At 37.8% G+C, this 72,089-nt stretch overlaps 3 protein-coding genes and 1 long non-coding RNA gene across 4 annotated transcripts; 1 reads left to right on the plus strand and 3 right to left on the minus strand.

The window, feature by feature from the left end:
- Window positions 1-25,950: 25,950 nt before the first annotated feature.
- On the minus strand, window positions 25,951-26,949 carry LOC110716090. Its single transcript, XM_021894725.1, has 2 exons — window positions 26,684-26,949; window positions 25,951-26,587 (listed from the first exon to the last, which is right to left on the minus strand). The coding sequence occupies exons 1-2, from the start codon at window positions 26,947-26,949 to the stop codon at window positions 25,951-25,953; spliced, it is 903 nt and encodes a 300-aa protein (XP_021750417.1).
- Window positions 26,950-47,781: 20,832 nt separating this feature from the next.
- Window positions 47,782-52,809, minus strand: LOC110716092. Its single transcript, XM_021894726.1, has 4 exons — window positions 52,775-52,809; window positions 49,300-51,375; window positions 48,673-48,802; window positions 47,782-48,579 (listed from the first exon to the last, which is right to left on the minus strand). Exons 1-4 carry the CDS (start codon window positions 52,807-52,809, stop codon window positions 47,782-47,784), a joined length of 3,039 nt encoding a protein of 1,012 aa, XP_021750418.1.
- Window positions 52,810-63,232: 10,423 nt separating this feature from the next.
- Window positions 63,233-65,469, minus strand: LOC110716015. The gene is made up of 2 exons (XR_002510366.1): window positions 64,671-65,469; window positions 63,233-63,623 (listed from the first exon to the last, which is right to left on the minus strand). It is a non-coding gene; the product is annotated as an uncharacterized LOC110716015 (long non-coding RNA).
- Window positions 65,470-65,722: 253 nt separating this feature from the next.
- LOC110716014 (dual specificity protein phosphatase 1-like) lies at window positions 65,723-70,114 on the plus strand. Its single transcript, XM_021894649.1, has 7 exons — window positions 65,723-65,931; window positions 67,076-67,227; window positions 67,324-67,459; window positions 68,600-68,720; window positions 69,210-69,355; window positions 69,484-69,512; window positions 69,925-70,114. Exons 2-7 carry the CDS (start codon window positions 67,138-67,140, stop codon window positions 69,961-69,963), a joined length of 561 nt encoding a protein of 186 aa, XP_021750341.1. The 5' UTR covers window positions 65,723-65,931; window positions 67,076-67,137; the 3' UTR covers window positions 69,964-70,114.
- Window positions 70,115-72,089: the final 1,975 nt, after the last annotated feature.

Here is a 72,089-nt window from a genome sequence, read left to right on the forward strand (position 1 = left end):
TTTGATTAATCAAAAAATCAAAAATTAATTTAATATAAGCTTAAAATTAATTTACAAATTCATAATACACAAATTTAATTACAAAGTTTAGGTAAAAAAAATTTTGGAATATTATTTTGTGATAAATTATAAAATTAGACATTAATATAAAATTCAAATATAATTAAATAAGGCTAGCTATAAAATCCGAAAGAGATAAAAATAATTAAATCTACTCCAATACTTTGGCGCCTAAATTCAAATTCTTATTTTGTCTAGTATATTTAAATAATAGAAAATTATAAAATACCCTTTTTAAATTAAAATAATTAAGAAAAATAATTCTCAAATTTATGGGGTATTACAATTTATTTTGATCTTTCAAAAAAAAAAATTATTTATTTTGAAACAAAGGGATAATATATAGTAAAATTTATAAATATTTGAAATATTTAGTCCTAGTGTTTTATTTTTTTTATTTGAACAAAAAATAGGTAAAATTAGGATATATTGATGACTTTAACACCACAAAAGAGCTCAATTTCTTTCATCACCATAAAAAAAAATTATAAAATCATTTCAAAAATTTAAATTTGAATTTTGCCACCTCTTAACTGATTTTATCCAAGAGTATGTTAATAAGGCTCACTTTATAATTCTACATCTCATATATTGCTTACACATTACTTACTTCCCTCCATCAAGCACAATCCCACCCCCTCTTTTACGCACTCCTCGCAATAACCACCACACCAAGCACTAAAACACAACAAGCATAGGCCACCAACAACACCACCTTCAACATGTCTGATCCCTCTCTCAACGCACTCCTCGCCACAACCATAACACCACCCCATTGTTGTTGTCATCCCTCTTCCCTCATCGTCACCATAGGTGTCGATGAAAGCGCGCCTACTTAAGCATGTGTGAATATGCTTGGCAATCATAGGAAGCGGGATTTGACATATACGATTAGGGACAACGATTAGGGACAAATAAAGTAGGAAGTCGCCAACAAGTTTGTAAGAAACTTGTAAACTGTTCACGGATCATTTAAGGCAACCACGAATAAGGGAAAACGATAGGTAACAATGATTGACCCGTGAAGGTTACACCCCATTCATAATCCATGATATTACTAACTTCATACGGTTTGGAACGACGAAAGGAGGATCGGGGATGATGGTACGAAGTGAGTCATGGAGACACTGCGCTCGTATTGGCCTCTCCTCGATTCTTATTGTGAAAAGTATTTCCAGCGATCTCAAAGGCATACAAACAAAGATTCGATTCACTCCAAACTAGATTAGGCTAAATTGGTTGAATATTAATGCACACATAATTCTAAATATTAGTGATCACTTCGATTAAACAATAAGAGTAAAAAGGAACTTAAATCGTTCGTCCAAATTATCTTATTAAGAGTTATTTTCAATTACATATTCCTTTTAAACATGCAATATGATGACCAACAAAATAATAGAATAAACATTAATATTGGAAGCAATTTAACCATAATATTGTTAGTCAAATCATTCATCAAAAGCATAATAATGAACCCTAACATGATACTAGCAATATAAAAAAAGAAATAAGAGTAATTAAGTAATTAAATAGCTCACGTTCCGCGTTATTGGGTTTTGAAGTGTCCGACACCGCGCAAAAACAAAACCCGAAAATTGGATCGCATGCATAGTAATTATAACATGAACAAAAGCATGCAAATAAGCAAAACACAAACACATAAAGAGAAGAAAGAGAAATAAATTCACCCTAGATGCGTGCTTCGCTCACTCAACGAGCTCAAACTTGGAAAGCTTCAAGCTCCGCAAGTGCAAAACCTCCGACGGCTCACACCCTCGCTCACCGAACCGGAACCGGCCCCTACCCCGTAGCTTAGACGGGGCTAGACCAAAATAACTTAGAGTTTAGGCACTAAGGTTTTCTTGCTTTTGGAGATCCCTTAGAGTTCACCAACTCAAGTGAAATTCCCAATACCTAAAGATTGGTATTTATAGGGAAATGTTCCCAAGATTTCCCATCATCTTTCAATGTGGGATAGTTGGTAAAATGCCAAAAGAAAGAATTAATTTAATTATAAATTAAATCAAAATGGCAAAACAATCATCAAACAAGCAAGCATGACTCGCATTGACGCGCGGCCCAGCGAGCATGCCTTGCATGTTGTTGTGGGCTGCTGCGCTGGGCGTGGCATCTGCTAGTGAGGCCCCAACAAGCCTTGCTCGATTGCTGGCCTTGCTGGCGCGCCATGCTGCGTGCTTGGCCTGCTGGCCTTGCCTTGCCCGCATGGTTTGCTCGGCCAGCATTCCTAGCCATGCATGCTGGGCTTGCGGCCAAGCCTTGCCTTGCGGCAAAGGCTTTGGCTAGCCATGCTAGCTCACCTAGCCCTCGAAAAGCTAGGCCATTTTGACACTAGGATTTTTTCATGCGTTGACTTGTTGTTTGACTGATTTTTCCGTCTTGTTGATTCCTAAATACAACTCGACTTTCGACGCTCTAAGCTCGAAATCCGACGTCTTAGTTTGTAAAATCTCTACTGCCTCATTTAATCCTTCGGATTAATTCGTCACTTTGGTTTAGTTACATGATTGGGTGTGACCCGTAGGATTCCGTCAAGAGCAAGTTGTAATATCAATTATAAATTAATATTATTGATCGAAAGCGGCCTCTAGCTAGGCATTCCGATCACTTGACCTCGCTGAATAATTAGCTTTCCTAATTAATTCCAAACCCTCTATTGGAATAATGCACTTGTTTGAAGGACACCCTTCCTTTCAATCTTCCACTTGTCCTTTCGGACAAGTGTGTTGTTTGTGTATAGCCTGTTTCCAATGTCACTTAATGTCTCTTCAATAACTACAAGGTAAGATTATTTGTCATCTTTATTAAGTCTAGAAGTGTCTCTCGATTTCCGAGTTCGACTGTCAATAAGCAGATGATTTCTAAAATCCATCTAAGCACAACCATGCATTTTCACCTTCTCGCTCTTCGAGAGCCCTTGTAAACAACAAAGACATGTTCCCTACTGTCAATAGGGGGACATTCCTAGTATTGTATTCTCAGCTTCCCTTACAAAAAGGTCCTTGCCGTCCAAGTGTTGCCTTTATAATCCCCTCGTACGGCAGACATTTGACAACATCAAAACGGACTAATACTCAAATAAGAGAACTTACAATACTCATGGTTGAGGAAAGAGGTTCCGATAGCAATAATGAGTAATATACTTATGACGATTGTTAAATCTCTTAAAGTATTCTCATAGGTCTACCCGGTATAGTTCCAAACTAATACCTTTGCAAATGATTTATGACAATCTTGTCCTTATAGCACAAGAAACGGTACTATAAATAATACTACACACTAATGTCACGTGGTCATTAGTCGTCTAACTTTCAAATGATCTTGATTAGGGGTAATTTCAATATGATATTCAACGTTCATTTAATAGGTGTTTCTTTATCCAAGACATTGTCTTGATTCCATATTTTGAATATTCTCAAATCGAATGGACTCATTATTTAATTCTAAACCAAAATTAAATAGAAATGGAATAATAATTTACGAAAAATTAAGATTACTCCATAAATGAATGATTTAACTTAGTGTTTTACATTAAGATCTCCACAACTTTATTAAAACACACAAACGAGGAAATCAAAGCCAATCTCCAATATGCCTGATTCCCATTGCCTCAACGTGCTTGTTGTGTTTCACTTGAGGCAAAGGTTTAGTGAGTAGATTGGCTACATTGTCGTCCGTTCCAATCTTGCAAATTCTGATTTTACCCTCGGACTTCTATTCCCTTATCATGTGAAATCGCCTCATGACATGTTTGACTTTTTGATGCTCCCTTGGCTCCCTGGCCTGAGCAATAGCCCCATTATTATCACAATAGAGATCTATTGGTCCCTTTATTGAGGGTATAACACCAAGTTCACCAACAAACTTACGAATCCAAACTGCCTCCTTAGCTGCTTCTGAAGCTGTCAAGTATTCAGCTTCAGTTGTGGAATCTGCAATCGTGCTTTACTTAGCACTCTTGAACTGATCATAGCCTTTGTGCAACGAATGGAGAATAATGTTAATTCCCATCTCGTTCGAGTTCCCTTTCCAGGTTCTCAAATAATCTGATCATTTTAAGTACATGTGGGCTGACCGGCTCTCCTTTCTTGAGCTTGATCTCAAGGATCTGCCTATGGGTCTCAAACCGCTCAGTTCGGGCCTGTTCTTGAAACATGTTCTGAAGCTCAGAAATGATTTCAAAAGCCGTCTCCTTCTCAAAGAAAGTCTTTTGGAGATCTGGAGACATTGTGGCCAACATGATGCATTTGACATCCTGATTGACAGCGTGCCATCAGTTTAGGGCAGCCTATGTGACCTCCTCATTAGGAGCGTCGGGAATTTCCTCATCAAGGACGTATTCCTTTTCTCTTGCATGAAAACTATACGCAAGTTCCTTTGCTAATCAAGGAAGTCAGGCCCACTCAATTTCACCATATCGAGAATTGAGCGTAGAGAAAACTGGTTGTTTTTGGTGTTAATTGCAGACTTTTTTCTACAATTGAAAGAATTTGTAAAGAAAAACCATTCATAAAACCAATAAGTTTGAAATTTGAAGCATAAATGCAAACTTTCAATCTTATTAAGAGTTTTATCCACACATTAAAAATTGGTCCTTTTAGGCGAGAATAAAACGATTCCAAGACCCCAAAAATCAAAAAGTGATTAAGCATGCTTTGGCTTGTCTTAACACTTAATATTTTAAGGTAAGCAATCCAATTGCTAATAGCTCTAAGCTATTCTTAGTTCGATAAAACGTCACATCTAATGCTTTCTTGACGTTTATCTCCATTGCCACGACATCTAAGGACTCCTTACTGATATTATTGAGTTTAACCAAAACTAACGCATATACCAAGTATGCCTTACGTCCCTAGGAAAGTATTAATGCCTTGCTTTGGCATAGCCCATTACTATTCTCATTCGTTCGGCAAGAGTCATTTTGGAATGACAAATTTTAACTCAATTTTATAGGGACTTAGGGTTTCTATGTTGGTTGATTTAAGTGAACTAAATTAATCGATCAACATTCAAAATCCTAAATATGCATCTAATATCGCAATTATATATAAGAAAATTATATAAGGCATAAATAAAGATGCATTTGGAAACTAGCATGACCCCTTGAAACTTGAATTTTCAAATCTTTAAGGCCCTTTCATTGCATCTTCTTGGCTTCGTCTTCTTAGAAACGCCGTCTTTTAGACATCTCCACCAATTATGCAATTACTAGTACTAGTGAAACTAGGACTAATCTAAATAATTAAGGGATATTCTATTTGGTGGTCTCGTAGTTTCAAAAATTCCACATGGAAGACAAACTTTTTTTTTAGTCTATGTAGTGACCTCGTGGTTTTGCATATTTGATTATAGTGACCTTTTTTAGGTTTATGGCTAACCTTTTTAGTTAAAATGGTTAACCTTTGATTTTTTTTTATAAAAAAATTATTAAAATTATATTTTAAAATAATGAAATTAAAAAAAAAAAATAAAAAAAAAAAATTCCCAGCCACCTATTCCCACCCCTAGCCTCGCCGGAAACCTTGCCGCCGCCGGCTGCTGCTACTCCCCCTCCCCTTGCACCGGTTTCTCCCCTCCCCCAACGCCGGTTTTCCGCCTCCCCCAACGCCGGTGATGAGACCCACCTTCCTCCCCTCCTTTTCCGCTGGCAACCACCACTCGAATCTCCTTCCGGCAACCACCAACCACGCATCCTAACCCCTATCTCTAACCTAAAACCCCACGAAATCAGCCCACCACGGCCCTTCCCCAGCCACGAAATCAGCCCACCACGGCCCTTCCCCAGCCACGAAATCAACCCTATCACTTTCCTCCACCCCGGAAACAACACCCCTCGCTGTTTCGAGATGGGGGAAAACGAGATAGGCTGGTTTCGTGGCTAGGGAAGGACCGCGGTGGTTTCGGGCTACCGATGCAGCCGATGGGTGAGTGCGTCGGGGTAAGGGTGAAGAGAGGGGGTGTGGCGGCTGGCGAGGCAGGCAGGTCGCCGGCGATCTGGGGAGAATTCTGGGTGGTTAAGGTGAGGGGAGGGGTTGGTTGGCCGGTGATCTGGTGGTGGTGGTTTTTGTTTTTGTTTTTTTTTTTTTTTAATTTTATTATTTTAAAATATAATTTAAATAATTTTTTAATAAAAAAAAAATCAAAGGTTAACCATTTTAACTAAAAAGGTTAGCCATAAACCTAAAAAAGGTCACTATAATCAAATATGCAAAACCACGAGGTCACTACAGAGACTAAAAAAAAAGTTTGTCTTCCATGTGGAATTTTTGAAACCACGAGACCACCAAATAGAATATCCCAATAATTAAATTACAAAAAATCTTAACGACATGCAATCCGTATTTAGATTGACAAAAATACAAAATGGAACGCAGTCCGTATTTATATACTATCCTAGTTGGGCCCCACTAGTTGCCATTGTGTAAAACCTGCATTAGAATATCTATTCCATTCATCCATTCACTTCTAAAGTGAATGACCCATGCATTTTACAAAATAAATCAAGCAACAATGCAAAACGAGTGCAAACTAGTAACTAACTTAGGTGATTAATCCAATTAACACGCCTAATTAAAACTAGTCAAACTAACTATCTGATTATGTGAATTAACGCAATAATAATAGCTCAAAACGATTAATAAAGCTCCCACTAAATTCCACATCCAACTTAATTAAAATTAATCCAATTAAAATTAATTAAGCTGGTTAACCCAAAATTTTGCCAAATAATTTTGCAAGTGCCAGAAAAAACCGAGGCCTAGCCTCGTTTTAATTAAAAAACACAAAATTGCAAGAACCGATGCCAAGTGCCTAGCCCCAAGCCAATAGGCCTAGGGGATTGGCTAGGCACCAAGCATGGCGTGCAAGGCCGGCCGCACGCACGTGGCCTACGCACCAAGGTTGCCTTGGTGCGCGCCACTGCTAGCCACAGCAGCTGCCCAGCAGCTCTAGGCCTTGCGGCATGGTGCGAGTGCTCGCACCCCAGCCCAGCCTGCTAGCCCTCCCCGCACACATTCACGTTCTTAGCCACACGCATCTACACGCCCGCACTCCCTCCGCACCAACATGCGGGCTGCGCGAGCAGCTCTGCTAGCCGACGGTGGTGCTCGAGGCTTGGGGCCTCGTTTCACATGCTCATGCATCGGAATTTCATTTCGAATTTTTGTGTGTGACTTTATAATTAATTTAAAATTGATTTTAGAACTAATATTGAGCAATATTGAAAATAAAACAAGTCCAACTTAATTAAATTCAATTTTAGTGCACAAACCAAAATTAATTCAAGAACCATTCTTTATATTATTTTTGTCTCAACTTGATGCAACAAAAATTGAGGACTATTCTTACAATTAATTTAACCAACATAAATTAATAATGAGATTTGACAAAAATAGTTGAATAAATAATTAATCATCCAATGACATAGTTTATCCAATATTTACTTATGCACATTTGAATATTGTAACCTTCCAATATGAAGAATAATAATATTTCAAGCACAAGTATGAACATTTAAGATTTTAATCAACTTCCAAAATGATTAAAACCAAAAATTAGTTCATTATGGATTTTACCAAGTTAAGATCCAACCAAATAAACAATTAAAGATTGAATCTTTAACATTTTGGGGCTTCAAAAATTCATATTCACCATAAACATTCACACTCCATGCAATTAATTTGCAAAATGTGAAATTTCAAGTTTATGTGAAATTAAGAGCTCACCAAATTAAGCACCAATATGACTTCATAAACATGCTTAATAAGGTGTAAAATTGCAAAAAATTAGTGGTATAATCAAACATATAATCCAACAATTGCATACCATAATTAATCAAGGTTTAAAGATTTAAAATTTTTCGTTCCAAACGAAAAACCTCTCGAAAACCACTTTTTGGGTGGATTTTGGCTTCTAGAAGGTCATATTTAAAAACTTTGTGGATAAAGAATGATTTAGAACGTCGATTCCACCAAAAATTCACTATTTTTGAGTCGAAATTGAGGTTCGTAGGCTAAAAATTACACAAATACGATTTTAATCTAATTAAAAACGAGCTCCTAATCTAATTAGGATGCTAAACCAGAAATTTAAATCCATTTAAATCACCTTAATTAATTTTTAGTTGTAAAAATTAAATGCAAGAGGCTCTTATACCGCTGTTGGGTTTTGCGGTGTCCGACACTGCTCGGAAATAAAACTCGAAAATCGGATCGCATGCATAATAATTACAAGATAAACAAAAGTAGCAAATAAGCAAAACACAAACACATAAAGAGAAGAGAGAGAAAGAAACTCACCCTAGACGCGTGCTTCGCTCACTCAACGAGCTTAAACTTGGAAAGCTTCAAGCTCCGCAAGTGCGAAACCTCCGACGGCTCACACCCTCGCTCACTGAACCGGAACCGGCCCTTACCTCATAGCTTAGATGGAGGTAACAACGCTTTTAATGAAGATAAGAAGCTTGCTCCTGATCAAGCTACTCATATCAATCTCAAGGTTAAAGGTCAGGTATTTATTTTTAATTTTTTTTTGGTGATTCTTTTGATTTTTCTATGAATTTTATTTTGCTTTTTAGGATTTTTGTGTCAATTTTGTATTTTCTTAGGTTAAAGGATTTTTGTGTTAATTTTATGTGAAATTGTTGCTGGTTTGGATGATCCGATGAAATTAACTATGTGATTTTGATGTTTTTGTATCATTTTATGACAATGCATGCATATTTAAAAAGAGTGTTAATGTTGTGGAAATTGATTCTGAGCTGTGGTGTCTGGATTTTATTTTTGAGATTTTTCTACTTTAACATCGTATGGTAGCTCATTCCCAGATTTGTGTTGTTTAATTTTAATAATTTTGTATGGTAGCTTAATTCGATTTTTGTAAAAAGTAATTACTTTGATTATATTTTTGTGTAGAATCTGTTTGTGCTGCTATTTAGTTTGGGGATGAGTTAAGTGTGCAAGCAGGGGAAAGGTGTGTAGGCAGGGAGAGGGCAGGTGTGCCACAAGGGAAGAGGGCAGTGTGCAAGTAAGGGGGCAGGCGAGGAGGGGAGCAGTGTGCAAGCAGGCAATGAGGAAAAATTATTGAAGAATTGGAAGGTAAACTGCAAAACACACTGGATCAGGTACTATGCATGACTGAAAATTTGATAGTTTATGGGACATGCCAATTCAATGCATACACTCTACACCTAGACGGGTTGCTCTATGTAAATATGTTTGAAGTGGACAACTTTATACTTGTGCATATGTTTGAACTGTTTCTAGCTGGAGACCTCACAGACTGGGTGGTGGACTAGGAACTTGGAGGTATTTCATGTGCAATTTTGGGGTAGGAGGACATTGGGGTTGATCAGAATCTGTTTCACCTTGCCAGTGCATTTTCAACTTTCATCTTCTATATTTATCGAAATGAAGTGTATGCTTAACTGCTTAAGAGGGTCAAGGTTGCTAGAATCAAAGGACTTATTAGGAATAATGATTTTCATGCTTTATTTGAGAAGTTTTATGCACAATCTGTACTTCAAAAGTTTAGATGCATATTATATGTGTTTATTTTATCAGTTTGTCGTGTAATTTACATTGTTTAGTTCCTATTTATGAGTCAAATGTGCATTTCATTCTTGTGCAAGGTTGATTATAGCTGGGCTATGTTGGTTATATATATATATATATATATATATATATATATATATATATATATATATATATATATTTTTTTATAATTTATAGTTTTTTAGGCTTTTATTATAATTTTTGTAACTAATTCTTTTTGTTTTTCATTCTTGTAGGTAAAAAAGAGACTACAAAGCATCAAGTCATGGTGCCCCTAGTTGAAAAATAGAAATTAGCACCGAAGAAATAACACTGGTTATTAAAAACCGGTGGGCAAAAATACAAATGGCACCGGTTAACCGATGCTATTTGTTTTAGAAACTGAAAACCAAAAAAAAAAAAAAGAAATAGCACCGGTTAACCGGTGCCAATTTCCATTTTATAAACCCTTTACATACCCCCCCTCTCTCTCATCTGCCTCTGTATTTCATTCTCTCCCTCTCTGGTTTTTCTCTGCTCTCCTTCTCTCTCATCTCTGGTTCCGCTCTGCTCTCCTTCTCTCTCATATCTGGTTCTGGCCCCTTCTCCTTATTTCTATTTCCCCTCTTCTTTCTTTTTGTTTCCCCTCTTCCTTCTTATCTCTTTCTTCTCTCTCCTTTCTCCTCAAACAAACCCTAATCTACTGAAGAAATTGGCTATTTGTCTATCTTGTTCTATCTCACAATCTTAATTTAGTTTTAAGTTGCATTCATTGAGTAGTATAATCATGCTTGTGCTGGCTATGCAAGACAAAAGATGTCAAAAGCTGATTTCAGGCTCCGACGGTCAGTGATAAGTCTCCTATAATTCAGTGTTGTTGTGGAAAGTTAAAGAGGTCACTTGAGATGGGTTTTGTGGAGCTCTCAATATGCGGGGAGTCTCACATCGTGCATCAATTAAGCCTCTGTTAGTTGCCTCTCTTTCCTGTTAAGTTTCATACTCTAATAATTTATCATTTACTCATAGTCTGCACCATGTTGCAAATATTAGATATTATAGTGTGATAAAAAAACATGGAAAAATATTGTAGCTTATTCAATTTATTGCTCTTCTGATTTCCAATTAATAAACTATGTGTTTTATTTGCGTAGCTCGATGCAGTGTCATAGTTTATCAAATGGCATTTATGTAAATATTTGGTTTTTGATATTTGTGCTTATATAATAAAATACTCATTGTAGTACTTTGTACTGTTGTCAAGAAACTAAATTTGACTATTTTATTTCTCGGAATTGAAGCTCAAACATTCAACTATTCAAGCTAATTTCTATATCTGAATTGCATTATACAGTTTTCAACCGTTGTAGTTTTCTGGAGTGGATTTTGGTCATTACCTTGATAACAGATTTGTGGATCATTTGTATAAAAGCTTTGGCAATCATCTTGGTTTGTTGAGGAGCCAGAAGGGTGCATTGTAGGATTGTATCTTTCCGTGCTACCTTTCCACATTCTTACTTGTTTTATAAAGTTAATTGCTCTTGCTTCAACGTAGGTTAACTCGCAGCTTATTGGAAATGTTTGCACAGAAGCATTGTCATATGAGAAGGTAATTTCTTGTACATGTCAATTTTCAACTATTAGTCTATTACTATGTTGTTTAAAAATGTTTTGGTAGTCACAACTTACTAGGATAGGCTATTACAAGATGAATTATGTTGCAAATTCTGAGAAGAGTCTGTAGATAGTGAGCAGGGGAAGACTGTTAAGATATCAGTAACTCTTTAGTATGTTTATGGCACACTGGCAACCCAGCAACATTTAAACAATGTTTTGGGCAGTGAAAACTTCTGCTTGTGGTGAGTTGTGTTAGGGAATTTATTATTTTTTCTTGTCTGATTGACTTTAGTGAAGAAGCTGGAATTCATTATTTTTGCTTGTCTGATTGACTTTTAGTAAAGAAGCTGAAAGTTGGAAGTAATAGAGGCATAGGGGGATTTAGGATATCTTTTAATTGAGAGATGCATGCTCCAAGAAATAATGCATCTTAGAAGTTTTCTCCATTCAATGATCAATAGTCTTTGAGCAGGGTGTTTATTGATAATCAGCGTTTTGCGTTTTATTTTATTTTTTATTTATGTATCCTGATTACATTGATATAATTTCTGCTTTCTAATTCATTTATGTTTTTCTTGTTCTGTTGTTCAGTTGCTTATTGGTTATTTGCAGTCCAGGGGTTGTCATATTGCCTATACTTGCCTCTTTGGATTATTTTCCCTCTTGCAGGTCATCTTTTATTGATTAAAGAGTCTTTCCGGCCTGATCATGCCAAGCTTACTCCTCTAACAAAAGATCATTGCCAATCAGAACCAAGTTTAGAAACAGATTTGTTTGTATTTTATTTTATATATTTTGTTGGACGAAAATTGTAATATTACAACCTTTTTTTAGTGAAAATATGTAACTTTATATATATGTTAGTGTTTCTATATCAATTTAAGTGAAAAAAATACAATTTTTTTTATTTTTTTTTTATTTTTTGGGGTATTTTGGCACCGGCTTTGAACCCGAACCGGTGCTAAAAATTTTGTTTTTAAATTTTTGGGCCATTTTTCGCACTGGTACACAGCAAGAACCAGTGCTAAAAGTTTTTTTTAAATTTTTTTTGGGCCATTTTTCGCACCGGTTCACAACAAGATCTGGTGCGAAATCTTTGGTTTTTGGCATCACTCAAATAAGGACCGGTTCAAAACCAGTGCGAAATGGTGGTTTTGAACCGGTGCCCATTTGTATTTTTCGCCTAGTGTAATAACAAACAAATTTAAGATGCAGCAATTCAATAATTTGTCACAAATTCATCGATAAAAATTTCTGCAATATCAATTACAAATTAAACCTAATATTCACATAATCAAATGACATTCATCACAGATTCAATAATTGAATTAATATTCAAATAATCATATTCATCGCAAATTAATCCCAAATTCATCAATCTAATTGATATCCATCACAACAAATTCATAGAAGCTAACCTGCATTGATCTCTTCGGGAATAACAATCAATTCATCATTTCAATTTCACGAAATCTGGAAGATAAAAATAGAAAAAACAGAGGAGAGAGAAAGTGTTTATGAAAGTGAAAGTATAGAAATCAAAGAAAATTTTGATCAAAATTATTATAGGAATAAAAAGTGAAGAGAGAGAATTTAAAAAGGGAAACAAAAAGTTTTAAAAAGGAAAGAAAAATCACAGGAAGAACAATAAAAGAAAGAAGAAAGAGGTGGACTGGGTTTCATGCACTAGAAGCTTTGTTTAAGGGGTGTTGCAGCTATTCTAGCTGCACAAACATGCAGCCAAGTATATGCGGCCAAAATACTAAACCAAGCCCAAACCGAGCCTTACTTACGACCCAATGATCATGTGGAGGGTCCATTAACCTTAACCTCATTCCTAAACTAATTAGGATTTATTACAAGCTTCTAGAATCCTCTAAAAGGTTGTTTTAAGTCCTAAATCCATTATGATTTATTATTTGCTTCTAGAATCCTCTAGAAGGTTCTAATTTGTCCTGTTTTTGAAAAGATAATGATATAAGAATTTTATTGTTTTTCAATGATTTTAATTCTAATAAAATTAGAATATATACAGAAATTTGATTGGACGTTCGATTCCGTACGGATTCTATCTTTTGAAAATATCGCTGAGCGATAGAAATATCGCGTCGCGATAGCGCCTGTTTTACTTTGATTTGATTTCTGACTCTTTTCTGATCTTTCAACCCTCTTTTTTCTTATAAATAGAGGTCGTTTCACCCCGTTTTGAATCATCAACAAGCTTGATCACCAACAATCATCATCTAATCCCCTCTCTAAGATAAAAGCTTTTTTTTCTCTCTCTCTCTCTCTCTCTCTCTCTTTCTTTCTTAGCCTAGCCTAAACACATCCCAACACCTTCTTGATATCATACACCATATTTCCTTCATGAGCTTCGATGCTCCAAGCCAATCTCGTAGTTGCCTTCGACCTCGACGTGAAAGGTTGATAATTCTGAGGGTTTGGTCCCTAATCTATATTTCAATTATTATTTGATTTATTTGTTTTGATTTAATCTTTCTTGAAGTGACTAACGCGTGTATTGTTTTGATAGAAAGAGATACAAGACAATCAAAGTAAGTAATTCGATTACTTAATTATTCTTTTGATATAGAAATCATGTTTAAGATATTATATTAATTCCTAAAATCATGTTAGAATGTTTGTTTTGATTCCCAGTATCATGTTTAGGGTGTTAACTAATATTTCTAATATCATGTTCCTAGTATCATGTTTAGGGTAACGCTTTGTTCTTTATTTATTAGTAACATGCTAGGGTTTGTTAATAATCTGTTTAGTATCATGCCTAGGATCTTTCTAATATTGTTTTGATGATATTATGATGTTTTGATTATGATGATGATTTGTTGTGTCAAATATACATTGCTTGATTATTCATGATTTATTGTTTGCTTGATCACGCCCTTTCTTGCAGGTTTAAAGGAAATTAGTACTTGAAATCACGCCTAATAAGATAATTAATAATTTATTTTAGGCTAATATGATTTTAATCCAAGTGATCGCCAATAATAGATTTATTTGTGCATTAATAATTAATCAACGTAGATTAAACAAGTTTAGGGCTAACTTGTTGTATGTATGTTGATTGGAAAACGCACATGAATATTATAAGAATTGAGTAGAGGCCGATTTAGTGCAAATTCAATCTCTTTTAGGTTGGATTCGTACCATCATCCTTGAATATCCAGCCATGGTTCCGGACCATTATGGAGTTAGTGATCTCCGTGATCGTGAATGAGGTGTAACCTTCACACCTGTGAACGGTTTACAAGTTCCTAAAACTTATTAGCGACTCTTTTATCTCTAGCTTCCTTCCCTTTGGACGCCACCATGCTTAAATGCATGATCACAGTGGGGCTCAAAGTTGATGTTTGAAATATTCCCAACACTTACAAAGTTGATAACATATTTAAGGCTATCAGTCTCACTCAGAGGCTGCAACTCTCTCAATACAATTCTCACAAATCACATAATCAACTACTTTCTTCTTATTAGCTATATATACTCAAGTTTACAAGAATTCCAAGCCATTAATGTTTCTTATCTCTATTACAATAGGAAATCAAAGAATTAGGATACTACGTACTTTCATGTTGCCTCTCCAAAGTGGATGTTGATTGCATTTGTCTTCTAGCTATAGCTGCTGTCCCCTAGAGTCTTTTGGAGGCTTGGTATGCTTGGCCTGCACTTCTGCCCCTGCACCCTTCCCCCTTCTCTTGTATAACATGGAGGCCTCGAATTAGGGTCCATTACATATTTATGTTTCTGAAGGTATATTTTCTGATAAGTTGTTAACTGGAGTTTAATTACCGATAGTCTTTTTGTGATCTTATGTAATTTTCTTTGCCTAATGAGCAGAGTGATAGTCATACTTTAAAATACAAGGGCATTAATTCCCTTCTAAGATTGAGATAGCTAAGTCTGAGAGTTGCAGATCAGCATCAACTGGCAATGATTGACTGCCTAGAGGTGAGAACATTTTGCCTTGAAACATTGGTTTCTCATGAGGACTTTTCAAACTACTCTATTTAAAAACTTTTCAAGCTTTACTGTAATTGCAATTGAACTCAATAATTGAATTTGCTAGCCAATTTTATAAACTATTTTATTAAATATGTATTTCATCTATGTGGCAGTCTTCCTATCATTTAGATTACTTAATTTGTAGTTTTTCTCTCTTTACAGGTGGAGGACATTGTTTTGGTACGCTGAGCAATGAGGATAACTACTAGAAGATTAGATTTCTATCCATATAACATTGTCTTTTAATATATTAATAAATTAAGTGGTCTGCTAATGAGAATCTCCAGACTATTTCTTGATGACATCCCTACTTGAAGATGACCGTACTCTTGCTGACTACAACATCCAGTAAGGCAGAAAGGTACAACTCTTGATGATTTTCAGATGCTTTTAGTTGATTATTTTCCTTGGTTTGTTTTATTTAGTGGGTTTTGTAATATTTGTTGATTAATTTTTTGGGTATGTTTATATAATAAACAATTTCCTTGGTGTTGAGGTTGAGGGGAGGAATTATCGAGCCTTCATTGATGGCTTTGGTGCAATTCAACCATAACAAGGTGATTTGCCACAGGTATGTTCTGTTTTTTTTTTTTTTTTTATTTATTATTTGCTGCATTTTTCTCATAACCAAAGACTAGATTATTGTGGTGATTAGTGGATTAAGGGATATTAATTTGCATTGCTTTAGGACATTAACTTAACCATATTGGCAATCACATTGTGCTAATGAGGATACTCTAGGTCCCCAAATTAATATTCCATTCTTCGACTTTATCAGAGATTTTTTGTAAATTGATTTTTTTCTAAGTATTTGAGCATCTGTTTTGTATATTTGTTTGTGTGTTATGCCTATGCTTCTGTGTTCAACCTGTTTGCAAGGTGAAAAAGAACTAACCTTTGAGAAAATTTTCCGATAATAGATGATATAACTAATTTTATAGGGTTTATGTTGTTTCATTGAAAGGTTAACATAGCATTTAATTTGCTCTTTGAACGACAATACAACTTAAATCGCAAATTGTAGAATTAAATTTTCTTTTTTGTATGTATTACAGGTTGAGGTTGAGGTCTACCGTGGGAATGTACTGACATTGCAAATGACAAAATCTGAGAACTTCAGAAGCTCAACTTTCTTTTGTTTGGATTAATAGATTGTTTAGCCAAAAAAAATAAAATAAAAATGGTGGTTATGATTTTTTTAAAGAAAGTATGTTATTGTATCAGTTCAAATTATTGTCTATTGTATATGATAATTTCACATTCTTGATTGTTGTACAAGTTAATATTATTTTTATATTTTTTAAACAAATAAAATAGTTGCATATTTTAAATAATTACAGTATTAGTAGTACTTGTAGTAAAAAATGTTACTTGTTATGTTTTAAAAAAAAAATGTTACTTATTAATTAACAAGGTGTTACATTAGTTTGCAAAAAAGTGACACATAATATTGAATATAGTGATACTATACGTCACAAGATGGTTGATAAATGTTACCTAATAATCAATTAGGTGTTACATTACTTTGTAAAAGTGATACATAATGTCTAATAAAGTGTTATTATATAATTGAAAAATGTTACTAAAAATAAGTAAGTGTTATATAAGAAATAAAAAGTAACACATTCACTAGTAGAATAACACAAATGCGCACCGGTTCAAAACCCCCCCTATCACACCGGTTTTGAACCGGTGTAGATTTAAGGGATGCCAAAAAAAAAAACCTTTAGCACCGGTTCAAAACCGATGCTATAAACGTGTTATTCGCACCGGTTCTTGCTGTGAACCGGTGCGAATAATGGCTCAAAAAATTAAAAAAAAAACTTTTAGCACCGGTTTTGTTTCAAAGCCGGTGCCAAAAATGCCCCAAAAAAATATTTTTTTTTTTTTTTTTTTTTTTTTGCATGTTTTTCACTTAAATTGATATAGAAACACTAACATATATATAAAGTTACATATTTTCATTAAAAAAGGTTGTAATATTACAATTTTCGTCCAATAAAATAAAATAAAATATAATACAAGGTGACACACAAATAAAATAAAATTGAAAAAAATAACAAATTTACAGTAGATTCAGTTTTAAGCTTTTCATCATCATCACAATCATCCCCTCCATCTCCAACAGAATCAAATCCAACACCAAGAAAATTTCCCAATGCAAAGACAGCAGCAGCTCTAACTTGAAGAGTAGGCAAATAGGCAGTGTTTGTCTTTATACATGGAGAAGATAGTATTTTTATTTTAGAATGACAAAACACATAAATTACTATGGTGTACGATTGGCTTACCTAAAATTGGGGCTTAGACAGTAGAGATGCTGATATCACAGCATCACCGGCGTGTAAACTTACTATCTGAGCCTCTTTAAAGCCCTCCCACATTTTTCCAAGATAGAGACAAAGCCACTGAAGAAGTAAGGGCTCATATTGAGCACCATTCAGAGTTGAATCTTGAAACTAAGGCACACATCAAGTAAACCAGCTTCCATACAAGCCTCTTGTCCTCGCTTATGCCCATCTACAATGATGGCTAAAACAAATACAGCCATAGCACGATGCTCAGGTTGGGCTTCTAAGCTGTCAAGATATCTAATAAAAGATGTATGACCTTCAACTTTCACTAGATCAACCTGACAAGACTGACATTCTAGCAAAAAAAAAAAAAAACATCTTCTGTAGTACAAATCCAATATGAATAGATAACTCAGATAGAATTACAGGACCTTTAAACGTATGTAGAGGAAAGAAAAATGAAGGCTGTGAACAGTTCAAGCACAACTCAAGGCTAAAATACACAACTCATCCAATCTACCAGTTCATGCAGAGAAGGCTTATTGTATTATAATTATAACAAAAACACTACATTCCTAATGAAGTATTCAGTACAATGCGAGCTAAAAAAATAGTCACATAACTTAAGACAACCATATATTTGCTCACACAATTTGTGATCAAGATACATGAAACTCATTGCATTTGCAAAATAAACAACACATTCCTGTTGTACTGTCTTCACCACATAAAAAAAATTTCCCACTCTCCAAGTTGACAATGTATAAACAAATCAGTTATTGATACCTACAAGAAAATTACTTAGTGTCTTGGTTAGCAAGTTGTTCTCATGAAATAGTCTGAAACTATTAGTAAAGTGTATTCTTTGATGTTTCTTTTTTATTTGATCATCTTTGACAGTTTGGCTAGCATAATATATGGGATATATATTTATGAGAAAAGATGAATAGATAAGATAAATATTAAGATGCCAGAACTTTACTAACTAATGCAAGAAATTATGTATGAGAATATTGTGCACATTTAAAGGTCTCAGATGTCCCTATGCATCATTAATAATAAACCCATAAATCATTTCACAAATCTGCCCAAAAGTCTCAACAAATCAAACATAAAATGTATTGATTGGAATCTAATGGCAAATAGGTGATGATTATCATTTGGGTGTACTATCTCATATATTAGACTTTCATCATAGACATATGGATAGGAGAAAAAAAAAGGGAGGTCATTTAAGAGTCTCAGCTCCCCCATAACTACCACTGACAACCCACCTTCTTCCATGACTACCAATTCTGCCTAAAAACTACAATTCCAAAACACAAATGGTTCATGCATGGGAGGTCAATGGCAAATATTATTCATCACTTCATCAGAAGTTGGGCTCTCTCAAGCAAAGGTTTCATCATTGACAACAGGGACAGACATATTGATAGTCATTGGGGTAAAACAGGGACAGACATGTGGACATACATTGGGGTGAAACAGGGACAAGCATTGGTTTGTTATATTGGGGTCAGTTAAAAAGGGACATAATCAAGGAGTATATTCCAAGCAACACTTATCAAGGGACATAATCAAGGAACATATTCCAAGCAACATTAAACAATGGACATAATTAAGGGACATATTCCAAATAACATTAATCAAGGGACATTAAAAAAGGACATAATCTAAGAAACTCAGGCCACACACCAACATCAATAGCAACAACAACATATCACAATCATACATCCCCTGGCCAGCAACAGATCACAGTTGCTGGCAACCATTTATCAACAAGCAACACACAATCCTCCATATCAGTCAACAATAATTCAGAACAGCAACAATAATCCAGCATTTCATAACCAAAACAGGCTAACTTCATCACACTCCTGTATTTCATAACCAAGACAGAATAGCCTCAACAGCAAAATCAGAGAAAAAAACCAGAAGCTGCCTGCATTGGTCTTTGCTGGTGAAGAGCCGAAGGAGGAACCCCACCAGGCTGTATCTGAGAGCCTATTATCCCTATGCTCGACATTCCATGCATTATAGGCCTTGCCTGCAAAATATTGCCACAAACAACTAAGCATATGGTGATCACAAAACATGAAATGAACACAATTAAGCATGATCAAATATTCCTTCATCAATTTCGATTTCTAACATATAAACCAATTCTAGCTCAAACTACAGTAATCTGTAAACATCATATATCTAGGCTTTCCTCAGCAAAATATCAAATTTCAACCAAAAACCTATAACAACCTTCAACTTAGACTCCTACACAAATCCAGCATCGACCTATCAACAACAGAAACCCGAATTCTAGTATTCAACATCGATCAATCAAAAACAAATCAACCCAATTCATGAAATCACAAAACATAAATCAATCAAAAACACAAACATGAACAAATTATCGGAGAGGGGTTTGAGTGATTTTTCCATCTTGTCGATTCCTAAATACGAATCGACTTTCGACGCTCGAATTTCACGCTCTAAGCTCGGAATCTGACGTCTTAGTTGGTAAAATCTCTGTTGATTCATTTAATCGTTCACATTAATTCGTCGCTTTGGTTCGGTTACACGATTGGGTGTGACCCGAAGGGTTCAATCAAGAGCAAGCTGTAATATCAATTATACATTAATAATATTACTGATCGGAAGCGACCTCCAGCTAGGCATTCCGATCACTTGACCTCACTGAATAATTAGCTTTCCTAATTAATTCCGAACCCTTTATCGGAATAATACACTTATTCGAAAGAAACCATTTCTTTCACGCGCTTCTTTAAATTGCTACATTGTAAATAAAACGTTAGTAACCTCAAAGAATAATAAATCAAATTAAACTTAAATTAAATTAAAGTAGAGTTGATTTGGTCCAAACCCTCAAATTGGGCTACTTTTCACGCCTTGGTTTAAGTATGGAATTTCAGGTATTGTATGGACTCCTTGGAGTGCTTAGGAAATGTATGGTGAAAGTATGATAATTGTTTAATGTGAGGGAAGGAAGAGAAAATTTATGTTGCTGCCCCAAAACTCGTAAATGAGTCTCGTATTTGTAGAGAAAAATGATGGAGTGAGGTACGTAACCCTAGAAACGAGGCGCCGTGAAAGAAAAAGGTGGTGGTGGTGTCGGCTAGGCGGTGGGGTTGGATAGCCTTCGGATTTGGTAGTTTGAGGAGGGAGGAGTTGAGCACGTGACCCTCACATGAGGGTCAATGCCCTAAAACCGGCGTAAGGTGTTATCTCGTAAAAAAAAATGATTTTAGGTGTGCTTTCCCAAGAAAATTTTTATAAGGTGTTTTTTCACAAAAAAAAAAAAAAAAGTGTTATAAAATGTGGCTTTTGACAAAATTTCTTACATATAAACGGTATAAAACTAATATATGTTGACACTTCGACACATGTAAAGAACTTGGAATCTGAAAGAACTGACTCAAATCATGGGGAGAAAATATACTTCTTTTTTACTGATCTTTCACTTGAGACATCCTCTATTTTGGAATGACAAAGTTAGATATTTAGTTTGGAATGAATGAGAAAGTCTTCTTTTATAGTGCTCCAAAGACAAATTCATTTACCCCGTGACGAGGGGTGTCCATTATTCATATAAAAGCCAAAATCTACTCCAATTTAAATCAAATTATTAATTTGGATTGGATCCAAACTTTAAACCAGATTGGATCGGATTGAAATTTTTTGAAAATTCAAATTTTCGGATCGGATCAAATTGACCTTGTTTAGATTCAAAAAAACTGAATTAACCAAAATATGAAATCATGATTTAACAAATAACGATTATTTATATTAATCATGTAAAATTATGTTAATAAATACATTAATATTAATTATGTAAAACTATGTTTTTAATATTTGTATTAATCATGTACAACTATGTTTAAAACTATGTTTTCAATACTTGTATTAATTATGTACAACTATGTTTTCAAGACTAAAATTTTTATAATTGCATTTTTTTTTATAATCACTTTAGGCCCAAAAAATTTACAACGTATTTTAATTCAAAATTTTGGATTGGGTCCAAAGAATTGAATTTTAGATCGGGTCCAAATAACTGAATTTTAATTCTTATTGGATCGGATTGGATTGATGAGAAATTCGGATCGAATTGGATTTGAAAATTTAAAATCGAATTTTTTTTTGAATCGGATTGGATTTAGCCTAAATCCAAGCCGAAAACTGAATAGACAACCCTACGCCCGTGATTTCCATGAAAAATAGTAGTGCTTTCTAAACTCTAGGCATAATCTCTACTAGCTCCATGAACATAAGAAGTAATGGAAGACATGGATTAAAGTCAAAAACATTTTCTCCATGATCTCCTAGTTTTTCTCCCCTAAAAAAGTTATTTCAAATCACACGTGTAAAGCTAATTTTTATTTTCTAAAAACTAAACAATAAAAAACATATAATAAAATAATATTAATCTGAACCAAATCAGTTTTTTATTAATTAAAAACTAATTTGATGTTAAATATGAAAGAGAAATAAAGAGAGATAGGAGAGAAATTGGGGAGAGAATAAATTAGAAGTCTCTTATTCCATAGAGTGGGGTATATATATACATACAATATAACAAGGGTTTGCTTAGATAACAATAAACCCTAGATTTAGAATATTTCGGAATGATAAAAGGAGGATAATGGATATCCACACAATATTTCATAACACTCCCCCTTGGATGTCCATTATCGAAGAGTGTGCCTCGTTAAAACCTTATTAGGAAAAACCCTGTGGGATAAATACCTAATGAAGGAAAAAGAGTACAACATTCTTCGTAATACGCTCGAGATGCCGCCTCATTAAAAACCTTACCAGGAAAACCCAATGTGGGGACAAAACCATGGTCAAGGGAAAAAGAGTGCAACGCGTATTTTCTCCCCCTGATGAATACATAACTTGAGATCTTCTAGTGCCACAACAATATATGAATCCAATATAGTTGGATATCTTCTAATATGTAGTAAAATATCATTCGTTGGTCTTCGATCCTCCTAAACTGAAATTGCATCTTCAAGTCTTCAAGTGAACATGTGAAGTGTCTTCATTTCACCATACATATATTTATCCCTACATCATTCCAAAAACCTCTGTTTGAATAAAGTTACTTAAAAGTTAAACTTATGCGGTTAGGCCTTCTTCTGGAGGTCGTGAATAATAGAAATCGATGATCATTATATGATCAAACATTCATTAATAATAATTTGATGACAAAACTTGATATTATTAATGTCGTTCTTCAATCTTATCTGAATTATAATATAACACATGTAATTTGATACGTTAATTATGGTTCTTCTGGACCATAAGAAAACATTCTCACGCATAAGTATTCCATTGATATTCTTTAGATGTTTCATAATTGACGTGATAGCGCTTTTGCAAATACAAAAGCAAATCTCACTAACTTTCACATGCTCAAACTTTAGGTTGAGATGTCAATGATGTAGTCACACAGACTTTTCAAGAGTTTGATAATAATTGCAATATTCAAGATATAAAATTTGTAGGGCTATAAATACGTTGCATATAAGTTCTTCGGGAACTTTTCTTACATGATTCATAAATAATATTAGATCAACGTCATATAATTTCATCATAATTATAAGCCCGTTGGAATATAAATATGTCTTTCTAATTTTTCATCAAAGTTGTAAATATGCCTTACTGTACCTTGAATGAACATGCACATACACCACAAATATTGTATAGAAACTAATGCATGCAATATGAGATATAGAAAACATGATAACATATTAAACAAAATATACAATAAGTAATGCATCTAACAACTACTGACATATGCAATGAACAATCCGTTAACCTATGACTCATACATGCATATAAACATACATAGGACTCAAAATAATGCAAGACACTGTACATTGTGGATTTAAAAATCCATATTTCATTGGACTTCTGGTCCATGATAAACTTTTGATCATTATCATTATGTCAACATCAAAATGGACATATATATTTCAGATCCCTTATTCACTAGTCAATTATATTATGCATATGCATATTATTTATCGGTTCCCTTGTGTACCGGTATCATAATATTCCTTTAACTTACATTTCGCATGCTATTTTACTATGATATCTGAATACATTTCTTATTGGTACCATCATAACTTCCTTACATCATAGGTCATCTATTGTAATAATTCAGATATCTATACCACTTTTAGGGTCTTTCATACACTATGGTATTTATATACTATTACGCAATTAATATTAACTGCACTATCTTGCCATATATCATATCCATTAGAGATATCTTTATATTGGAACCGATCATACAACCTACACTTCAGGTGTAGTGATTCAAGTATAATTGGCAAGATTTTATCTCAATGTATACACATAATATGACCAAAAAGTATCTTCAACGCTATGCAACATGAATCATAACTAAATACAAATCAAATCATAAATGTGCAACATATCTTGATAATATATAGACAAAAGTTGTCATATAACTTTTTAAACTACCTTTATAGGGATCATCAATTATATTTTCCGATTTTCCAACTTTTGCTAATTCTTCTCCCCCTAAGTTGGTAAAATATCTCATTTATAGGGGCGTCTAATTCTATACCAACTTAGTATATAAATTAAAATTCTTTTCATCGGGAGAACCACAATCAAAATAATTATCTCAGAATAGTTGTATTAAACAAGTTTTATCTCTTCTAGAGAACAATTTCAATGGAGAATCATTTCTTCATTAACTTTACACTGCATGTGTATTTATTGTTACACTTTCCATAATATGTTCTCTTCTGGAGATCAATGTCAATGGGGAGACATGTGTTGTGCAGTTGTACGTTTTTCTTTCTTTTCCAATTTCTTATGTGCTGACATATAATAGCCCCAATCAAAAGAATTATTATACAAATATAAACTTGATTGTAATTCTACTAGGTGATGATCTTCTAGATCACTAGAAACCTTGATAGTATGATACCAATTAAATATTCAGAATTTCCTCATACAACTTGTATTTGGTGAGCTTCTGGTCACCTACATGTGACAACATATAAGTTATTCTGGTGAACTTCTAGTCACCTATTACTCTTTCGTATGAAAAATTTATTCAAAACGAATATATTATCTCTTGAAATTTTCTTCAACACAAATCATTAAAATCACAATCCAAATACAGTTCAATCTCAATGTTATGTCTTGACATTCAATTCATTTCATATATCTAACATTGACAGAGTGTCAGCACATTATCAAATGAAACTTCAAGTTTCCATAATGGGTAATTATTAAACCCGGATGGCCTAATTTAATTATCACATCCAGTCACTTCTATAAATTTGAACTCTGGTCAGTATTCCAACACTAGTGATCACTTTGTTAAAATTACTTTATGCATGGCCATGAATATGATGTGATATTAGAACACCAAAATGTGTTTCTTTATATAATTGGCAAGATAATCAACTAATACTTGATCCAAGATGTTATATATACTCTGCTGAGCTTTGACTATAATCTTGATACATGCTAAGCTTGTTGGATAATTATATACTCTTCTAGAGTACTCTATATAATCATGGTACATATCCATTTTACTAAATATAATCTCTTGTAAAGATCTATCAAAATGTATTACTTCCTCAAATTTGTTATTATCTATAATTGCTCTTTTCTTGATTCAAGATTCTTATATTTTGTTTTGGAACCTATTGAAATACTACGCTTCAGGCGTGGTTTAGGTTCATTAGAAATTGATGTTTGTTGTCCTTCTGGGACATTAGTTTTAATTGGAGCATTTACATTTGGTATATAGATAAATAATGACATCTATTCATATTCATCTTCAGGATGATATCATTTTGAAATATATTAATTAACATGTGGCCACTTTTATTAAATAAAACATTAATATTTAAGTTAATGTATGTACCAAACTGACCATCAATATATTTTATTATTTATGTGCAAGGATTACATAATATAATGATATAAATACTATCTCCCCCTAATCCTTGCATGTGGGGGCATTAAATTAATCTAACTACCTTTAAATCTCTTGCACCTTTTAAGCTATAAATTCTTTTATCAATGCATGTATCAAGCAAAGTAAAATGATTCTTATAAGACTCATATTCGTTCCTCTTGCCCAATTATATGAACCTTTATACTAAAAATTCTCAAATTACTATTGTAATAGAATTAAAGGAACTAAAATAATATTCACTAAACCAAATAACTTAAATTAATAAATGACTGATAATAATAATAATGAAATATCCAAAAACATAAAAAATATCCAAAACAAATGTCCCATAAAGCATAAAATCATAGTACTACGATAAAATTCTATAATAAATGCAAGCTAATTAATAAAGTTTATTCGCCAATGGATCATAATTTATTCAATTATTTTCTTCAGAATTAGGAAAGAAATCAGCTGCTTCCAGGTGAGTTTGATCATCGTAATCAAAATCACTTTCGCCATCCTCGTACACCAAATTTGTTTCCACTTTCTTTCCTTTCTGTTTGATTGATTGTTGATAAAGGTCTACTAGATGTTTTGGTGTACGACACACACGAGACCAATGGACTTTTCCTCCACAACGGTAGCATATATTTTCATATTTATCCTTCTCATTCTTATTTCCATCTTTATTGTCCCACTTCTGGTGAGAGTATGAGTTTCTAAAATGACCACCTCGACCACGATCATGTCCACGTCCGCAGCCGCGACCACGACCTCGACCACGACTGCTGGCGTGATCTCTAGCCTTTTTCTCTTTCCCACTATGGGATGTCGCCTTCGCTTCAGGGAATGGAGTAGAGCCAGTTGGGCGTGATTCATGATTTTTCATTAATAGTTCATTATTTTGCTCAGCCACAAGGAGACAAGATATCAATTCAGAATATTTTGTAAAACCCTTTTCACGGTATTGTGTCTGCAGGACAACATTGTTTGCATGAAAAGTGGAGTATGTTTTTTCTAACATTTCTGCATCCGTGATTTTCTCTCCACATAATTTCAATTGTGATGTAATTCTAAACATGGATGAGTTGTATTCACTCACAGACTTAAAGTCTTGTAATCTTAAATGTAACCAGTCATAACGAGCCTTTGATAATATCACAGTTTACTGGTGGTCATATCTTTCCTTTAGATTACTCCAATGGACTTGTGGGTCTTTAATAGTCAAGCACTCAGTCTTAAGGCCTTCATGAAGGTGATGGCGAAGGAATATCATAGTCTTAGCCTTATCTTGGCTTGTTGCAGTGTTGTTTTCTTTAATAGTATCACCAAGTCCCTTTGCATCTAAATGTATTTCAGCATCTAACACCCAAGACAGATAGTTGTTTTCAGTAATATCAAGAGCAACAAATTCGAGTTTTGCAAGGTTTGACATGATTCATTAATATATAAAACAATATAATAAATTAGGAACAAGATGGTATATTAAATATATATACTCCAAGTTTCAATTAAGACAACTAATTTCAAGTAAGTAATTATAATAAGATTTGCGTATTGAACCTTGAGAAGGTTACTATTCATGAGACCACAATTAAGTCCATTAATCAATTATCTTAACAAAACATGAAACCTCAATTGATAAATTTATATGTAACACTTGACATTAATACTTTGCCTAACTTTAGCTACTGTTAAAGTCTTGACTCAAAATAAACCAATCCGACTAGTTCGTTGATTCATTATTAATAAACCAAACCCATAAATTAATGTGTAATTGATACAACTATACAAATCTTTTATCAAACAACAAGGCAATGAATGGAGTGTAAATTAAAAGATATAATTTTTAATATAATTGGGTTAGCAGGGTAAAGAATTGATACATAATTTAATATAATATTATTTATTTATTTATTTATTTTCAATCACAAAAAGATAATTATGATTTAATTGATAAAAGGTATGCAATCAAACAACCGAAACATATATGCTAAGCGCCTTTATCTAAGGATTACAGCTAGCAATCAGTAGCATGTGTGCAGCCTAACTATAAAGAGATAAATCTTAGCGTACATAACAATAATCCACATGCAAGTACGGTGGATATCAAATACATACATGATGACACCCAGTATATGATCATGAATATATAATATGATTATGGAATTGTAAAGTAAATAAAGAGACAAAATAGCCCTGAATGATCAAAAGTAAATCCTATGAGGCTACGACACAAACATATATAAGGTCAATAATTATGTCATTAATTTGACCAATCACAAAAGTAAGCGACATGATCCAAAATCATAGATTTAAGCAATTCAATTAACCAAATAAATAATATACATATGAAACAAATACGAGTTAGATAATTGTTTTGGGGTTTTCTGATGTCCTGCGGGAGAGTTACAATTTCGAGACTGGAACCGGACGCCTGTACCTGCACAACAAACGGATGCTCCGGATGATTGGAGATCCGCCTCCAACGGTCAAGTTAGTACTTGATTAAGGAGTAATTAATGCGGAAATTAAAGTGATTGGGTCTCTCTAGGTGAGAGTGTTTAATGTGTGTAATCTGCTTTTTAGCGTGTTATCCCCCTTAATGAGGATTAAGGGAGGTATTTATAACCTCGGGAAACGTGTCAATCTAGGTTTAGGTTAACCTTGGGCTGATTGGGCTTCCCTCGGAAGTTGGGCCTAGGTGACCGGTTATCCCAGGTGTCATGGGAAGGACACGTGTCGTGTCGTAATTGGTCCATAGTGGACAGATCATTGCTTGACACGTGGCAGACTCCTATTGGCCCATGTGACGGACACATGGCGGAACCTGATTGGTCCACTTGTCAGATGGTGACTGGTGGGGAAAAATCCCCTAATCATTTGCCCATCACAGGTGGCACGTGACTGGTCACGTGTTACCTGTGACAGGTATCGCCCTGTAACAGGCGATGACCTGCTACAGGTGTCACTCGGCGAGAGGCCGAGAGATTCTCCCGCCAAAATTTTGAATTCTGGAAGTGACCCTTCGCCTTCTCACTTTGCCTATATAAAGGAGTGTTGACTTCGGTCATTTTCACACTTGAAAACTTTGTGAGAGAACATTCGGACCCCTGAACTTGCTCTGCCATTTTGGACCCTCTCTGCCTACCGCCTGCTCTGACAAGCCGACTGCAAAGGATTTTCAGAACTTCATCAATCGTCACTCGTTCAGGTAACCGTCGGTTCTCTTACTCTTAATTTTCTCTTTACTTTATTCTTTTTTGAAATGGCACCACGGAAGCACACGACACGACCTAGGTTAGTGATCAGCCGGTCACCGGGGACGGCTGAATCTAGGACTAGGAGTGCCGCCTGCCCTAATCTGGACCCATCTTTGCCCTTTATACAAAGTCTGGCTGTATCTGTGTCTATGCAGAGCATGATGGCCAGGACAAAAAAGACTGCCAGGATCTCAAACTTAGACGGCTCCTCCCACAGGGTGCCGATTAGTGAAACATCTGACCAGGCGCCAGATGTGGAAGTGAAACAAAGCGGCTTGAAAGCCGGCAGTTCTGAGGGAGGAGTCAAAGTGACCCCTTCCCATTTTACAGTTGACAATTCTACATTCTCTCCTGCTCCTTTTAAAGGAGAGGAGGCGGGCCCTTCCGGGAGAGGGGAGGAGTCGTCCTCTTCGGACTCGTCAGAGGACGATTCCGAGTCTAGCTCTTCTGGCCATGCTTCCCTGGACACAGAAGAGAAAAACAGTCGCCTACAAGAGGCGAGGCTTTCTCACGCAGTTGAGAAGGGGGACGATTGGGCGGAGCCATCCGCCTCTCACCGAGAGCAAAATACCCCCTACTACTGCACGGTACCTCGGGGCCGGATCACAGCCATGCAAGAGAAAGTGGAGAGCTTTATCGCAAACCACACAATGGGCCCCGGCTTTTTAGTGTTCGTGCCTGATCCAGAAGACACAGTCGTATGGCCGGCTGGTACCAGTTATGATGGCGCCTGCTTTGGCTGCTACGAGGCGGCCATCAAGGCTGGGCTGCGCTTCCCACTACATCCAGCTGTTCAGCGGATCTTGGATGGGTATGAGTTGGGGTTATGGCAGTTAGCCCCGAACTCCTGGGTCAACGTACTCGACTATGTGGCCGGGTGCGAACTGCACGGGGTGGAGCCGAGCTTCGAGGCTTTCGCCCACATGAACTACCTCAGCCGAACCCCTAAGGCAGGCGGTACCGGTTGGTATCAATTGACGAGCCACAGGGGCTACCTCATGACGAGAGGTAAAGCAAACAAATGGAAGGACTGCCGGAGCACCTTCCTCATCATTGAGAGTTCAGACACAGAGCTGAACAAGCGCTTCAACAGGTGGAACAGGAATCCGCCTCTTCTTGCAGGCGGCCGCAGCATGCCGCCTGTTCCCCCCAAGGCTAAGAAAGAGATCCTAGATAAAGGACTCTTCAAAGTAGAGTCGAAGGTGAACTCTACTTCAGGGGTACGAGAGCAAGTACCCCTGCACTGCGTCCCGAGCTTCAAATGGCTCTACGACGAGTACTTTTTGGCCGCCTGTGGCCTCAGCAGTCGGTGCTCAAGAGGTAGCCGGCCTGTCGAATACTCTGTTGTTCCATTCATTTCTTGTTATGACTTTTATTAACTTTGCTATTTGTTTTTAGAGCGGACGCCATGAGCAAAATTACCGCCTCCAAGACTGCGGCGGCCATGTTGCGGGCCTCCATCATGCAACAGTCTTCAACCGACTCCCCCAACAAGGGGGAACCCTTGGTGGGCTTCGAACCTTTCACCCTCTTTTTGGAGTTGTGTTTATGCATATACTGACTTCTCTTCTTTTTTAGACGAGCGCTCCAAGAGCTTCTTCTTCCCAATAGCCGGACCCCAAGGCCCGGAGGACGACTGTTGCGAGCTCTCCTGGTTCTGCCAGGAAACATGTGGCGGCTGAGAAACAGCCGGCCACTTCTTCTAAAACTCCAGCTGGGCCACCTAGAAGTATGAAATTATCCTTGTAAATTTTAGACTTGCTCCCTTCTTTACTAGGTCTAATCCGTTTGTTTATGCTTGATGCAGCCGGCCCTCAGGAGCCTGACTTGGTCGAGGTGGCCAAGTCTATGATCAAGGCCGTTCCTCCAGCTGAAAGGGAGGCGGTCAGGGGTGTCGGCACCCTTGACCTAGACGGGATTGCAGGGGTCCTTGCTGAGGTATACTTAGCATATTTTTGAGTATTTGAATTCCAGGACGCATGTTTTCTTTTTTGTTTGGAAACTGACGCCTGTTCCCCTTTTTACTTAGGCCCTACTCCGAGTGAACAGCCTTCGCAAGCCGCTTGACCGGAAGAACAAAGAGGTAAAAGCTGCAAAAGCTATGGCCGCCTCTGACTGTGATAAGGCAATGTTTCAAATTGCCCATAATGAAGTTCTGACCATTGATATTCTTTATTATCAGGCGCAGGCTACCGCCGCTATCCGGGCTCAGTTAGAGGCGGCCCAGAAGAGGAATAGCGAGCTGGAGGCGACCATCAACAACCTCAAGGCCGAGCTGAGACCTCTTCGCCAAAAGATGTCCTCATACGAAACCTTGGAGAAATCCTTGGCAAGCGTAAAGGTACGCCTGGTGACCCAGGAGAAGAGTCTTACTCAGGAGCTCTCGGAAAAGGCCGAGAAAGAAAAGAAAGAGCTGGTCCGGGAGATGATAAAAGACTCTGCTCAAATCCAGCGCATGACTTGGGGCCGCCTCTTCCCCAATGCCGACTTTGCCTCATGGGAAAAAATGTACCGCCAGTGTTCTGATAGATATAATCAGGAGATCCTGGCGGCTGCTGAGGAAGAGGCGTTGGAGGAGGAGGAGCAGTCGGTAGTGGCGCTTGTGCCGCTTGGGGGTAATGCATCAAAGAAGGATGCAGCTGAAGCCGAGTCCAGCAAGAAGAGTGCTGACCAGGCGGCAGCTGCTGATATTGAAGATCTGCCCCCTTCTTAAGCTTTATGTCTTCTTTCCACGGCTTGCGTGCCGTTTGTTTGTATTTACCCGGCCAGGGGGCCGGGGCTCTGAATATTTTGCCGGTCTTTAATGACCGGCTTCTTTTTAATGAATATTTTTGTTTTGCTTCAAATTTGTTTAAGTATTGAATATTCTGAGATCCAATTGTACACTATACCGACTGTTTTACATGGCCGATAGTTGCAGACAGGTACGGATAGTTAGTCACGCCGCCTATGCCCCTGGACGACTGGTTGTCTGTTTCCAGGCTAGACGATCAGTCGGCCATTTATCCAATCGGTATTCGAACCATTTTAAAGATTGGATCCCCTTTAGGCAGGCGGACTTGTCATTTGTAAAATTAACCAAGTAGGAAAGTGGTCTGACCAAGTAAACATGATTGTTACCTAGTCGCCAAGTAACTGAGTAATAGAGGTATCAAGCGGTTGGTACCGGTTGTTCCCCTTTATTCGCCAATGTTTGTTGGCTTTTAACTCATAGGTTGTTAACCTAGCAGGAGTAGTGGTTGAGAGCCCCTGTTTGCTAAAAACAGGCGGACGACTCATACCTTTTAGGCTCCATACTAAGTTTGAGAGAGTGACTATGAGTTAACTTTGGTGTTACTCAGTCGCTGTCACTCCTGTTGAGTAGTAAAGGTACCAGGCGGCGGAGGCCGGCTGATCCTTTAGATTCGCCAATGTTTGTTGGCTATTAACTCAAGAGGTACCCCCTGCATTTATCCCAAGTAATACAGGCGGTCATCTGACTCAGATGTCAACTGCTACCACTGGTTTGGTTAGTGATAGAGTTATCCTTGTCTCAAAAACGGCTACGTGGTTGCCCTTGGGGACAGTCGTATAGGTGCCGTGTAATTAGTTTATAGAGCAATGTTCCACCCAAAAGGGAGCTGCTCTCTGCGACGAATTTCATCCGGAGGGATGCCGCCGGACGCCTGCTATGATGTTGGGACAGGTCGTATTAGTTTTGAAGATTGGATCAGTTGGCTTGGCGCCTGGTTTGATCATTCGGCCTGTGGCCTTGGTTAGTTCTTGGTGAACGTAGGTGCTAAGTAAAAGGAGGGTAGCCGCCTGTTTAGGCACAGGGTCGGCCAGGCCCTGGTCATTTTTAGTTAAGAATAAGGGGGGTGGCTGTGTGTTTGGAACCAGTCGGCCCTCTTCTATGGAGAGTAGCCGACTATATGTCCAGACGGCGTGCCCCTATGGTGATAGAGTAAAATATTCAATGGAGAGTAGCCGACTGTAAAGGTACAGGCGGCATGCCCCTCTGAAGATAGAGTAAAATACTCAATGGAGAGTAGCCGACTGTAAAGGTACAGGCGGCATGCCCCTCTGAAGATAGAGTAAAATACTCAATGGAGAGTAGCCGACTGTAAAGGTACAAGCGGCATGCCCCTCTGAAGATAGGGTAAAATATTCAATGGAGAGTAGCCGACTGTAAATGTATAGGCGGCCTGCCCCTCTTAAGATAGAGTAAAATACTCAATGGAGAGTAGCCGACTGTAAAGGTACAGGCGGCATGCCCCTCTGAAGATAGAGTAAAATACTCAATGGAGAGTAGCCGACTGTAAATGTATAGGCGGCCTGCCCCTCTTAAGTAAGAATAAAAACTGAGTATGGAGAGTAGCCGACTGTTTGTTAGTAGGCGTGCCCCTCTTAGTACAAAATTGAATATTAAGTATGCAAACTTTTATTAAGTAACCCTTGACTATTTACATCATTCAAAAGAAATATTTCTTAAGATTATCTACATTCCAAGTTCGAGGCAACGGTTGTCCGTCTGGTGTTCCCAGACGGTAAGTACCGTCCCTGACCTCTTCACAGATTCGGTAGGGTCCTTCCCAGTTGGGAGTTAGTTTGCCAGACTCATTAGCTCTACCAACTGCTTTCATTTTTCTAAGTACAAAGTCCACCACTTTGAGTGGACGCCTGTGTACTTTTTTGTTGTATGATTTAGTCATTCTCAGGTGGTAAATTTCATGGCGCAAGACAGCATTGCCCCTCCTTTCAGGAAGTGAGTCTAATGCCAGGCGCATGGCTTCCCAGTTTGCCTCTTCGTCATATAGCATTACTCGAAGAGTCGGCTCGTAGTGTTCTATTGGAAGAACAACTTTCGCACCATAAGTTAGGAGGAATGGAGTTTCTCCAGTCGCCCCTTTTTCAGTCGTCCTAATGGCCCCGAGAACATGTGGTAATTCATCCGCCCATAGGCCGCCTGCTCGTTCAATCTTTTTCTTGAGACCGTCTGAGATGATTTTATTAAAGGCTTCTACCTGGCCGTTTGCTTGTGGACGGCCGACAGATGCAAAGTAGTGTGCAATTCCTTGGTCACCCAACCAACTTTTGAGAACAGACGTCTCAAATTGGGGACCATTATAAAAAACCATAGACATGGGAACCCCGAACCGAGTGATGACATTTTTCCAAATGAATGAAATTACATCCTTCGTCTTGATTCCCTTTACAGCCTCCGCCTCTACCCATTTAGTGAAGTAGTCGACGGCAACAAGTATGTACCTCCTTCCGCCTGTAGCAGGCGTATATGGACCCAGAATATCCATGCCCCACTTAGCAAACGGTAGTGGGCTATGAATGGTAGTGAGGTCAGTAGCCGGACGGTGAATTAGTTTGCCAAACCTTTGGCACTTGTCACATTTTTTCACCATCTCCATCGCATCTGCTTCTAAAGTAGGCCAAAAGTAGCCCTGCCGCCTTGCCCGTTGAGCAAGCGTCCTACCGCCTATATGGGAAGCACAGTAACCAGAGTGAAGATCATCTAGTATCTCTCGTCTCTTTTCTGGAGTAACACACTTTAAGAAGGGTTGAAGGTACCCCCTTTTGTGAAGTTCTCCCTTTATTATTTCAAAACTGGTCGCTCGTTTTTTCAGTGCTGCCGCCTGTTGATGATCATCCGGCAGGGTACCGTTTGTCAGATATGCCCTGATTGGATCCATCCAGGTTGAGCTTCTGTCTAGGATTCCAATAGGGTCTTCCTCGATGCTTCTCTTCTCCATTACTTCCCAAAAAACAGTTCGAGGAGTATCACAGGAGGCGGATGATGCTAATTTTGACAGTGCATCCGCCTGGTTGTTTTCTGATCTCGGCACTTGGGTCAGATGGAAATCCTCAAGGGAGCCGACTGCTTGTCGGACCGCCTGTAAATACTTGATCATGGCCGGATGGGTTGCTTCGTATTCGCCATTGTACTGACTCACTATCAATTGTGAATCGGAACAGGCGTCTAATTTCTTGCCCCTGCCGCCTTGCACATGCGGATTCCGGCTAGTAAAGCTTCATATTCCGCCTCATTGTTTGAGGCCTGAAAACTGAAGCGTAGAGCATACTCGTACCTGTCGCCCTCTGGCGACTGACATATGACGCCTGCTCCACAACCATTTGAAGTAGAGCTTCCGTCCACATATACCTTCCAGACTTGGTCTGTAACTTGAGAGTCCGGAGGACGAGTCATCTCAACAATAAAGTCAGCAAATGCTTGCCCCTTCACTGCTTTTCTAGGCTCGAAAGTAACTTCGAGGCTCTGAATTTCTATAGCCCATTTGATCATTCGGCCTGACGACTCTATGATGGTCAGTGGCCGCTTGATAGGTTGGTCTGTATACACGACGACTGCATGTGCCAAAAAGTAGGGCTTCAATTTTTTAACAGCCATGAAGAGTGCAAGACCAAATTTCTCCACTAAGGGATACCTCAACTCGGCATTTTTCAGTACATGACTGACAAAGTAGACCGGGAGCTGACAGCCGTCTCTTTCAGCAAGGAGAACATCGCTTAACACATGATCAGAGACGGCCAGGTACATGTAGAGTACTTCTTTGGGCAAAGGGCTGACCAGCCTCGGCAAGGAATGCAAGTGAACTTTCAATTTCTGGAAGGCCGCCTCAGCATCCGGCCCCCATTCAAACCTTGCCTTTTTCTTAATTGCCTGGAAAAAGTATAGGCATTTGTCGCCTGATCGGCTTAGAAATCTTCCCAAGGCCGCCAGACAACCTGTTAACTTCTGAACCTCTCGGATGGTACGAGGCGACTGCATGTCAATGACCGCCTGCACCTTCTCAGGGTTCGCCTCTATTCCTCTCTGATTGATAAGGAATCCGAGAAATTTCCCAGACTCAACTCCAAAGACACATTTCTTGGGATTGAGCATGACATGGTGCCGCCTGAGTGTGGCGAAAGTTTCTCGGAGGTCCGACAGATGATCTTTCTGAAGTTTTGACTTGACAATCATATCATCAATATATGCCTCGACATTTCTCCCAATCTGATCAAAGAACACAGTGTTTATCATTCGCTGGAAAGTGGCCGGGGCATTCTTAAGACCAAACGGCATGACCGTGTAACAGTATAACCCTTGATCAGTGACGAAGGTCGTCTTCTCCTGATCTTTCTTCCATAAAGGAATTTGATGGAAACCAGAGTAGGCGTCCATAAAGCTCATCAAAGCATGGCCGGCTGTTGAGTCGACCAAGTTATCAATTTTAGGCAGAGGGTAACTGTCTTTGGGGCACACCTTGTTTAAGTATGTGTAGTCTACACACATTCTCCAGGTGCCATTCGGCTTTTTAACAAGCACCACATTTGCAACCCAGTCTGGGAAGTAACATTGCCGAATGAACCCTGCATCAAGTAATTTTTTAACTTCGGCGGCTGCCGCCTGACTTCTTTCTTCGCCATGTTCCGCTTCTTCTGCCGTACCGGCTTCTTTTTCGGATCCACGACCAGTTTATGTACCGCCAGATCAGGACTAATGCCTGGCATTTCATGGACTTCGAATGCAAAGATGTCCTTGTATTCTTTCAATAGTTTGTGAAAGTCGTCACCCAGGACTCTCAGAGCAGTCGTCCCAACTTTGACTGTTCGCTCAGGACGTGAATCGTCTAAGATCAAGTCCGTATGCTCACCAGCCGCCTGAGGGCGGAATTCATCCGACCACTCCTCTGCCAATGATTGCTATTTTCTGTCTTTTCTTGCGGCCCCTGTCTGGGATGCCTTTCTCTTCTTGCCGCCTGCTTCTTGAACAGGCGCACTCTCTTTGACATTGTTAAGGTCTATTTTTCCACCACTCGACCCAGTGGCCATAACAGTGGGCTTGACATCCGAGAGATAGCACTCTCGGGCCATCCTCTGATCTCCCCTTAGGGACTCGACTGTTCCATTATCCCTCTCAAACTTGAGCAACATAAGAGATGGGATTATAACAGCCTTGGAATTATTCAGGGTTGGTCGTCCCAGAATCATGTTGTAGGCCGAGAGTTCTTTTACTACCAGGAACCGGACTATCATGTGTCGTCCTTCCCCTTTTTCGCCCAGGCGGATGGGTAAATCCACTCGTCCCACTGGGTGGACGACTCCTCCTCCAAACCCTACTAAAGGGTGGGATGCCGGATGTATGAAATCAGTCTGATATTTTAGTTTCCACAGACATTTTCTACTGATGAGATCTGAGGAGCTTCCGGTATCTATGAGGATTCAGCCAACTCTCTTGCTGGCCACTTTACATTCAATAACGATAGGGTCGTCAAGCGGCCCTCTTACCCCTCCTAGATCTTCTTCAGTGATGACAATCTCAGGAAATGAAAATTTGGAGGGTCGTTCTTGGTGAACGGAATTTACATCTAACCGTCTGATATTGTCTTTGTTGCCCCTAATAGTGGGGCCGCCTCCTGAGAAGCCGCCTGCAATGGTGTAGACGACTGCATCATCTGTATCGGAGCTGTCGGCCTGTTGATTCTTTTTGGTCAACTGCTTTTTTGAGGAAGTGTTCCTCGTAGATTTCTTGACATAAGTGTCAAGATCACCTTGCTCAGCCAGGCGGTCCAGATACCGCATGAGACTGATGCATTCATTGGTGTGATGACCAACATCTTCATGATAATCACAGAATTTTTCTTGGTTCCGGTTGTTTACAGAACCCTTCATGGGGACCGGCTTCTCAATTGAGATCCGTCCCTTGATTTCCTTTAGGATAAATTGGCTATCCTTGTTAAACGCATACTTTGGGGAGTATGGTTTGAATTCTTTTTTCTTTTTCTGGGCCGGCTGTTTAGAGGAATCAGCCGCCCAAACCTCTTTTCTCTTCTTGTCTTTGTTTGGCGACTGTTTCTGTCGTCCTTCTCTTTTGTCGGACCTTTTCCCGTCTGACTGTTTTACCGTACTACAAAGATCAGTCGCCTGTATATAGGCTTCCGCTTCAATCAAGGCCTCTTGAAGAGTCGCCACCCTCTTTCGGACCAAATCAAATTTCAAGGTCGACCCGTCTTTGAGACCTCTGAAAAAGTCAGTATAGGCTACTTCATCCGGTAACCCTTGAATCTGTATTCTCATCAGGTTAAACCGCTTGATGTAAGAACGAAGCCCCTCCTTCTCGCCCTGCTGAATTGTTCCTAAATCAAGGGTCGTCTTCTTCGCAGGTATGTTCATGGCGAAGTTGGAGGTGAATAAGTAAGCAAGCGTCTTGAAGTTATTTACACAACCAGTCGACAGGTTGCCGAACCATTGTTGTGCGATTCCTTTGAGAGTCGCTGGGAAACACTTGCACCAAGTGGGATCATCCAACCCTTGAAGGTACATCAGGTTGGTGAATGCCATCAGATGGTCTTCTAGGTTAGTAGTGCCGTCATAGGCGCCTACTAATACATTTTTCACTTTGGCCGGCTGAGCGGCTTCAGTAATTTCCTTGGAGAAGGCCGACGGCTGTTCACCAAGTCTAAGCAACCGTAGCTGCCAGTCCATAGGTTGGACATTTTTTGCTGCATGTCCACCAAACGGAGGTGGCTGTAAAAAATACTGTTGTTGCGGTACAAACGGTAAGTTTGGTACCGCCTGGTCGCTATGAAAGCCGAACTGACGGGAGGTGCCGCCTGACTGACTCTCATGATACGACTGAGTATGCCTCATCGAGGTATTTCGCAGACTGTCTTGGAAGTTTGAAGTAGAGGCCGACTTTGACAATCGGTCACTCTTCTTCTGCTCTAGCAGTAGCCGAGCGTCTGTGTATGTTTTCCTCGACCCGTCCGCCTGAATATGACGAACAGGTTTCCTATTTCCTGGAGTAGGAAAACGGTATTTTGTGAAATCAAGGGAAGGTGGCTCCCACTTCCTAGATTTAGGATGAGGGGTCGCCTCTCGCCCTTGAAACTGGTTTCCTCTTTAGTGAAGTGGAGGGTTTCTTAGCCGACTGCTCCTTGTCCAGAGCAGGCGGCTTCTTGTTGATCAACTCTTGAATTTCTCCCTTGAAGTCCCTCATGAAGGTCATGAGTTCGTTCCTTGTGATGGGAGCAGACCCATCAGTCGGCTGCTGCCGAACAGGCGGTGCGCCTGCTGGCTCGCTTCCAGTTTGAAGATGTTCCCGTTCCCTCCTTTCGGTATGACGGGTACGTCGGGCCCTTAGGGTCCCGTCTGAAGCTGTGTGAGCTGCAACTTCAAATTCATTCTCAGTATCGTGGTCCGACTGAACTAGAGGGTCGTCTAGGGGACGCCTCTCTTCAGGAGTCGGTACAGACGTGGATGCCATCTCAGAAGTACTCTCCCCACAGACGGCGCCAAATGTTTCGGGGTTTTCTGATGTCCTGCGGGAGAGTTACAATTCCGAGACTGGAACCGGACGCCTGTACCTGCACAACAAACGGATGCTCCGGATGATTGGAGATCCGCCTCCAACGGTCAAGTTAGTACTTGATTAAGGAGTAATTAATGCGGAAATTAAAGTGATTGAGTCTCTCTAGGTGAGAGTGTTTAATGTGTGTAATATGCTTTTTAGCGTGTTATCCCCCTTAATGAGGATTAAGGGAGGTATTTATAACCTCGGGAAACGTGTCAATCTAGGTTTAGGTTAACCTTGGGCTGATTGGGCTTCCCTCGGAAGTTGGGCCTAGGTGACCGGTTATCCCAGGTGTCATGGGAAGGACACGTGTCGTGTCGTAATTGGTCCATAGTGGACAGATCATTGCTTGACACGTGGCAGGCTCCTATTGGCCCATGTGACGGACACATGGCGGAACCTGATTGGTCCACTTGTCAGATGGTGACTGGTGGGGAAAAATCCCCTAATCAATAATAGTGACTCTTATTAAGTTATATCACTCAAGTAGTCAATACAAGTTAGGCAGATTGTGCAAAAAAAATCTTATACTTCGTATGAATCATCGGTAGTTAATTTGCATATATGTTTATATATCAAGAATAATTACAATATGACGAAATAATCAACGAATGTGCGGCAATGATATCATGTTTATTATTATAGCTTCAAAATTCATAATTTAGGAGAAATAGAATAGGATGATAGGGTACCTTTTCTAGCCGAGGAATTGTAAAGTTGCTAATATTAATATGGCTAAATTCCTTCGTAGGTTTGTTTAGTCGGCTATGGTGCTAATAACGTGTTAAATATGGAAGAGAAATAAAGAGATATAGGAGAGAAATTGGGGAGAGAATAAATCAGAAGTCTCTTATTCCATAGAGTGGGGTATATATATACATACAATATAACAAGGGTTTGCTTAGATAACAATAAACCCTAGATCTAGAATATTCCGAAATGATAAAAGGAGGATAATGGATATCCACACAATATTTCATAGCATTTGAATTTTATTCATTAAGAATAAATATTTTATCCTACAATAATTAAATTATTTAATTTGAAATACTAGACTAGTTAGAAATTAAATTGAAAACAGCCCCTAGACAAATCCCTAAAAACTAGGAGAAAACGTAGATAATAATTTATCAATTTAACAGAAAATCATATTTTATTTTGAAAACTTATCTTTTATAAAATAAAATCTATTTGGAAATAATGATACCAAGTTAAAACTAACTCTCTAGAATATAGGCAAATATAATGCAATGACTACTAACGAGGAAAACTTACTTTTAGTGTTGTGCAAACTCGTGTTCCTCCTAGAAACGAATTCTAGATTGACTGTAAGTTCCTTACCGGTAAACATCAATGAGTTCCTTACTGAATGAAGTTTCAATGTAGTTCCTTAGGCCTGTTCCAAATAATTTCCCTTATCCAACATACTTACATGAATCCGGTAAAAATAGTAGTATACTCCTTTTTTTGTCTTCATGTGTGCCGGTGTTCCTCTCAAAACTTCTCTTTGCTTGTTCTAGTGAGAACAAACATGGCCAATGTTCCCACTCATGAACTGGGTTTGTTCCTTGCAAAGGATCGCTTCTCATTTTCTTATGAACTACATATAAAGTCCAACAATACATTTAGACTTCTTTTTTTTGTGTTCCTCCTCAGGAACTCTTCTTTTTCATAAGGGGAAACATAAGCATGATACGTACATTGTATGTTGGCCTAGGAACCATCATCAACAATGATCTCAATCATACTCAAGAATCTTAATGCTTTCGTGACTTGTTTAAGCAAATCTCAATACATGTATTAGTTAGATTATTATCATTTATTCACAATCATCAAAACTTTATAACAAGAAATAAAAGTTATATATACTATATTGATAAAGTTACTCTTTTCAAATGAGTAAAAATCAGATCTTAGGGTGTAAAATTCCCTTCGTTTCGTATTAATTGTAACACTTCCCTTTTACATCCGTTTCATATTAATTGCAACACTCCTATATTTGGAAAGGATCCACCATTATTTTATAATTTCTCACTCTACTAACCCCACTTTCTCAAATATTTTATTATTTCTCTCTCCTATCAACCCCACTTATACTACTTTTTTTTATTATTATTATTTCTCTTTCCCACCAACAATACTTTATATTAAAAAAATCTTCTTTTGGGCCCCACCCTATAAATTTTCTTAAACTTTGTAAACACTCTAGTATTGCGATTAATACGAAACGTAGGGATAAAAAGAGTTTTGACCAAGACTGCTGAAAAATTATGGCTTGTGTAGAGTTGTCATTTACTAATAATATATTGAATTTTTTTTTTTTACAATAACCACCAACTATAATTCTTGTTGTAATAATAACCACCAACAATTTTTTTGAAAGTTAACAGTTATTTCATGTGGTAATGCAATACAGTTATGTATTTGTCATTACATGACATGACACATTCGAAAATATTTTAAAAGTTAACAATGGTACCATTAAATTATAAAATGTACCATTAATAGAGAATAGTACTATAAATGGGGTTAATGGTAATAAAAATTGTTATAATGGTATTCTTTTTAAAGCTAATACTGTACATGTACTATTAGGTTGTGATAACGTGCCATTGGTAGTGCAGTAGTATTATACTCTTAATTTTTTTTTATTTTTTTTGAAAAGGTAAGAAAAATTAAACATTAGAAAACCCTCCTCACGAGGGGAATTCTTAATGTATCAGAAGAAAGAATAGAAAACAAACTACAATTATTACAAATATCAATATCCATACTACTACAAACTAAATGACCCACATTAGCTATCCAATCCACTGCGCGATTTGCCTCTTGGTAGACGTGTTGGATACTCCAATTGCAAAACCGAGAAAGGAGAGAACGAGTGTCTTGGATAATATGCTCGATTTGCCAAGCAACTGTCAAGATGCCTTTTATTGAGTTGATGACTAGTAAGTTATCACCTTCAATTTCAATGTTATGAATGCCACATTGAAGGGCTAGTTGGACTCCTTTATGAAGAGTCATACCTTTCGCTATAAATACTTTGGCGTTGCCGAGGTTGAACGTAGATGCCTTGATGAGTGCTCCGCTACTATATCTGATGATGATTCATGCTGTTGTTGAGTTGTAACGAACCGAATCGTCGACGTTGAGCTTGAAAAATTTATTGGGAGACGTCTTCCATGATATAAGAATGGATTTTGGGGATTGAGTATGAGAAGAATAATTATGGGATATTGAAAATGGGAGATCCCATGGAGGTGAAGGTATCTATGAGACTTCTTTGGTGCTAATCGTTGAACACAAATTGTGCTCGATGGTGGATCCTAAAGATGTCAAAGGTTTCACGGAAGATTATAGCATTCCGCTAGCTCTTTCCAAATACTACAAATGAGGAAGACAAATTTCCTTGTGTTTGGGTATTTTCTTAAGTACATTAAGGTTTTTGCTAGTTTTAGAAACGAGGTTAAGCAACCTAACCACTCTTTTTTATAAGGGGAGGTTCCAAACTTCTTTGGTTCTAGTGTAGTTAAGAAAAAGATGATCAACTGTTGAACTTTGTTGATTGCATAAAGGGCATATGTCAAATGGGATAATGTTTCTTTTGTGAAGAGTGTCTCGAACACCTACACTGTTATGAAATATTTGCCAAAGGAAAATTTGAAGTTTGGGAGGGATGTCTATTTTCCAAATCCATCTATGGAGCCAATTGTTGTCTTCGGAATTGAGATTATAAGCAAGTCAATTGGCTAAATTAACGGAGAAGTTTCCATGTGTAGTTAATCCCCAAACAGGTTTGTCCAACATATCATTAAGCGGTAGGAGAATGCCCATAATTTGGGCTGTAATGTTTTCAGGAAGAAGAGCCCTTAGTTTTGGTCTATTCTATTGTTTATTAGGTAGAATAAAGTTTGAAACTTTAGGGTCGAGATTAACCTAATTGATATCTATATGGATGTGAAAGGAATGGTGTCCTTCCAACAAGTGTATTATTCTGATAGAGGGTTCAGAGTTATCAGGAAGCTAATTCTTCAGTGAGATCAAGTGATCGGAATGCCTGGGTGGAGGCCGCTTCCGATCTGTAATATTAGTGAACAATTAATATTACAGCTTTATCTTGACTGAACCCTTCGGGTCGAACCCAAATGAACTGCCGATCCGAACCGACGAATCAATCCGAAGGATTCGATGAGTCACTAGAGTATTACGAACACAAACGTCGGATATCGAGCCTAGGGCGTCGAGACCGAGTGTCGCAAAATCAACAAGCAACAAGTTCGAGCAAAGCCATAGCATCACATTGGCCTAGCCATGTGGTTGCTAGGCTAGCTCGAGCTAGCACAACACCATGGTGTGCGTGCGTGCCTTTGCATGGCAGCACCATCGCAGCACTATTGTGTGCGTGCGTGCGTGCCTTCGAATGGCACAGCACCACCGCAGCATGCGAGCCTGCATTCCTAGCTGCTATCGCAAGGCCTCGCATAGCTAGGCGCTTGCGTGTGTGCGTGCCTTCGCATGGCACAGCACCATCGCAGCGTGCTCGCATGTGCTTGGGCGTGCTAGCTATGCAGGGCTGGCAGTGCTAGCTGGCCAGCAAGGCTGGCAGCCAGCTCACCATGGCATTAATGCCGGTTTAAGGAGAGTGGGGACCAAGGCTTATAGCCATGCCTTGAGGAGCAAGGCAATGGTCCCCCCCCCCCCCCCCATGGTTATGGTCCTCACCTAACCTCTCCTCTCCTCATGCCACTTGTTGATTGTTGATTGCATTGTTTTATAATTTATTTTTTATTTAAATAAATTAGATGAAAAATGCAACTATCCCACATTGATTATGAATGTGAGTGCAAGTTGCATTTCCCTATAAATATCCCATGATTGGGAATTTGGAAATAAACTTGAGTGGAACTCAAAAAGGCATCTCTTATTATTGAGAAAACCTTTAAGTTCGTAAAACTCTAGTTTTATACTTGGTCAAGTCACGACTAACCCTTGAGACGAAGATCGTTCGGGTCGGGTCGTGGGTACGAGCCGTTGGAGGCCGTCACGCTTGTGAGGCTTTAAGCTTCGAAGTAAGAGCTCGGTTTACGAGCGAAGCACGCTTCAAGGGTATTACTTCTTTATCACTTCTCTTAATTATTGTTTAATTATGTTTATGCATGCTTTATTGCTTTAATTCTTGGGGCGGGGTCTTGGGCAGGTTTCTCTTCCGCGTAGCGTTGGACGCTACGAAACCCAACAGCGGTATCGGAGCCGCGCTCTTTTTAATTATTGCAATTTGTAATTAATTAAGGTGATTTAAAATGGATTTAAATTTCTGGTTGTGCTTTCTAATTGGATTAGAAGCTCGTTTTAATTAATTTTAAAACTCGTATTTTTCTCTTTTGGCTGACGAACCCAGATTTCGACTAAAAATAGTGATTTTTGGGTGGAATCGATGTTCTAAATCGTTTCTGACCCTTTTAGGATTGTCCAGAAGCCAAAATCCACCCAGAAATATGTTTTTCGAGGGGTTATTCTTTTTTGACGAATTTTTTTTAAATCTTTATACCTTGATTAATTTATGCATGTCAAGGGTAGATTAAATGCATTATTGCATCCTTAATCTACATCAATTTTAAACCCTTTTAAGCATGGTTATGAAGTCATAATGTGTGCTTAAGTTGGTATATTCATTTTTTCACATAAACTTGTTATTTCACAATCATGCAAATCAATTGCATTAAAGTGTGAATGTTTATTGGGAATGTGAAATTTTAAGTTCCTTGTATATTAAAGATCCAATCTTTGAGTGTTTAAATGGTTGGAACTTTGATTCTAAATTCCATGGTTGAACTAATTTTGGATATAATCATTTTGTGTTGATTAAAGTCCTTAAAGTTCAAGTACTTGTTATCAAATTTTGATTAATCTTCATATTGGAAGATGTAATTTTATTATTTTTACACATGTTAAAAGTTGGAAAATTTTCATTGGATGATTGGTTTTATTTTCCAGCTCCCTACTTTGACAAAAACATTATTAATTTGCATAATTGTTAAATTAATTATGGGTGTATGGTAGGCGTGTCGCGTACCTATCAAAAATAACCTAACAGACCAATACTAATGTAGACTGGCAAGTAAGGGTCGGATCCCAAGAGACTAAGGTTCAGAAACAATTAATTAGACTAAAATCTTTACTAAGCAAGAATCAAGTATAATCGATAACTAAGGGTCTAAAATATAGGGAAAATTCGAAAATAAACTAATTAAGATGATTAAATCAATCAATTAAAAACATCCAAGATCTAGCTTCACCACAACTATTATCGATGCAATTGTAATTCTACCCTTAACATACGATTTCAATTGAACGGGGAAAAGTAAAACCTAATAATTACCAAGGATCTCTCTCGAGTATCAATGGCTTCCCTAACATACAATCAATCCTATTCTCATGGTATCATGCATATTAGAGACATTAAACACATTACTCTCACTTCCCAATTATCAAACCCAACTACTCTCGTGTTGAGAATCAAACCCTAAATTGATTTACTCAAATCCGTTTATACCCAACTCTCGCTGTGATAAAAACAATGGAATAATCGCAATACTATAGTTATGTCTAACCTAGCATTGGCATAATCACAATCAATTTAGCAATTCAATTGTTAAAGTTATTAAAGAATTTAAAGATTTAATTCATGCATCAATAATAATAGGGCTACACTAGATCTTGAATTAAGGAATCTACTCACACATGATTAAAGAAACAAAAACAAAAATAAATAATGAAAACATAATTAAATAACAAAGGATGAAAAATAAGTACCAAATCTTGAATAAAATTGAAAGTAGAAACCTTGAATCTTGAATTACAAAACTTAAAAAAAAAGTAGATGGAGAACTAGTTCTTAATAATAGGAATTGAAAAATAAAATAAACTTAATGAATCCTCAAGAAAAACAAAGCTAAAGAATATATATACAAGCCCAAAAAGATAAGAAAACCGGCTAAGCCTTGGCGCACAAGGATCCCAGGAGGCACGGACGTGCCCCTTGCTAGGCACGGACGTGCCTCTAGGCGTAGCAAAATTGCTGCAGTTTCTGTCTTCCAGGCACGGACGTGCCTAGTGCTGGGCACGGACGTGCCTGCTTCTTTACCTAGGCACGGACGTGCCTCTTCTGCTAGGCACAGACGTGCCTCCTCAGGGGCACGGACGTGCCTCTGCAGAAATTGGTTTTTCTCCTTTTTCCTTCCTTTAGGCGCTTTTCCTCCTTGTTTCTTCTTCTTTTTGCTCACTTTTCACCTAAATAAAAACCACAAACAACTCAAAAACTAAAACAAAAGTATCAAACCAGAGAAATCAAAACAAAGAAAAATGAAAATAATAACGAAAAGTAACGAACTAAGAGTAAAAACTAGAGAATGGGTTGCCTCCCATTTAGCGCTTGTTTATAAGGTCTTTAGCTCGACCGTATGGCTTCTCATGGGCTTGGTGATGGGGGCGAGAGTGTGATATCCACCCCCTCATCGATGGGATCACCGTTTCGGTAGTGCTTCACTCGTTGTCCATTGACTTTGAAGGGTTCCCCTCTTGTGTTTTCTAACTCAATCGTGCCATAGGGGAAGACTTTTCTAATCTTTAATGGTCCCGACCATCTAGACCGAAGCTTTCCAGGGAATAATTTCAACCTAGAGTTGAAAAGAAGGACTTGATCCCCTTCTTTGAACTCCCTTCTCACAAGATTCTTGTCGTGCCACTTTTTTGTCTTCTCTTTGTACAGCTTCGAACTCTCATAAGCATCAAGACGAAGCTCATCCAATTCGTTGAGTTGCAACAACCTATTCTCTCCCGCTGCTTTGGCATCAAATTTCAAGCTTTTTACGGCAAAAAATGCCCTGTGTTCTAGCTCAACGGGAAGATGACATGCTTTACCATAGATAAGCCTGTATGGGGTCGTACCAATTGGTGTTTTGAAGACCGTTCGGTACGCCCAAAGTGCATCATCTAGCTTCACAGACCAGTCTTTTCTTGTTCGCGCAACAGTTTTCTCTATGATGGACTTGATCTCTCGGTTGGACACTTCTACCTGGCCACTTGTCTGTGGGTGATAACCAATTCCAAGCTTGTGGTGCACTCCATATTTTTTCAACATCGCCTCAAATCGATGCTCCAGAAAGTGTGTTCCCCTGTCACTGATCAAGACACGTGGTAAACCAAAACGAGGGAAAATAACTTTCTTGAAAAACTTGCTTGCCACACGAGCATCATTGGTTGGAGTAGCTATTGCTTCCACCCACTTTGAAACATAATCAACAGCTAGCAATATGTAACGGTTGCCATGAGAGGAGGGAAACGGACCCATGAAATCTATCCCCCACACATCAAACAACTCGACCTCGAGTATGTTATTAAGTGGCATCTCGTTCTTCTTGGAAATCGTGCCCGTCCGTTGACATCTATCACATGCCTTGACATAAGCATAGGTATCTTTGAACATCGTAGGCCAGTAAAATCCACATTGCAAAACCTTTGCAACTGTTTTCGAGGGGCCTGTATGTCCACCACAAGGTAGGTCATGGCAATGTGAAATAATATTACTTATCCCGGTTTCTGGAACGCATCTACGGATCATGGTGTCTGCGCATTCCTTGTAGAGGAGTGGATCGTCCTAGTGGTATCTCTTTGCTTCAGAAAAGAATTTCTTCTTTTGTTGAGAAGAATAGCCATGAGGCATTGTACCTGTGGAGAGAAAGTTAGCTAAGTCAGCAAACCAAGGGGTATCATCTCCATCTTCAGGGTCAAGGAGAAGACGGGAAAGATGGTCTGCAACGACATTCTCTGTTCCTTTGGTATCCCTGATTTCGATGTCATAATCCTGTAGCTGGAGAATCCATTGAATCAACCTTGGTTTGGCATGTGTCTTGGTCATCAAGTACCTCAATGTTGCATGATCTATATGAATGATGACCTTGGAACCTACCAAATAAGAATGAAACTTGTCAATAGCATATATAACTGCTAGCATCTCTTTTTCAGTTGTGGCATAATTCAGTTGAGCAGAGCTCAAAGTCTTGCTAGCATAGTATATGGCATAAAGCTTCTTCTCCTTCCTTTGCCCTAATACGGCTCCCACCGCATAATCACTAGCATCGCACATGATCTCAAACAACAGACTCCAATCTGGGGGTTGCATGACTGGAGCAGTGATTAAAGCTTCCTTCAACCTGTTAAAAGCTTCAAGACAAGCATCAGAAAAGACAAAAGGGACATCCTTAGCCAATAGCTCAGTTAAAGGTCTAGCAATTTTCGAAAAATCCTTAATAAAACGCCGATAAAAACCTGCGTGACCAAGGAAGCTTCGAACTCCTTTTACAGATTTAGGGGGTGGTAAGCGCTCTATAACCTCTATTTTGGCCTTTTCAACCTCAATCCCTTTATTAGACACAACATGACCTAAAACAATTCCCTGTTGAACCATAAAATGGCATTTCTCCCAGTTTAAGATTAGATTAACTTCTTTACATCTTTAGAGCACCTTTTTCAGATTTTCAAGGCATACATCAAAGGATGTTCCATAGACAGAGAAATCATCCATAAATACTTCCATAGAGTTTTCTATGAGTCTTGAGAAAATTGCCATCATACATCGCTGAAAAGTGGCAGGAGCATTACATAATCCAAATGGCATCCTGCGATATGCAAAGGTGCCATATGGACATGTGAAAGTAGTCTTTTCCTGGTCACAAGGACGGATGGGAATTTGAAAGAAACCGAATATCCATCTAAGTAACAGAAAAAGGAATGCTTTGCCAACCTTTCAAGCATCTGGTCGATAAAGGGTAAGGGGAAGTGATCCTTCAGGGTGGCCTTATTCAACTTCCTATAATCTATACACATTCCCCATCCTGTGACAATTTTAGTGGCGACTGGCTCACCCTTGTCATTCTTAACAACGGTCATACCTCCCTTCTTTGGTACTACTTGTACAGGGATAACCCACTTACTATTAGAGATAGGGTAGATTATACCTGCAACAAGCAATTTCAGAACCTCTTTTTTAACTACCTCCATCATATTAGGATTAAGTCTTCGTTGAGGTTCTACAGAAGAGGCATGATCGTTTTCAAGAATGATCTTATGCATACAAAAAGAAGGATTAATGCCCTTGATATCATCAATGGTGTACCCAATGACACTTTTATATGTTTTCAAAACGTTGAGCAATTGCTCTAGTTCTGTGTCCTTGAGTTCAGCATTGACAATAACAGGATATGAATTATTTGGACCAAGATATGCATATTTTAAGTTAGAGGGGAGGGGTTTCAACTCTACCTCGGGAGGCTTAGAACTCTCCCCAATACTCATTACTTCCAATTTCTCTCTGATCGGGTTCTGATTTGGATTGGCCTTTGCTTCATTAAGTAACCTGGTATACTCCGTAGACTGCCAATCTCCATTATCATCTTCCTTCCCTAATAGAACTTGTTCGAGAGCATCATCATTCTGATTCAAGGGAAGTTGCTCATTCTGCAGCTCATCGAGCACATCAACCTGACAAACAGTGTCTCCCATAGAAGGGGCACCCATAACATTAAAAAGTGAGTATTCCAATTTCTCATCACCTACTTCAAAAGTAATCTTACCTTTCTTCATATCAATAATTGCACCTGCAGTAGCTAAGAAAGGTCTACCAAGTATAATTGGAACATTCACATCTTCATCCATCTCCATCACAACAAAATCACAGGGTATGAAAAACTTACCTACGCGAAGTGGTACATCCTCAAGTACACCCAAAGGAAACTTCACTGACCTGTCTGCAAGTTGCAGGGATATGCGTGTGGGTTTGAGTTCACCCATTTGCAGCTTCTTGCATATGGATAGTGGCATGAGGCTCACACTTGCACCAAGATCGCACAATGCTCTGTTGATTTCGATATCCCCAAGCTTCACAGGAATTGAATAGCTACCTGGATCTCCTAATTTCTTAGGGAGAGTGTTCTGCAAAATAGCACTGCACTCTGCATTCAAAGCAACTGTAGTATTCTCTTCTAACTTTTTCTTGTTAGATAGCATATCTTTTAATAATTTTGCATAAGAAGGCATCTCAGATATGGCATCTAAAAATGGAATATTAATATGAAGCTTTTTAAGAATATCAAGAAACTTACTGAACTTTTTCTCAAGTTTAGCTTGAGCTAACCTTTGAGGAAAAGGAACCTTAGGCACATACGGAGCAAGTGGCTTTGGTGGCGCTTCCTTGGATTCATCCTCGACCCTAGAGTTGTCAACTTCCTTCCCACTTGCACCTGCTTCTTCAACGACCTCCTTTGATGGCTCCTTGGTAGGAGGATCTTCCAATTGCTTTCCACTCCTCAGGAAAACAACATTCATTTGGCCTTTTTGAGGTTGTTCTGTTTGGCCCGGAAAAGTTCCTGGAATCTTTAAAGATTGGCTAACTTGATTAGCAAGTTGGCTTATCTGGTTTTCCATGAGTTTACTTTGGGCCTGCAACTGTTGTATAGAGCTATTTTGGTGTTGGATGACACTATTTGTTGCGGTTATAAAGCTCTCTAACGTCACCTCAAGGCTAGATTTCTGAGGTTCTGGTTGCATTGGTTGTTGGGTGTTGGGTGGTCTTTGTTGGAAGCCAGGTGGTGGTGGGTTGTAGTTGTTGGGTTGAGGTGGATTTTGCTGTGCTTGGGTATTCTTGTATGAAAAGTTAGGATGGTGTTTCCATCCTTCATTATAGGTGTTGGAATAGGGGTCATAGGGCCTTTTGGGGTTAGAGGAGTAGAAAGCATTGGCCTGCTCGATTGACATCTCCTCTGTATTTTGCGAAATCTGCGGGCAATCCGGTGCAATATGACCTTGCACATTACACAATTGACACAACTCCTGTGGGCTAGTAGAGGTTCCAGCTTGGAACTTATCAAACCTGCTTGTTAGTGCCTGCACAGAACTGGTTAGCATAGTTAAGGCATCAACATCAATTTTACCTCCCTTTTTCACAGTGTTTCGGCCTCCTAGATGATAATTATCATTGGCTGCCATCTTCTCTATAAGCTCCTTTGCTTCAGTGGGGTTCTTTGTCAAGAGAGAGCCCCCAGATGCAGCATCAATGTAGATTCGGAACTCATGAGTTAGACCATTGTAAAAAGTTTGGATCAACATCCATTCAGGAATACCATGGTGAGGGCATTGTCTCTGCAAACGCTTGAATCTCCTCCATGCGTCATATAGGGACTCATCATCATACTGCCTGAAAGTGGATAACTCGTTTCTCAACCTTGCAGTCTTCTCCTGTCCCAAGAACTTGACTAGGAAAGCTTTCACCAATTTGTCCCATGTGTCAAATGAAACGGTTAGTCCCCGGCAACGGCGCCAAAATTTGGTAGGCGTGTCGCGTACCTATCAAAAATAACCTAACAGACCAATACTAATGTAGACTGGCAAGTAAGGGTCGGATCCCAAGAGACTAAGGTTCAGAAACAATTAATTAGACTAAAATCTTTACTAAGCAAGAATCAAGTATAATCGATAACTAAGGGTCTAAAATATAGGGAAAATTCGAAAATAAACTAATTAAGATGATTAAATCAAGCAATTAAAAACATCCTAGATCTAGCTTAACCACAACTATTATCGATGCAATTGTAATTCTACCCTTAACATACGATTTCAATTGAACGGGGAAAAGTAAACCCTAATAATTACCAAGGATCTCTCTCGAGTATCAATGGCTTCCCTAACATACAATCAATCCTATTCTCATGGTATCATGCATATTAGAGACATTAAACACATTACTCTCACTTCCCAATTATCAAACCCAACTACTCTCGTGTTGAGAATCAAACCCTAAATTGATTTACTTAAATCCGTTATACCCAACTCTCGCTGTGATAAAAACAATGGAATAATCGCAATACTATAGTTACGTCTAACCTAGCATTGGCATAATCACAATCAATTTAGCAATTCAATTGGTAAAGTTATTAAAGAATTTAAAGATTTAATTCATGCATCAATAATAATAGGGCTACACTAGATCTTGAATTAAGGAATCTACTCACACATGATTAAAGAAACAAAAACAAAAATAAATAATGAAAACATAATTAAATAACAAAGGATGAAAAATAAGTACCAAATCTTGAATAAAATTGAAAGTAGGAACCTTGAATCTTGAATCTTGAATTACAAAACTTAAAAAAAAAGTAGATGGAGAACTAGTTCTTAATAATAGGAATTGAAAATAAAATAAACTTAATGAATCCTCAAGAAAAACAAAGCTAAAGAATATATATACAAGCCCAAAAGATAAGAAAACTGGCTAAGCCTTGGCGCATAAGGATCCCAAGAGGAACGGACGTGCCCCTTGCTAGGCACGGACGTGCCTCTAGGCGTAGCAAAATTGCTGCAGTTCTATCTTCCAGGCACGGACGTGCCTAGTGCTGGGCACGGACGTGCCTGCTTCTTTACTTAGGCACGGACGTGCCTCTTCTGCTAGGCACGGACGTGCCTAGGGTCTTCCTTTGGTGCAGCTTCAAACACAGAGGCACGGACGTGCCTAATGGGGATGCACGGCCGTGCCTACCTCTAAAATGCTATTTTCTTGACTTTTCTTCAATCTCCATACTCCATGGGCTTTGACTTACTTCGTGGATCTATAATTCATCCAAATTAGCTCCATTATTCCTGAAAATCCTCAAAAACAACAAAACTACCCATAAAAGCATCGGATTATCCAAACTAGAGCAAAATACGCCAAAATTGACTCAAATACTCAACTAAACTAGCAAAACTAACTAAGAACAAGTCAAATAATATACACAAAACACAACATATCAGTGTAGCCCTTCAATTTTAAAGCATCAAGAAAGACCTAAATTATTTCAAAAGGTAATTTTGGATGATTTAGGCTTGTGCACCATTAAAATGAATTTAATTAAGTTAGACTTATTTTAATTTCTTTTTACCCTAAATTGATTCTAAAATAAATTTAGGATTAATTTTATGTCACACGAAAATCGGGATTAAAATCCCGAGAAACGGCACCAAATCAAAGCAAAAACACCCAAGCGTCACCACGGCTAGCCGGGCTGCCTAGCAGCCCACATGTGGCTGCCTATGGTGCGCACAAAAGGGTTGTGCCTTGAGGTGCTGCTGTTGTGGGAGATGGCTGGATGCATGGGCCTTAGGCTGCTAGAGTGCTTGTGCGTGCTGCTGGGCGGCGAGGCAGTAAGCCCCAGCTAGCCAGCCCACTGCTGCCAGCGAGCAGCTAGCATGCGTAGCGTGCTGCTAGTGCTAGCTAGCATGGCATGTTGCGCTAGGCGAGCTTGGTAGCAGCGAGCACCAGACGCAACGCATGGGCTGCCTAGCAGCCATGGTGCACAACCTTCGTATTTTTGAGGGTGGGCTGTTTTTGCTTAAGTTTTGGGCTATCGGTTTTGCAAAATTTTGGCGTTTTAATTTTAATTAATTATTTTTATGAGGTTAGACCTCGATTTTTCCGACTCTTGCAAAATTTTAATTTTGACATAATTTGGGTTAACTGGCTTAATTAATTAGATTAATTAAGTTGGATGCAGAATTTAGTGGGAGCTTATGAATTTTTCGTGAACAAATTGTGCCTTAATAGACATAATATGTTAAACAACTTTGACTAGTTTTAATTAGGCGTGTTATTCGGATTAACAACTTAAGTTAGTTGCTAGTTTTCGCGTGTTGTGCAATTTTACTTGTTTTTCGTCGTAAAATGCATGGGCCATTCACATATAGTGAATGGATGAATGGAAAATATATTGTTTCACAGGTTTCGTGAAAATGGCAACTAGTGGGACCCGACTAGGATAGAAAATACGGACTGCGTTCCGTTACGTATTTTTGTAAATTTAAATACGGTCTGTGTAACGTTGAGTATTTTTGTTCCTTAATATTTAGATTAATCTTAGTCGTAGTAGCTAGTAATTTTATTTTGGCAAAGATGTCTCAAGACGGTGTTTCCATGAAGACGAGCCAAGATGAAGACCCTTGAAGATTTGAAGATTTCAAGGGGTCATGCTAGTTGCTAAATGCATCTATTTTATGCCTTATATATATCATTGTGCTTATATATATATATATATATATATATATATATATATATATATATATATTTGAATGTTAGATGGATGTCTAGGATTTCAAATGTTGCGATGATTAGTTAAGTTCACTTAAATCAACCAACATAGAAACCCTAGGTCCCTAAAATATTGAGCTAAAATTTGTCGTTCCAAGAACAACACTTACCGAACTAATGCGCGTACGTGATGGGCTACGCCAAAGCGAGGCATCACTACCTCCCTAGGAACGTAAGGTATACTAGGTGTACGAGTTGATCTTGGTTAAGCTCAACGATATCAGTAAGGAGTCCTTAGATGTCGTGGCAAAAGAGATAAAATGTCAAGAATGCATTAGATGCGACGTTTTATCAAACCGAGAGTAGCTTAGAGCTATTAGCAATTGGATTGCTTACCCTAAAATATTAAGTGTTAAGACAAGACAAAGCATGCTTAATCACTTTCTGATTTTTAGGATCTTGGAATCATTTTATTCTCGCCAAAAGGGACAAATTATTAATGCGTGGATAAAATGCTCAATAAGATTGAAAATTTGCATTAACGCTTTTAAATTTCAAACTTATTGATTATATGAATGGTTTTTCATTTCAAATTCTTTCAATTGTAGAACCATGTCTGCAAGTAACTCAAACAACCAGTTTTCATTACGCTCAATTCTCGACAAGGAGAAATTGAGTGAGCCAAATTTTCTCGATTGGAAAAGGAATTTGCGTATTGTTCTCATGCAAGAGCAAAAGGAATACGTCCTTGATGAGGAAATTCCCGTCACTCCCAATGAGGAGGTCACTCAGGCTGCCTTTAACCGATGGCAAAGTGCCAATCGGGATGTCAAATGCATCATGTTGGCCACTATGTCTCCGGACCTTCAAACGACTTTCTTTGAAAAGGATACGGCTTTTGAAATCATTTCTGAGCTTCAGAATATTTTCAAGAGCAGGCCCGAACTGAAAGGTTCGAAAGCCATAGGCAAATCCTTGAGAGCAAGCTCAAGAAAGGAGAGCCGGTAGCCCGCATGTTCTTAAAATGATTGGATTGTTTGAGAACATGGAAAGGCTAGATGCTCGGTATTCAACCGAGATGGAAATTGACATCATTCTCCACTCGTTGCACAAAGGCTATGATCAGTTCAAAATGAACTATAACATGCACAGCATGGAGAAAACTCTCACCGAGCTTCATGGTATGTTGAAGTAGGCCGAGCAAACCCTCAAAGATGAGGGAAAGCGTGATATGCTCATGGTGAGAAAGGGCAATCCATTTAAGCGCTCGGGCAAGAAGAAGAGCTTTAATGGGAAAAAGAAGAGTTTTCCGCATATGTCAAACACTGCCAAGAGAAGCAAGGACAAAAAGGTAGCCTCTTCCAAATTCGACTCCGAATGTTTCTACTGCAAGAAGAAGGGACATTGGAAACGGGACTGCCTCAAATTCAAGGAAGATAAGAAGAACGACACGGTTGCTTCTTCATCAGGTATTTTTGTTATAGAATTAAACTTCGCTAGCAAAACATCATGGGTATTAGATACCGGATGTGGCTCACACCTTTGTTCCAATGCTCAGGGACTAAGGATAAATAGGAGGCTAGAGAAGGGAGAGGTCGAGCTTCGGGTCGACAATGGAGCAAAGATGTCTGCCGTCTCCGTTGGAACTCTCAGTTTGTCTTTGCCCTCTGGGCTTATTTTAGAACTTGACAATTGCTATCATGTTCCTAGAGTTACCAAATATATTATTTCAATTTCGGCGTTGGACGCTAAGGGTTTTGAATTTCGAATTAAGAACAATAGTTGTTCATTTCGTTTCGATAATTTTTTATATGGTAAGGCATATTCAGAAAATGGTATTTATGTGCTTTCTCTTGACAATTAAGTTTAAAACATTAATGATACCTCTAAAAGGGCTAAGACCAACGATTCGAATCAAACCTACTTGTGGCATTATCGCCTTGGCCATATTAACGTCAAATGCATCAAGAAACTTCAACAAGAAGGTGTTCTTGACTCATTCGACTTGGAGTCGTTTGAAAATTGCGAAGGATGTCTATTAGGCAAGATGATAAAGCAGCCATTTTCCAAGTTGGGAGAAAGGGCAAGTGACTTATTGGGTCTAATACATACGGACGTATATGGACCAATGAGTACACCCGCAAGGCAAGGTTATCGATATTTCATTACCTTCACCGACGACTATAGTAGATATGGCTATGTCTACCTTATGTCGAATAAATCTGAATCCTTTGAGAAATTCAATGAGTTTCAGAGAGAAGTTGAGAATCAACTTGGCAAGAAGATAAAAGCACTTCGATCGGATCGAGGTGGCGAATATTTGAGCCATGAATTCGACGATCACTTGAAAGAAAATGGTATTCTTTCAGAGTTGACACCTCCTGGAACTCCTCAATGGAACGGTATATCCGAAAGGAGAAATCGAACCTTGTTAGACATGGTTTGATCAATGATGGGTCTTAGTGAACTTCCTATCTCTTTCTGGGGACATGCGTTACTAACTGCGACACTAACACTGAACAGTACTTTGTGAAAAGCTGTCAAAAAGACTCCATATGAATTATGGACTAAGAAACCTCCAAGGTTGTCTTTTCTTAAGATTTGGGGTTGCGAAGCATATGTCAAGCGATTAATTTCTGACAAGCTTCACCCGAAATCAGACAAGTGTTTCTTTGTGGGCTATCCAAAAGAAACCAAAGGGTATTACTTCTACAATAAATCCGAGAACAAAGTATCTGTTGCTCGTGATGGTGTCTTTTTGGAGAAGGAACATCTTTCCAAAATGACAAGTGGGAGGAAAACTGAACTCGACGAAGTTCGAGAGGATGAGCAACAATGTCAACCTGATAAAACTGACAATCAAAATGCTTTAGAAGAAGGTGATAAGATTGGTCAGAATCAAACAGACAATGTAAATGCTCAACCTATTACCCTTCGTAGGTCACAACGGCCAAGATCTCAACCAGACAGATACCTTGGTATTGTCTTAACCAAAGATCAGGACATCCTAGTCATGGATGGAGATGAGCCAGCGACATACAAACAAGCTATGACGAGCCCCGACTCTGCTAAATGGAAAGAGGCCATGAAATCTGAGATGGACTCCATGTCAGAAAAATCAAGTCTAGGACTTGGTAAATTTGCCCAAAGGTTATACACCCATTGGTTGCAAATGAATTTTCAAATTGAAAACAGACAAAGATGGAAATGTATCAATATACAAAGCTAGACTGGTGGCAAAAGGTTACAGGCAAATCCACGGGATTGATTATGATGAAACCTTTTTGCCAGTCGCAATGCTTAAGTCCGTCCGGATCATCCTAGCGATTGCTGCATATTACGATTACGAAACATGGCAAATGGATGTCAAAACCGTCGTCCTTAATGGGATTTTGGAAGAAACTGTGTATATGACACAGCCGGAAGCTTTTGTTGATCCAAGCAACGCTGGAAAGGTATGCAAGCTTAAGAAGTCCATCTATGGACTGAAGCAAGCAAGCAGAAGTTGGAATCTGCGATTTGATGAAGCCATCAGTAAGTTTGGTTTTATCAAGAATCCAGATGAGTCTTGTGTTTACAAGAAGATCAGTGGGAGTGACATCGCATTCCTAGTCCTATATGTCGATGACATATTGCTCATTGGAAACAGCACAAAATTATTAGAGTCCGTAAAGAGCTGGCTGGGAAAATGCTTTTCAATGAAGGACTTAGGAGAGGCACAGTACATATTGGACATCAAGATCTATAGGGATAGATCTAAGAGGATGATTAGATTGAGCCAGAGTACTTACATTGATAAAGTACTGGCACGATTCAGCATGGAGAATTCCAAGAGAGGGCACCTACCCATGTCCCATGGCGTAACTCTCAGCAAGAAACAGTGTCCTCAGACACCTGTTGAACGGGAGAGAGTGAATCAGATTCCACATGCTTCACTAATTGGATCGATCATGTATGCCATGATATGTACTAGGCCCGATATATCGTATGCCTTAAGTGCTAAGAGCCGATACCAATTAGACCCAAGAGAGGCGCATTGGATTGCGGCCAAGAATATCCTAAAGTACCTAAAAAGGAACAAGGATAAATTCCTGGTCTATGGTGGCCACAAAGATTTGGTTGTTGAAGGTTACACCGACGCTAGCTTCCAGACTGACAGAGATGACTTCAAGTCACAGTCAGGGTATATATTTTGCCTAAATGGAGGAGCGTTTAGTTGGAAGAGTGCCAAACAAAGCACCACTGCAGATTCTACAACTGAAGCCGAATACTTGGCAGCTTTGGAAGCAGCAAAGGAGGCAGTTTGGATTCGTAAGTTCGTTAGTGAACTTGGTGTTTTACCCTCCATCAAGGGTCCAATAGATCTCTATTGTGACAACAATGGAGCTATTGCTCAGGCTAGAGAGCCAAGAGAGCACCAGAAGGTCAAACATGTCCAAAGGCGATTTTACATGATAAGGGAATGGAAATCCGAAGGTGAAATCAGAATTTGTAAGATCGGAACGGATGATAATGTGGCCGATCCTTTGACTAAACCTCTGCCTCAAGTGAAGCACAACAAGCACGTCGAGGCAATGGGAATCAAGCACGTTGGAGATTGGCTTTGAATTCCCCATACATGTGTTTTAATTAAACTAGATGTCTTAATGTAAAACACTATGTTGAAACCATTCATTTATGGAGTAATCAATTTTATGCAAAAATTACTATTCACTCCATTGCTATTTAATTGTGGTTTAGAATTAAATAATGAGTCCATTCGATTTCTGAGAATATTCAAAACAGGGTATCAAGACCATGTCTTGGATAAAGAAACACCTTTTAAGTGAACATTGAATATTTAAATCAAAAATTATCCCTAATCGAGGTCATTTAACTGATGGACGATTAATGACCACTGGAGATTAGTGTGCAGTATGATTTACAACACCGTTTCTTGTGCTGCAAGGACAAAGTAGTCATAAATCATTTGCACAGGTGCTAGTTTGGAACTGCACCGGATTGACCTATGAGAGTACTTTAAGAGATTTTAAACGTCATAAGTACATTTCTCATTATAGCTATCGGAACCTGTTTCCTCAACCATGAGTGTTGTGAAGTTCTCTTGTTTGAGTATTAGTCTCTTTGATGTTGTTAAACGTCCACCGTAACTGGGGATTATAACTGGAACACTCGGGAGACTAGGTCCTCTTAGTAACAGAGGCTTACAGTACAAGACTGGGAATGTCTCCCTATTAAGAATAGGGAATATGTCTTTGTTGTTTACAAGGTCGCTCGATGAGCGAGACTGTGAAAATGCATGGCCGTGCTTAGATGGATTTTAGAAATCATCTACTTATTGACAGTCGAACTCGGAGATCGAGAAACACTTCTGAACGTAATAAGGATGACGAAGATTCTTACCTTATAGTTCACGAAGAGACATTAAGCGACATAGGAAATAGGCTATACACTGTATGCACACTTGTCCGGAAGGACAAGTGGGAGATTGAAAGGAATGGTGTCCTTCCAACAAGTGTATTATACTGATAGAGGGTTCAGAGTTATCAGGAAGCTAATTCTTCAGTGAGATCAAGTGATCGGAATGCCTGGGTGGAGGCCGCTTTCGATCTGTAATATTAGTGAACAATTAATATTACAACTTTGTCTTGACTGAACCTTTCGGGTCGAACCCAAACAAACTGCCGATCCGAACCGACGAATCAATCCGAAGGATTTGATGAGTCACTAGAGTATTACGAACACAGACGTCGGATATCGAGCCTAGGGCGTTGAGACCGAACGTCGCAAAATCAACAAGCAACAAGTTCGAGCAAAGTCGTAGCATCACATTGGCCTAGCCATGTGGTTGCTAGGCTAGCTTGAGCTAGCAAAGCACCATGGTGTGCGTGCGTGCGTGCGTGCGTGCATTGACTAACCCTCGAGACAAAGATCGTTCGGGTCGGGTTGTGGGTACGAGTCGTTGGAGGCCGTCACGCTTGTGAGGCTTTAAGCTTCGAAGTAAGAGCTCGGTTTACGAGTGAAGCACGCTTCAAGGGTATTACTTCTTTATCCCTTCTCTTAATTATTGTTTAATTATGTTTGTGCATGCTTTATTGCTTTAATTATTGGGGCGGGTCTTGGCCGGGTTTCTCTTCTGCGTAGCGTTGGACGCTACGAAACCCAACAGGATGAGCTCAAAAAGTCTTTGGTTATCCACCCAATTATCAATCCAGAAAAAAATAACTTTGCCATTTCCTATTTTCCAATAGATACCTTTTCTCAAAAGTACCTTTTCTCAAAAGTTCACGTTAACCAAGAACTTTTCACCATCTATGGGAATCTTTCACACCGTGTTGGCACCAAAAATAGGATGAATTGTGAAGATATTTATCCTTAATGACTTTCACCCAAAGATTATTTGGGTTTGACATAATTTTTCTGCCTAATTAAGCGATAAAGTTCAACGAAGGCCAAGATCTCCAGTGCTCTTTGGTTTATAGATTTTATCCCATGCTATAAGAGGGATATTATTTTTATCTTTTTGTTGTCTGCAAAAGAAGTTTCGATGTAGGAAATCTAACTTTGTTGCAATGTCATTTGGAAAAAGAGAGGATGAGCTCAAGTAGGAGGGTAAAGCCTTCATCTAAATTGCTTTGAATTAAGGTATGTCGTCCAGCTTTTGATAGGATACCGGATTCCTAATGTTGAATTCTTTTTTCAGTCTTTTGGAGAATAATCTTGTAGTCTTCTTTCTTAGGAAAATAGGAACTAAAATGCACTCCAAGGTAATGACTTAGGGGTCATGTTAAAGTGGCTTGCTAACTCTATTCACCTTGAATTTGGATTTTTCTTCGAGAAAATAATTGACGATTTGTGAAAATTAATTAATTGACCTGAAATTTTGCAAAAACGAGAAGAGTTTTTAATCTATTGCAAGAGCTAATCATGGCCTTACAAAAAACTAGGCTTTTGTCTGCAAATAAAAGACAAGTCCAACTTTGTTTTTAAGACTTTCAATATAAAGTTTTCTTATTAAAACTTCCATGCAAAGAATAAAAAGGTAGGGAGACAGAGGGTCTCTTTGTCGTAGGCCTCTTGATGGTTTAAATCATTCAGTGAAGTGCCGTTAATCTTTAAAGAGTACGAGACTTTGGTTACACACTCAATAATCCATTCAATCTATTTTTAGGAAAACCAAAAGCTTTTAAACATTCTCATAAAAAATCTCATTCTACTCTATCATACGCCTTTTCCATATCTAATTTCAAGGCACACCATCCACTCTTATTGTTAGACTTGTGAAAAGTGTTAAGAACTTCTTCTACAATCAAAATATTATCATGGATTGAACGATGTTGGGTAAAAGCATTTTGAAGTGGGCTCACTTTTTCTTTCAAAATTGGACATACATGATTCACAAGAATTTTTGAAATTGTCTTTATAAAGTGTGTTTACAAGACTTATTGAGCGAAAATGATTTGGGATATCCGGCAAATTAGTTTTTGGGATTAAAGTTATCAAAGTGTGGTTTAAAGAGGGCGGGAGGTGACCATGGTAAAAGAAACCTTGAATAGCCAAATAAATATCTTTCTCTATAATTGACCAATATGATTGGAAGAATTTCACCCTGAATCCATCGGAACCTAGTGCTGTATGAGGGATCATATCAAAAAAGGCATTCTTAATTTCTTCATTGAAATGGTTACAGGGGCCGTAAGAGAGTTACAATCTTCTACTGAGGTTACAGATTCGATAAAAGATAGATCAAAATGCCTTGGGGTACTATGATCTGATTTGAATCTAGATTTGAGCGAATTAATCAGAAGAGAATTTATTTCCTTTTTGGTTTCTACCCAAGTATTTAGCTCATTTCTAAAATCTATATATGGTAGTACTTGCTATCTTTTTTCACATTCGATTATGAAAGAATCTAGAGTTTCTATCGCCTTGAGTTAACCAATTTTTTCAACTAATGTTCCCCTAAGTTTTTTTGACCAAATAAAATGGAGTTTTTCCCTTTGTCTAATCATTCTGTTTATGTGGCTAACAAGAATTGGATTAGATGGCTGCATACGAAGACTATTTTCGAGTTGCTTTATTTTTTCCTCATTTGCTATTAGCTTATTATTGTTGTTTCTATATCTCTTTTTTGCCCATTCTTTTAAATGCGTCTTTGCCCTACATATCTTTAGTTGAATCCTATAAAACCGATAACCTGTAATAGGAGTAGGCCAAACCTTATTCACAATAGAGTGAGATTCTCCTTCTAACGTCCAAAAGTTTTGAAAGTGAAAGAGTCGAGGGTCGTAGTTTCGCTCATTAAATTGCGAATCAAAGACTACAGGAGCATGATCTGACACTGTAAACGTACCATAAGAAGCTTTATAAGTGGGAAAGATATTTTAAAATTCACGACATCCTATAACTCTATCTATTCGCTTGTAAATTGTTTTGTTTCCGTGACATTGTTTCCATAAAAAAACATTTTGTAAGCCAGAAATATCAATAGCATTTGTTACATTTAGAAAATGAGGAAGTCTTTTAAGTTGATGATTTGCAAAAGGACGCCCTCCTAATTTATCGGTTTAATTGAGCATTTCATTAAAGTCACCGTTAACCATCCACGGAGGTTTAATATTTTTACTTAAATATTCCAAGTAATCCCAAAAGATGTTCTTGTCATTTTCCTGGGCCATATATGCCAGAAATAAGTAGGTATTTAAAGGTTTTTATGTAATATGTAGATGAGCACATCTATCTTTAAGTTCTATATGAAAAATAATTATATTTTCATCATTTCATCAAACCCAAATCCCAACTGCAAGATTAACTAGTTCAATAACAAACTTGTTATCAAAATGTAGAGCATTTAAGATTTTATTGCTATTGATTGATTGTGTCAAAGTTTCTAAGACAAAGACAATACCTGGTCTAAACTTATATTTAAGATGAACTAACTCAGCCAAAGCTAGGGGCTTTTCCCCACCTTGAATATTCCAGCTAAGGATTCTCATTTATCAAACATGGTTTTCTTTAATGTGTGCACTTTAGCCACACCATATTCATAGAGTGTCAAGCACTCGATTCCAAGGGGTTGACTAAATCCATTCATCATACTTCATTTTGATGCTTATTACAATTACAACTACAACCCCATGCATTAGTTACAACATTTAAACAATTCAAAAGTTGTAATTTATACAAGTACATAAAACAAAGTAGATTTCGAATATATGCAATTATTACTTGCATGAGAAAGGTCTGCAGCTGGTATGAAGACCAAATATCACTTAAGATACAACACTGATCATAGTTGTTTTACTTATGCAAAAGGCTCCGATGGAAGTCGAGACACGGTATGTAGAAACCATTTAATGCACAATTAAACGCCACCATACGAACAACTTCAAATTGCAGCAACCATACCCAAGGTAGGATATGAAGGTGGAACAATGCAAGGTACAACACCAGCATACAAAGAGTAGACAATTCATACAAGTATAGTTCCAAATTAGTACGATCACCAATTTCAAACAAGGTAAGAATCAAAATAGTGAGAAAGTCACTAGTTTTCCACAGCGGGTGTCGAGCACCCGAGTCCAGAGCGGATGGTTTAGCATCCGATTCAACATTAGAGTAGTAGCCAACACAAACACAATAATTGGAAAAGATAAGAAGTACAAGACATACCCAAATGAAGAAAAACGAAGTGGAGCTAGACCAAAACCATATTCAACAAACAGAAAGAAATAAAAATAGTTACTAAACAAGACCACAAAAAATGAACTAAAGGATATGGGAATTGGGGATACACCATACTAATGAAAATAAATAACAAAATCTTTACTAAGAGGGTCCAAAGGGTGAAATAGCAATTCAGATATAGTCCCCTGCCTAACCAAATCCACTCAATGTATAATAAGTGAATATAGGACAGCATAGTAATAGCAAGAAAACAAAAGAATAGCAATAGCCAGGAGGTAATCTTGCATAAAAAACCATGAAGTACAGGGTACAGGGAAATGGATTAATATCCGGAAAGTGTAATAATGAAAGACAAAGCCTAGTACAATAAAAACAAAATAGGAATAGAAAAACTAATCAAATAGTGATAAACAAAGCTGAGAATTAGAAAGGTATGAGCCCATCGATCAAGAATATGGATGTGACCGTATAAGGATGATAAACAAAACTCACCAAAAATTGAAGCGGGGCGTATATTCTTGTTCTTGGTCAGCCAGAGATAATATAGGGAGCAAATATTAGATATAAGCCACCAACAAAGACAAAGCAAGCAAAAATAACCGTAATATGAAAATGGAGGGGCAACTGATATAGCTCAAACATAGATTAAACTCGAAAATAGTCTTGTCATAATCAAAAGAAGCAACAATTCCACAATTAAGAGAAAGCCATAAATACACTGCTATAAAAGGGGAGAAAGATCTTACCTGAGCCGAGAAGGTAAACAACGGGATCACCGCTCCGTTATTTCCGACCAGCAGGGTCTGGACTTCAACATCTCGCTACATCTTGAGGCCATAGTAGAGCCAACAATGAAGATTTTCAACCGCGGTATTCGCATCGAACTTTCTACCATTAATTCCGATTGCAATTCCACAAAACTTCAAACACACTAACGGGTTTTAAATTGCTTGTTTCTCTCTTTGATTGGGGTTCCAAAATAGGTATGATTGAGCTTTCTGAATAATTCATGGTAGCTAAGACAAACAAGTGACGGTGTGCGGGCTGTTTTGGGATTCTTCTTTATTTTTTTCCTTTCCTTCCTTCCTCTTAGGGTTCTTTCTCTCTCTAGATTTCTGTCATTTTTTTTTGTTAACGAGTGTCTTCGATAATATGTTTGATCTGTTAAGGTAATGTTTCAGATGCCTTTTATTGGGCTGATGACTAATAAGTTATTACCTTTAATTTTAATGTTCTGAATGCCACATTCAAGGGCTAGTAAGACTCCTTTATGAAGAGCCATAGCTTCCGCTATAAATACTTTGGCGTTGCCGAGGTTGAACGTAGATGCTTTGATGAGTGCTACGCTACTATCTCCGATGATGATTGTTACTGCTACTAAGTTGTTACGAACCGAACCGTCGAAGTTGAGCTTGAAGAAATTGTTGAGAGGCGTCTTCCATGATATAAGAATGGATGATGGGGATTGAGTATGAGAAGAATGATTATAAGATCTCGACATGGGAGATTCCATGGAGGAGAAGGTATCTATGAGACTTCTTTTGATTCTTTTTTTGAAAAGGTAAAAAAAAAAATTTAAACATTAGAAAGCGTATTATACTTATAAATAGTTGTCATGATACTAAATTAACGGTAGTGTATTAGTGGTACACTAAAATTTAAAAATCAAAGTAATAAAATGTGGTCCAATTACTTTTTATTATTATATACTAAATTACCATCACCACCGTTATTATGTATCAACAAATACATAATAATACTACCTTTATATTTCCTTTAGGCTTTGCATCATTAAATTGGGCCAAGACTAAAACTCGTCTGAAACTTCTAATAGCCCACTCGAGGTGGCCCTAACAAAAGGAAGATTCTTGTATGGAATACCCAACCTAACAAACTAACAAGTGATCTTCAAAACAAAATTCTATTTTTGACGAATAACAATTTTTCATAGAGGAGATCCTGCTTTTCAGTTTTCAATTTTCGCGTTACTTGTTTGCACACGCACAGGTCAGTATCTCTCCTCTCCTCTAATTTCGAAAATTCATCCAAAAAATTAACGTAATATCCAAATTAAATGTAAGTTTTGGTAGAATCATATTCTTTGAGTATCTGATTATTGTTATATATTTATGATTATTAATATTTGGATTTGATTAATTTGCGATCAAAATTTTCTGAATTTGTTTTATTGTTGAATAATATTGTTATTTTGTGTGAGAGGTAATATTAATCGATTCATAAATTGGATTGTTTTCTTGGAATTTTTTCGGTTTATATAGTGATGACGAATTAATAAAATATAGTTGAATTAATGTTATTGATTACTTGAAATAAAATATTGGTTTAATGTAATTGATTAGTGCATATGAATATTTTGAATTTTATTATCTGGGGAAAGAAAATGGGTTATGCAGCAATGCACAATCTCAAATCAAGAATTAGTAGGAGTAGTTTGCCAATGAGCTATTCATGCTAGTGATTTTTGGCACTCTAATTATTCGAATCTTGGCTTCATCTCTAAAAGTTCTTCGTGTTCCAATGCAAGGTTTTCTCTAATTACACATAAATAAAAATTAAGAAACTTTGACACGAATCTAACAAAACCTACTTGACTATGATTTTTTATTTTTTGAAAAATATAATAGGAATAATTTAGAAGATTCTTTAAAATTGTGCATAGTTACAAGATTCTAAATGGTTAGATTTTTTAGATACAGAGAAATTGGCATTTGGCAACCCGACTAAATCGCAAATTGTGTTTCTGTTCTTTTTTTATTGGATGAAAGTAACTGATACTGTTTTGAATAAGAGAAGTTGCTAAAATTTCTTTTGAAATAAAAAGAAAATCAGTATATCTTTATATGGAGCATATGTGAATTCAGTGTATGACAACCTGCTATACATTAAACATGATTGTCTTTGTAGCATTTGGAATTTCAAAGTAATAACCGTAATTGCTATTTTTGGTAATTCAATTAGCCACTCGAGTATCCAACTTCCACCCCGTAGGGCTATATATATCTAAACGTTAAGCCATCTAGTTTCCCAGGCACTTCTTGTAGGACATTGATATCGGTAGTCATGAGTTTGTGGATTAATATACTATATTGTACTAATTTATGAGTATTAACTTTGTAAAATAACTGGTCAGGCAATCTTGGAGTGAATTGGGACGGATCATTAGAACTACTTGTAATATATCATTTTGATGAGATGTACAAGGATAGGGTAAAAGCACTTTGGCGAGCTATCAGTGCGACAAAGTTTGTAAACGATGACAATGAACCATGTCAAATGGAAGAGGTAACATTCATGGTTCATGTTGTTGAACTTGCATCTCGTGATAAAGGTTTCTAAAATGTTGCATTCAATTAAATTTATTCTTGCGGTGTTTTCTAGGGTCTCTTCGTGGGGTCTGCTGCAGCAGCAAACAACATAGCTGCATTGAAACAGCATAATATTACTCACATCTTGACTGTGGCTGGTTTTATTCCCCCTGCTCATCCACACGACTTCACGTATAAAATCATTGATGGTAAATTCTCCCCCAGAAAATTTGTCTAAGTTTAAGGACACTGTAGCCTGTAGCACAATACCTGCATAATTGCATATATTGCTGCATGGAATAGAAATTACGCTACGTATTGTTATCTTGTGCTACTGAAGCCAAAAGAAAGCAATTAAGATAAAGGTTGCTTCTTCTTTAACTTAGACGAATTTAGATGAGATGTTCGAATCGCTACTGCATTTAGTCGAACGCCTTGCTTTGATCTATTTATAGTGGAGACAAAAAATTGATATCACTGGTGACTGGAGCAGATCATTGCTTCATGACTTTTGCTAAGGGTATGGAAATTGAAGGTCCTCAGACTTTCAGGTGTACCTGATTTTCATGGAAGCTATTAATAAATCTCACCAATATGACCTTTTAGATTTTTGATACCCATGTATCTAACTTGAATTTGATGTTCCTTAATTCAAGTAAAATTCTTAGATATTTGCAAATCACCCCTCTGTATGCCTATAGATTCCTATGTAACTTAAGCTTCTCATTTCCATTTAGATTATTGTGCTAGAGATTAGTATGAGAAACAATAAGATAGCAAGCTAGAGAGATAGAATCAATGGCAACCAAGGGAATGATAGAAGTATTATTGAACAGAGTATCCAACAATACTGACCTTCTTTCGAGAGGAAGGAGCTCTCCCAAAACAAACCTCTTAATTAATTTCTTGATACATTCCCCTTTCACCAATCACCTATTAATACCCCAAAATTAATCCCTAAAACAGACTTAAACACACCTTAAGCATGCCAGCCAAAAAATAACAAACTCATAACAAACTTATCTAGAGATTACTATTTTACCCATCTCCCCAAGCTGAATTTAACAACCTTACAACTCAGCATTCTTCCAGCTTCTTGGGCCTTCTAGCATAAGTAAAGCGGATATCAGGTTTAGGCTGATTCCTTGCATATTGTTTGTTCGAATTGTTCCTTAGACTTAGCTTTGTGTCTCATCCAAAATTTCTTTCATGTATATTACGGTCTTTCTTTTTTAAAAATATGCTGATGTAAGGTCGGAATATTAATGTCCCATATGCTAAAATCTTTGAATTTATTAGCATAATGATCTTGTTGTCTCACCTTTTCTTTAAATTTGGTATTGAGGCAGTGGTGGACACAGTATGTACCAATCTTGCTCAGTACTTTGATGGATGTATTGATTTCATTGATGAAGCTAAAAGGTCAGGTGGTGGGGTATTAGTTCACTGCTTTGCGGGGAAATCCAGAAGGTAGGCTAAAGCGCAAATTTTCCAGTGAACATGGTATTGAAACTGAGTGATGAAATAAGGTGTCTTACAAGATAAATGGGTTTTTTTTTTTTTTTTTTCAAATCCGGATGGTTGATCTAAACACATGAGTTGAATGGAACTGAGTACAGGATATGATAAAAAATAAAAATAAATAAAAATAAATAAAAAAAAGAGAAAAAAGATTTAAATGACAAGCTGTTCCTATTTTGTCGGATGTTGGTTGATTTGTGTGAATTGGGAGTTGAGCATTACATATAGAAAAATATTTCCTGGAACTATAAATGAGTGCAACATTTTTAATCTTGTTCAGTTACTCGTTCAGTCAGGTTATACTCATGCTATGTTGGTGTGTCAAATTGTAAGTGGAGGGAGTAGGGCTTCATGTTTCAGATCTTGTGACCATGTGATCCTTGTTGCTGATACTGAAAGCGGATTTTATACTATTTCTTTCTTCTTAATGCCATGTAGTGTGACTATTATTCTTGCGTATCTGATCAAAAAGCACGGCATGACTCTATCTCAAGCTCTTGAATACGTGAGAAGCAAAAGACCACAGGCATCACCTAATCCCGGCTTCTTACAGCAGCTACGGAAGTATGAACAATCACTGCAAGGTGTGTAGTTCGTGCTTGATTTTATGTTCCCTTTTTCTTTTCATAGGATTTGTTTAGTTATTATTTTGACATATGCTTTGGACTTTCTTTGTTTCAATCTAGACCATCTTTTCTTCCTTCCTTTTCAGGTATCGAGACTCAAGGTTCAGTTAGTCAGGTGGGCTATCTGTGTTAACAGCAACATATATAATTGCAATTTTGAGCCAATATCTCCCCTCTCGTAATTTTTATCAGATACTAAAAAAAGTATACAATTTTGAAAAGCAGCATCTGTCCAAATTCCTTGGCAAGGACATATAGGGATGCTACATTTTTCCATTGCAAGTCATTTGTGAAGAAACATTCTTGTTCGTATTTCATCTCTGTTTGAGACTATCATGTTTAGGTGTTAATTGTAGTCAGTTGAGGATTGAACCTCTACCAAGAAAGAGATAGATTTATTGTTTTATCTTATACAATTCTGTTTAAGTTTATTTTGCGAGGCTTATGCTATTAATATTGCTCTAAGTAGGTGATCTGAACTGTTAAGATTGTTGCTTTATGTCTAATGATGTCAAAAATTATTGCAGCTAAGCAATGTCCCAATTGAAGGTTCCAAAGAATTATGAGTTACTTCTTGCTTGAAGATGCCATCATTGAGAATTTCGAGATCAGAAGTGTATGTATTGAAATTCTTGCACACCATCTATTATTTGTTATATCTACTTGTTTAGTGCTTCAATTGCTGAATTTTGCAATATTGATATTTCATTTTCACTATGGTTACTAGTATTGTAGTTGTGCATGCTCCCAAATGTGGAACTTGTTTTTTTTTTTTACTTACTGTAGATTAATATGTTATCACGTAGTACTCTCTTCCTGAAGTTGTTCACATACATAGGTGCAATTGTAACCCGAACTTTATTGTTCGATTGATATATTAGTTTAGAACAAATAAGATATACTTTGCACTCCCGTAAAAAAAAAATTAAAAAAAAAAACATATAGTTTGCACTCCTTTCGTTTCATAATGTTTCCATCTCCATGGTTCTTGACATATATCGTTGACAATCAATGTCTAATTACAAAGAGAGGAGTAACATCTTTTTTTACGCCAAATATCTAATGTAATGAACTCCATGGTTCTTGACATATATCGTTGACAATCAATGTCTAATTACAAAGAGAGGAGTAACATCTTTTTTTACGCCAAATATCTAAAGTAATGAAAAAATAATAATTATCATTCAACTCAAGAATAATGAAAGGTACTTCGTATTAAAGACCACCAAGTAATTAAGAGATAATAATAAAATTTTAATGGGATAATGTTCAACTAATGATACTAAAAATGGCTATTAAAAATAGAAAAATTCTCAGTGAGCTAATTTTTAGTTCGATTAATTTTGGTAGTCTTATACTTTTAAAAGCTTTTAACTATGACCATAATAATGTTTTTCGTTAAAGTTCCGTTAGGTCTAAATTTACCGTGAACCAAGGTTAACTTTTCAAAAAAAAAAAAAAAGGTTATTATCCACGACAACCGCTCCATTCATTCCCCTCTTTCTTCTTCTTCAATCAAAATCTAGAGTTCTTGATTTTATCTCTTCTTATAATTTAACACCATTATTAAGTAATTTAAAATCAAACTCAAACCCTAAAGCACTTGCAATAACCGCTCTCTTGGGTGGGGTTTTGGTGGGTGGCTTTCGTGGGGGAGGGATGTTATTCGTGGGTGGGGATTTGGTGGGTTTGGGGGTTTCTTTTGTGGGGTTTTGGTGGGTGGCCAATTTCATGGGGGGTGTTTTTGGTGCGTGGCTAGATTCATGGGGGATATTTTTCGTTAATAGGTCATGGTTTTCGTGGATGGGGGTTTCTTGAGTGGGGTTTTGGTGGGTGGCCGGTTGTGTGGTGAGTTTTGGGGTTGTGGTGGCCGATTTTAGGGGAGGTTGTTACGGGGGAGGGGGGACGGAGAGGGGGATTTTGTTGCGATTGAGGGTTTTGTGGGTAGAGGGTTTTTGGGGCTGGTGGAGGCAGCCAAGAAAGAAGAAAGCAAGAAGAGAGAATTGTTGAAGAGATAGAAAATGGTTGACCGTGTTAAAGCTAACGTCTATTTAACGGTTGTAGGCTTAATAAGGTCGCAGATGTAAGTTTTTAATGATAGAGGGCTTACCAACGATAGTTAAAAATTTAACTAGAATTGAAAATAAGCAAAAGCAAACTAAAGGAATACCCTTATAAATAACCAGTGAAGGAGTAAAGCTAAAATGTCAATTTTGGAAAAATTGCTCGCTCGCCCAATCCATAGGGTATGGAACATTTTAATTAAAAGAAAAAAAAAAAAAAAACTAATTTTGTCTTTCGGCAGACATGGAGAGTATATTCGGCACACAAGCTAAGTTCACCGGATCCAAAGGGCATGTAAACAACCTCCACCTTTTCTAGCACTAAATAACTGATAGTTGCATGTTAGATAAGCAAGTTCCCTTGGTGGCCAAAGCATGACCCATTTCAACTACAATTGGTTGCAAAAGCATATTAAGTCAAATCACACATATATAGTCTACGAACTTTCACTTCCCACAAAACGAAGTTGCTTCCCCTCTTCCTTTTGGTAAGTGAAATTGCTTGTAAGAAGTTTTACTTATTCAGTTTAAATATGATTGTTTCGGGTAAAACAATCTGGTCAAGACTTTGACCTTTACTCGTGGATTGAAGAGGGGGTTCAGACCGTATGAAGATGGGCCGTAGATCA

The sequence above is a fragment of the Chenopodium quinoa genome, unplaced genomic scaffold (genome assembly GCF_001683475.1).
Source record: "Chenopodium quinoa cultivar QQ74 unplaced genomic scaffold, ASM168347v1, whole genome shotgun sequence".
Classification (NCBI taxonomy): domain Eukaryota; kingdom Viridiplantae; phylum Streptophyta; class Magnoliopsida; order Caryophyllales; family Amaranthaceae; genus Chenopodium; species Chenopodium quinoa.

Bases quoted from the DNA above. Each gene is read 5' to 3' on its own strand.
- LOC110716090 (XM_021894725.1), bottom strand. From the start codon at position 26,949: ATGTCAAACCTTGCAAAACTCGAATTTGTTGCTCTTGATATTACTGAA. The intron at 26,588-26,683 runs GTAAACTGTGAT...ATCCATGTTTAG, and splicing joins AAGGAAAGATATGACCACCA to AATTACATCACAATTGAAAT.
- LOC110716092 (XM_021894726.1), bottom strand. From the start codon at position 52,809: ATGGAGCTAATTTGGATGAATTATAGATCCACGAA. The intron at 48,803-49,299 runs GTACACCATTGA...TGCATATCGCAG, and splicing joins ACATATAAAAGTGTCATTGG to GATGCCATTTGGATTATGTA. The intron at 48,580-48,672 runs GTATGCCTTGAA...ATGGTTCAACAG, and splicing joins TCTATGGAACATCCTTTGAT to GGAATTGTTTTAGGTCATGT.
- LOC110716014 (XM_021894649.1), top strand. From the start codon at position 67,138: ATGTACAAGGATAGGGTAAAAGCACTTTGGCGAGCTATCAGTGCGACA. The intron at 68,721-69,209 runs GTAGGCTAAAGC...AATGCCATGTAG, and splicing joins TTTGCGGGGAAATCCAGAAG to TGTGACTATTATTCTTGCGT. The intron at 69,356-69,483 runs GTGTGTAGTTCG...CTTCCTTTTCAG, and splicing joins GTATGAACAATCACTGCAAG to GTATCGAGACTCAAGGTTCA.